The sequence below is a fragment of the Falco rusticolus genome, chromosome 2 (genome assembly GCF_015220075.1).
Source record: "Falco rusticolus isolate bFalRus1 chromosome 2, bFalRus1.pri, whole genome shotgun sequence".
Classification (NCBI taxonomy): Eukaryota; Metazoa; Chordata; class Aves; order Falconiformes; family Falconidae; genus Falco; species Falco rusticolus.
The window spans coordinates 109,694,371-109,766,459 of NC_051188.1; positions in this window are offsets into that span (position 1 = coordinate 109,694,371).

Sequence of the window (72,089 nt, forward strand, 5' to 3'; positions counted from 1 at the left end):
CACTTTCACATACACATTTTCCTAAATTAAGATTTTTATAGCATGCCCTGGGTCATTTTGTTGTATTTCAAAATTATAAGGCAATTCAACTTCGTAAAGCTGGCCACTATATCTTCATAATAGTTTCATATTTTATGTATGTAACTCAGAATTTGTACAAAAACATCATTCCCTGCACATGTGAATGTAACAAATTGCTATTTAAGGACACATAATGGACATTTCTCAGCCTCAATACCCATACGGAGGGTTTGAATATAACTTTACAACCAAATTGAAAACCCCAAATTAATATTAACATTTTTCTATACTGAATAATGTATTGCTACTCCATAAAAGGCTGATCCTATTGCCTCTGCCCACCTCATCAGTGTTTATTGGACTAGTGTATATTTTTGAAAAGCGTGACTACTATTTCTTCTGGGAGCGCGTGGTGTGTAGATGTAAAACCCCAATACAAGTATGAAATTACAGTTCTTACCAGCATTAGGATTTAAAAGATTACTTTTTCAAATAAAGACTTCAGTGTTGACAGTGCATTTGCTAATAATTCAGATGCACAGAACATCCTATTCTGATGGATTAGAGAGATAGACAATTCACCTTCAAAGAAGCTGGAGGTAATCTTTGCTTCAGGCACAGCAAATTCCAATACAGTTCACTTGCTCTATTAATACATAAGCAGATATATGATAGGGATTAATAGTAAGTCTATATGGATTCCTGTACTAGGCTATCTCAGAAATCTTCAGCAGAATTTCTCCATTTGCTTGCTTATAGAGGTCTATCCATAGGTAGCTCATGGGTTACCTAAATTTAATATTTCAGTATGTCAAATGCATTCAGTTGTAGTGATTTAATAGACCTATCCCTGAGATGGGAAGTCGGAAAAAGTAATCATTTGTTTTAGACTTCCAAGTACTGTTATTATATAAACAAGAGGATTCTTTATTGCACTGATTGCAGTTTGTGGACTATGACTTTGAGATTGAAATGGAGAAAGAGGAATACGTTCGGGCTCCCATTTGATCACACTTCAATGTTGAATTTAATTCCAATGACAGCTATATGATGCAAGCTGATCACTATTTTTACTTATGGGAAAATCAGAGCAAAATTGGAAGTAAAATTTTGAAGTCCATCTTTTTAAAAATATAAATGTTTGCTAGATATACTGTTCCAGAGATTTTTAGAACAATAAAACACTTTCATCTTGCAACAGAAAAAAGAGACATGAAAGGTCTACATATTTAAGCAAAAAAAAGTATTTGAGTCACATCTCAGAATTTTTTTTTCTCTCAAGGTTAAATCTGTCTATCCTCATATGATTTAACATATTCTGCTTTTTATCACATAGAGTCAATTATGCTTGCATGTGAATAGATTTATCTATGCTTTGAATGGACTATTTTTACAGTTAGGCATAGACATTTTACAGTCACTGCAGATACATTTCTAAACATACCCTTTCTCTGTTCTCCATGGAACATTTATCTAAATTGGTATTTTCTATTAAAATGCTATCTTTTACCTGTAACACACTTCTTCCCAAGTCTTTCCCACACCTCTTCCACTCTGACCGACCTTCTTTTAGCCTTCACAGTCACAAAAGCAGTGGATAAGACGCTGAGAAATGATCCAGTATAGCCCTTCGATCAAAGGCAGCATCAAATACACGTCATGGCATTCCTGACAGATGTGTTCCCAAGCTATTCTTGAGGCGATCATACCACAGATATTCACAGTTTCCCCAAGTGATCTATTTCACTGCTTTGCCATCCCTATCATTGGGAAGACTTGCCAGACATTAGTCTTCCATGTTGTCATGGAGAAGAGTTTACTCATATCTGTCTGCACACACAAGGACTGATGGCATGAATGACTCTGGGTTTTCTCACCTCAGGAGTTAACAGTCTAGTTACCTCCCTCTTTGAAATCTTGTTTCTGAGAGCATCTTACTGCTTTCCTCTGCAAAAAGCCTCTTCCTTGGAGATGTATGTTCAGATGTATCTGGCCCAACAGATTCTCAGGCTCATTCTGAATAGTTTAATTTGATCCTAAAGTGCTGAAAAGCCTTACCCTCCTCCCACAAAGCTCTCCCCTTTCCTTTCTAGGGCAACTCAGTACAAGGCAAGTCCCAAAGAAGAAAACCTGGATGACTATATTAAGTTTCCTACGAATCTTCTTGTCAAGGAGGCCATGAACATGAGAGGGCATGTATTTAGCCTTTTCAAGATGGAAGGAAAAAAAACCCCCACAAACAAAAAAACAAACCAGGAAAAGTCTGTTTCTTTCCCATGAATTACAGTTCTGTCCAAAAAAGATTTTGGAAATATTTAACACAGTTAAAAGTGAATGGCTTTACCAAACCGTGCAGTTCAGTGACACTTACCTATTCGCCTGCCTCGTGGTTCAGCAGCGTTGGTGTGACATCAGTCTGTGAAGACAGGGCAGTGATCCAGGCGATGCTGGGTAATAACGTGCATAAAGCACGGCTGTTACTGGGGGCACTAAGCGTGTATCATCAAATAACATCAAATTGATTTGCAGGTCACCTTTAAGTAACCAATACACTCTGTTGCTGTCCTCCTACCTTTCCTAGTGAGCGTCCCCTTCCAAGCACTCCCACTGAGTGGGGAGAGGCAGCACATACCAGAGAGAGATCCTCAGTTTGTGTTAACCATGTAACTCCGTGAAAGACAACGAATGGTATCTGTTTCCTTTCGGTGACAAACATGCTCTTACTGTACAGAACACACCTAGAGTTTACCAGACTTTCCCATTTCACTTTTTATTGTCTTCCCTGCCGCTCCTCACCCCCCAGTTTTAAATTGGTTTAAGTATTCTACCACTCAAAAGCTGTTAGAGGGGCATACAGTGACATGCAAGAGTATCATGAATCATAAATACAGCTTACGGTTAGAAACCCCAGTAATTTCAATAATGACAGATTCTTTGGCCCTCTCCCCTGGTCTCTGCCCCTGCCCTGCTGTATTTCAGGGTCAGCACGATGCCGTCTGTGCTCAGCTGCCTCATACGGACAGGGCTCTCCCCTCAGCAGGGAGCAAAGGTAAACTGGTGCTCAGGGCACTTGCTGGCAGCTCTAGAAACTACCACACCTGTGACTTTCCCTGTGCTGTCTTATGCAAGTCAATTCAGTTCCTTCGGAGAAATCCAGCCATGAATACACATGAGGGGGAGGCAGAATCCAAGCTCTGTTATGACTTTCAGAGTGCATCATGAGAACCAGGACCACTAACCAGGTGCTCTAAAAACTCTCATTAAGCATCTTCAAGGAAGTGAGCATTTGGAATTTGAAAATGCATCAATAACTATTTCTGCTTCAACCACACTTGTGCCACACAGCAGAGGTGACAGATATACTACAGTAGATATCGATCCTGGGAATTTAGCTTCCATTCCTTCTCTGGGCTTATCCCCTTTGACTGATTTAGAGGAAGACATTTCCACTATGTTTCTTGTCAACAGGTGACTATGTTATTAAAGGAGTGGTTATTGATTGAAAGCCATGACAACCTGGGCATTCCAGTAAATTTTCACTGAGAAGTCTTTAAATCACTTTGTGAATCTCTTTCAAGCTAGAAATAAATAATTTTAAAAAATGTCTGAAATCATTAGGCAGATTTAAAATTAAGATTCTGAAAAGTTTGTTGCCAGCAACAGAAATCCAGTTCCTACTAAGTTTTTTTTTATACGTGTCTGTTTGTTTTAAGTTGTTTTAATGTGTTGTCTGTGCCTGTTAGCTAAGCTATGAAGGGACTGCCTGGAGACTTTGGGAGGAAAATTCACACTTGTTTTGTGAGGCAGCATCTATTTCCCTGTCAGAAGGAACTACCATGGGACCTCCTTCATGCCTCTCAGCACAGCCATGAGATTAAAGTTTTCTCTACAACACCCGGGGGAACACTCCAGAAAGCAGTTTAAAATTTAAACAGATAGTTCAAAAAGAAGCCACACTGCAATGGCAGGGTCCACGCATGTGCTGAAGGGGAAGGGGGTTAACCGGGGGCTAGAAAACTCCCCCTTTGGAGTACAGACCATGGATCTTCCTGTGCTATTCTAGAGATACATGGATGTGATTCAGGGAAGACCCTAATTGATCCCAGAGCTGGATGGCCTTTTGGCCCAGAGGAGACAAGAAATGGACTGCTGAGAGAGGCATAGATGGGCAGAGCATTAAAAAACATTAGGTTTTAAGAACGACTGAAGTTGGGATTACTTACTGATATTGATTACCTGTAAAGCTAGAGGCAGCTAAGAAAATGAAAAATTTCCCATTTCTCAAAACCTCTCTAGAAAGGCACTTCTTTTAAAAGTTTTAATTATCTTCATAGTCCGGAACAGAGCAACCTGAGTAATGGTTGTATTGGTAGGACACAGACTGGGCAGGTAGGTGGGAACTCCTTGGCATGTATTGCCACTGAGATTCTCTCCCATCTAGTCACAGCTTGAGCAGTCACTCCTGGCACCACATAAACACTAATACAATCAAGTACCAGCACTGCCTTTTGGATGGTTTAAAAGCAAACTCCAAATTAACAACTTTTTTTTTTTTTTTTTTTTAACCACTTGTTGCTAGTGCTGCACAGATCCAAACCAGCAAACCAGATAGGGTCTAGCCTACACAGGTTTCATCAGCTGCTCTACGGTCATACAGTTAGACCAATACAAGCCTTTCTACCTGATACCCTTAATTTCAGTCAGATGAAAGTCATATTGATTTACCTTGTATTGGTAAACTGACAATCATAAGCCACAACAGTTCAAAACCCAATATTTCAGTCATTCAACTAAACTGGTATTTAAGTCTGGTTTAAGTCAATTGATGAACATTATCTTTTTAGACATACTAGATTCCTTATTTGAAACAACAGGAATTGCTGTATTAGTGCCAGAATCAGATTTTTTATTCAAACCCATTTGTATGCCCTCGATTCCCTTTCTGTCTTTTCATTTCTTATATAAACTGTTTGATGCATTCCTCCCTCAGGAATATAAACATATCATATGCCGTGTGTGCACTTGTAAACTCTTTCAAGATACAAGGATAGTAAATTCTGAACAGGATAATTTCTAATGTCTGAATACCTCTACTGAACAAACCATCTATCAAATATATAAGAAGTCCTCCAGAAGGTGAGAATCAAAGTAAGAAATAACAGTATAAAGCTTGCCTTATTTATCTAACAGTCAGATCTTATTACAAATACACCTATTCACTCATAGTAATGTGTAAATCGTTTTTACATTCATATTTAATATAGTGCCATAGTCATTACGGTATGCAGATAATGCACAGGGGACCATTTGCAGAGGGATGCAGTACAGGCCACTGCACCAACAGGTATGCCACGAAGCCCCATGGGCTTACAGAAAACAAGCCTAAGTCTTTAACTCTCAGCGTTATCCTTAAACCCAAGAACAGCACTCTTCTAGGCAAACTACCATTATTTCTATTGAAGATAAGCATTGCTCCTCAATCATGCTGTGATGAGAAAATTTCAGTTTGATTGCTTGATGTTTGATGCAGTCAGAAAAGCATATTCAAACTACTCATAGTGACAGATAGAGAATGCTTACACAGAACTGATTTTTAATTCATAATTGGTTGGACTGAATTATCACAAACTTACAAAGAAGCATCTTCAAACCACAAGTGTTTTAGCACATTTTATATCACTAGGGATATCCTGTGCAGCCATCATTTTCGTTCGTAGATCAACACACCAATAATTTCCATCACTTCCATTACTATATGTGAAAGTTGGATAGTAGCATCTTTACAGCTCATTACTTTTTAGATATTTATTCAGCTAATTATCATCATCCTTTAAGTAGACGCAATCCATCATTTTGACAGGTCAAAAGCTTATTTTTTTTCCCCTGCACTGCAAACAAGTTGGATGAAACATTAAGTTTCAACTTCACACAGAGATCTTTGTTTATTTTAAATGAAACGATGACAGAAGCACTTGCCTATAAATACTTACTAGCTGGCGACCACCGATATTTCTGTGACTAACTGCACTTTGTGACTACTTTGCCCCTGCATGCTTTGGTAGGCTCGAAAACCTTGTGAATGTGGCTGGATGACCTTGGCCCCTTGCAAGAAGGTTTTGAGTGGACTCTCAAGCTGCTCTTTCTCCTCACTTGTTCGGATGAGGTGTCCCGGGTTTCTATCACGCTGCCCACACCAGTAACACCAGCAAGGAACACTTCTCCCTAGTAACACAGCTCTGTAAAGACTTCACCACGCTCACCCAACCTCCCAGCTGCCGAGAAGAAGCAGGGAAGCCACCCACCTGCATCAGCCACCAGCGGGGAGATGGTGAGAGGCTGCCACACACGGGTGCCCGCCAGAAGAGGGGGGGGCACCGGCCCCAAGCTGGGGTGGGAGCGCAGGTGGGACCCCGGGGGGGCTGGAGGAGGGAGGAGGAGAGGGGTCTGGTGCCAGCTATGGTGGGTGAGGGGCGTTTGCTTCGGTGCTTAATGGTTTACGCTCGCTTTTTCTCCTCAATACCCGAATCAGTCATTAGAAGTTTGTGTTAATTGGCAACAAATTAAGCAAAATATCCCAGGGCTGAGGCTGTCTTGCCCTGCCAATATGTTAAACAGACATTTTACAGCTACTTTGGAATTAAGCATTGAAGGAGGAAACCATGACACAAAACCTTCCTCCTTTCTAGACTTCAGCTTGTTATTGTTGGCCCTGTTCGTACCCCATAACCTAAAAGGATGAGTGAATTATAACCTGAGGACTGATACCTTTCTGCATATTTTGCAACAAAAACATTCAGAAACACAAAGGGTGACTGCACACACTCACACCAAACATACCAGTCGGACCCCCTCCCTCAGCTCATCTCCCAGGGAATGGAGCATGGAATTTGCCCTCGCAGGAGCTGAAGACTAAGAGCGATAAAAGTGGAAAAATAGAAAGACTGAAAAAGGCAGATGGCTGAAAGAAAAAGACAAAACTAATTCTAGAAGTCTTTAATTTTGTTTTCCCTCTGTTTAATTATTTTTCCAGTACTGAGCTAAAATCTGGGTTCTGTTGAATGTGGCGATTTTACAAGTAGGGATTCAAAAGTATTTCCGCTCTGTTTACTCACATAAATTAACAAGAAGTGCTCTTCCAGTTCCAGGTGGCTCTGTCAAGTTGGTTAAAGCCATATTTAGCACAATTGATGTTAAAAGCAAAGACCAAAATACCCCCAACAAATTCACAAGATAGACAAAACGCGCGATGAATCACATGGTTCCAAAGCACTAAAACCAAAAAGCTCCCTGTAATGAATGATACATCTTCAAATACCTTTAGCAATGATAATATAGCCAGAACATAATTTTATCAGTATGTCCTTCACTAAGGCCATTTGAACTTTCAAGGATCTTAATGTAGCCTAAAAATTAGTCAAAGAATCATACTTCTTATGAAATAAGGACACTAACATGTTAACCTCACCACAAATACGCATCCTTAATATTTCATTAAGTCATAGAGAATCACAAAATACAACACTGGTATTTGCCAGATTCCATTGAAAGGTGACTACCCTGCCAGTATTTTATGTTCTTCACTACACATATAAATTTCTGATCCCACTGGAAAAAAAAACCCACAAAAAAACCAACAGAAAAACCAGAAGTAGGGCCAAATGGAAAATCACACCAGTGTGTAAGAAAACTTGAGTGTGGTTAATCCACTTTAGGTACTTCATCAAAAACCAGATTCCTGAAACACCAGCACAACTAAATCTTGCCATCTCTTGTCCATTGACACTGAGGTTTTGATATTAAAACCCTCGAGGTACCTAAATGCTGCTGTTTGAGACTGCTCAGTGGCACCGAAATTGGCAGCTTGCTACCTCACCCACCTGCAGTAACGCAGGGCTCACAGAGGTGTGCCAGCACACAGGCTGCCCAGGGTGCTCACCCCAAGGAGCTCACCTAAAGGCACGTTTACAGGTCAGGTGTTCACACACAAAGGGAAGCTGTCACTCTCCACCATCAGGGTTCTAGCAGAGGCTGGGACAGTGGTGCTCCTGGTTTGGCAGCTGATAGCTCCTTGCTGAGGACAGACAGGCCCGCCGACAAAAGTTTCTTTTTCGCTTTTTGAAGGAGTTATCACATCTCTCATGAGCCTGGTTTACAACAGGATGGTTTGCCACAAGGACACTCACAGTCTCATCAGCTGAAAGAATTGAACGTACACTTCTACAGGAGCAGCAGGACAAGCAAAAAGGGAAGGAGAGAGATAGGACAAGCCCCTGTATCTAGCTATACAGGCACTCGTTCTGCAACAGAGAGAGGACTGTTAAACAACTCTACAAATACAGGCTCTTTCCCACCACTGCCTGTTTTACTAAGTACGTGAACCACTAGAGAGAAGCCCAACCACCTGCTGCCCCTTGTCATCTGCAGAAGCATCCTCGGCTAAAGACAGCAGCTTCCCTGGGCGATGCTCCATCTAAGCCCCCAGCCGCAGTGGAAACCCACCAGGGAAGCCAGGTACTCTATCTAACAGAGTCCATGGTGACTGCCATGCTGCCAGACTGCAGTGGTGACACAGCCCAAACCACGCAGCTGAAAACTACATGGCGTATCTCAGCATGCTACATCTTCCTCTTTTCATACAATGTAACTCTCCCCCTCCCCCAAAAAATCAGCGCAGACACAAATTCTACCAACAGTGCTGCTGAAAAGTTTAAGATAGGAATCATTAGGATGAAGAAATCCTTGCAGGTTGCTTGTTTTGGGTTATTCTGGCTATTACCCATGCTTGTAGCAACTGAGATCAATGGAAACATCTCCCAAGTCCCAAATGTTGCAGAAGTTCCAATCAATCTCTTAAAAGGAGGATTTGATAGGTTTGTGATTCTCTTTCATGTAGAAAATAACAAAAAAGAACGACCCTACGTTTGCTGTGCATGCAAGAATAATATAAGACAAGCTCCCCCACCAGCTTTTAATATTAAAACTAGAAGAGTAAGCACAGTATGTTTAAAGCATTTGTTTAAATGTCAATACCCTGTCTGCTTCAGCAGCTATGCAAGTTTTTGTGTCACTTCTCCTGCCAGCTATCGATTGAACAATCATGATTGCTAATGAGGAAGCAAAAGGTATTATTTTTAATTCCACACTGATTTTTAACTCTGTTACTTCATACATGGAATTATCTTTGTTATTTTAAAAATCAGTATGTTCTTTATCATACACTTTGAAAGTTATAAACGTGTACATTACACTGTTTCTCAGTAATTCACATTCATGTCCAAGGGTATTTTTTTCCCCCCCTTCAGAATTCAATTAACCTTAATGAATTTCCCTACCACAAACTGTCAGTCAAGCAGAACATATAATCATTATGAATGAAGTTCTCAGAAAAGGCTAGGCCTAAATATTCAAGGGCAGTCTGCTCAGCCTCATGTAAGCAGGGGTAAGGAAATGAATACATAGCTGAAACCCATAGAAATCGTGTTCTGGAGGCACTGAAAAATGTCAGTATGCAGAATTCTTATTGCCTATTTCTGTGGAACAGTTGCATTCATTCTTTAATAGATATAATAAACACATTTAAGCATTTTGCCCTGCAACAGAGGTATGGTACAGGAAAAGATGACACCAAACTGATGTCCCGGGGTATGGAAGGATAGCAATTTCTCTTTGTATTAAAGTGTTATCTGTACACCCCAGTGGTGTTTCATTTCTAATGAATATTAGCAAAAAGATCCAAGCTATGGCTCCTGTAAGTGATTAATTTATCAAGGTAATGATTTATAGAAACTTCCTGAAAATAACCAAAGTGGGCAAGTAAGTCATTAAGCATCTCCCTTTACTTTAAATATGTAAGTTGGGTTTATTGGGGTTTGTTATGTTGGTAAATACAAGTGAATAATTCTCATATAAATGTGACTATTGCAAAGGATTTGGGGGGGGGGGGGGGTAGTATTTTATAGATTTCACTGTGCGATGTTACTTTTTGATTCTCTCCTCCCTTTAGGGAAGTCACTTCCCAATGATCAAGAGGCTTTTATATGAATATATCAAGGAACCTGTTCTCTCGTGTCAGAAGGATGATGTCTTAACCAGTTATCTCAACTACTGGTGTTAGTGTACCCATACTTTGGTCCCAGATGCCTTTAAAAGACTTTGTAGTGCATGAACAGAATACTTTGCAGGATGAATTGACATGGATGCTCAATAAAGTCATCCAGACAGCGGTTATTTGCTGTAGAGCCCACATGCTTTGGCCTATAGAGGATAAATAAATGCATTTCAGCCTTCATTCCAAGCTTCTGACAGCAGGCTTATGAAAGAAGTTGGAGGAAGAACAGTTACAAAGTGGAATTATCTGACTTATTAGCAGAAACTTCAGTCTCTGTCCACTAATATAATCTATAAAAATATCAGAGACACAAAAAGTAAAATATACTCATCTTGAGCAGTACTAACATGTTCAGTCAAAAAAAAAAAAATACTAACTGGGTAGTAAATGATTCCCTCCAACCGTAAACAACTGTCTTGCACAAGAGCTCTGAAGGTGGCATTGCTAACTCAAAGGTGACACATTCTGTGGAGTAAAATTCCACACAGAGGGATGAAATGCTTATGCTGAAGCTAGATCTAGCCTCTGACATTTCTTTTGGTCAAAATCTTCTTCAATACATAGGCATAGAATAGATGCAGGAGTGTAGTAGAAGAAACAGTACAATGGTCTGTGGTGTGTTTTTCCAGCACACTGCTCCACTGTATTCGCTTTCACCTTTATTTCCTAGCGTCTGGAATGCTGTAAAGTCATGAGCTTCAGGCATGTACAGGAGCACCACAGCTGTAGGGTGTTATTTCCACCTTCAGTACATGGCATTGGTTACCAAAGCCAAGGGCACAGCCCCTCGCATCTTTGCAGGGGATCTTTCAGATGGAGTCGGGCAGCACAGGGTTGAAGAGCTACTGGAAGGAGAGTAAGAGATTACGACTACTGCAGGGATGCCAATACCACCATGGGGCTACATCAGAAAGCTTCCTGGTGCAGCAAGCAGGATGAGAAGGAGCTATGCCTCTGTTTCTCAGCTTCTGATTAGAATGCTTGTCTCCCAGTCTGTCCTGACACGGTGGATTTAGCTCCTGGCATCCATGGCTGTCCTCTGCTAGACATACTTCCCATCTGGAGCTGTATCTTTTATTGGTCTGTTCCCCAAGTTTCTTCGTGCTGCAGATGAGGATTCATCTTGCATTCAACCTCTCCAGGCAACTCCAGGGTCCCCCCCAGGACTGTCTTCTGAAGAATGCAGCTCCCAAAATGATTTAATATGGTATGCAGTATACCACTGAAAGCTGTGACTAAAAGCACTTATGCAATTATGAAAATGTTCCTCTTTAAGCAAAACATTTAACACAATACAGTAAAAGAAAGAGCAGTGTCATGAACACCAAAGAAACAGCCAGATAAGTTGTTCATGGAGAGGTGCTTAATTCCTTTATCCAGTTTTGCTTCTCTTCCCTGGAAATAAAAGTCATTGGCAAAGATGGTTCTCCATTACGACCTCCAGGGATTTGACAGAGGACAGGTAAACCAAAGATCCATAAACATCCAGTCAGACTGATTACATTAGAATGAGGGCCAGATCTTTTTAAAAAATAAGTATTTATGCCATGCACATAAAAGATGAATTAAACCCAGAACATTTTAAAGGGCTTATTTTACTACCATAAATTGTTACCAGGAATGCAGAAGCTTTTAGTTTTTCACCTAGTAGAGCTTGGTCAATTTTCTCATCTGTCATAGCCTGTGCTCTGTTAAATTTCCTACAGTTACAGTTTTAGCTTTGGAAAAGAAATAATTTATGAAAACAATTTTCTCCGAATTGCTCAAGAGAAAACAGTGCAAAACGTCTTCAGTGGCGTTTCATTACTTACTCTAACAATTTTAATGCTTCAAAGCACTCTTCTAAAGGTCCTTGACATAGTTAGTTTGGCTTATCTGCAAAACTCTGCACCATATTTTACACAGATATATATACAACTTCGCATCATAGAATCACTTCAGTTGGAAAAGACCTTTAAGATCGTCGAGTCCAATCATTAGCCCAGCACTGCCAGGTCCGTCACTAGACCATGTCCCTGAGCGGCACATCTACACATCTTTAAAATGCCTCCAGGGATGGTGATTCCACCACTTCCCTGGGCAGCCTGGTCCAATGCTTGGTAACCTTCCAGTGAATATTTTTTTCCTAATATCCAATCTAAACCTCCCCTAGTGCAGCCTGAGGCTGTTTCCTCTTGTTCTGTCCCTTGTTACCTGGGAGAAGAGACCGACACCCCCCCCCGCCTACAGCCCCTGTCAGGCAGCTGCAGAGAGCAATAAAGTCCCCCTTGAGCCTGCTCCTCTACAGGCTGAGCACCCCCAGCTCCCTCAGCTGCTCTTCATAAGACTTGTTCTTATCGTATCTGCGATGAACAAATCTGCCTGTGTGCTGTGCTTGATTGAGCTACCTGTTAGTCATACTGGTAACGCATTTTACAATATCATCCTATTTGATAATCATTTAATGTCGATCACTTTCAGTTACTTGTGCTATGGCATTTGCAAGATAACACAGCTTAAAAATGTACTTCCACATTTCTGCATTTTTCTCTATAATTTTTTATTCTATTATCAAGAATATCAGCTATGATTAAAATGGCTGAAAGCTCAAAGGGCTCAAGGCTTGATACCGCAGTCAGATATATCAGCAATAGACCAAAAATTATATACATAAAATTATGTAGAGAAAAGGATGAAAATAACATTTTTCATTTCCTAATGATTCCACCTTGATCACCCTTCATGTACAGCAGTTCCACTACACGAAAGGTGTTCAGCAGATCATGCCCAAAGAAAGACAGTGCTGTTTGCACAGAAACTTCGAACACAAGTGTTTCTGTATCAAAGTATCTATAAATGCAAAAGGAAAAGGCATGGGTAGGATGGGGAACTGCAAGCCCAGCACAAAATTTAAAATCTAGTTACCCAGCAATCAGAGGATGGGTACTGCATGTGCTACCTTAGCCATCCAGCTGGATCTAGCTGGCAATGCCAACAACAGGAGTGCCCGTACGAAGGTGTGGGCTGTAACACACACTAGAGACCAGGAATAAATGCATGAAGACTCTGGGTAAATAGCTCATGTTGAAGCCCAGTTAACTACACTGCTGCCATGATCCATGTTCTCTGTGGAAGCTATTGCATACAACAGATGCTATAATCACAAGTATTTTGGCTATATGTCAGTTATTCCGCTCAACATCACTTTTAAGATCTTTAACGACAGCAGTGAAAACACCAGTTACATCTTAAATTTTCTTTAAAAAGCCAAACCAACCAGAAAAGCATGCTGCTTGAAGTCCTCCTATTACGTGTAAACCTTTTGTACTTGTTTAGAAATGAAACTTTTGATATTTTTCTCTGTAAATTATCTGCCTCAGCAATGCAGAACTATCTTGCTGTTCAGACTTAGACACAAACCACAACTAGATGGCAATTCTCCCTCACTTAGAGTTAGGAATTGCAAAATGTTTCATGAAGTACAATTACGCACTTGTTAAAAAAAGATGTGTTTTATGTATTTAAATAGCAACTCCCTCCCACCAATATCACGTTCAGGGTGAAAGGCCTCATTATTTTTTATTTTGATGGTGATTATTAAATATTGATGTTGACTCTGAGCCAAAAGCATTATTATGGCTTTCAGTTTTAGAGGTTAGCCCTGGAAGCATACTGAAATACAGATTTAAAGGCTTTATCAGTATTCTGCTGTAGCACGACAACTTAATTTACTAAGTTAAAGTAGTGCTGCTGTTAAAATTGCTTCTCTTGATGAGCTTCAATGAATTTATTTATTTTATTTTATTTTTTTGGTCTTACCCTAACTTTTCTCATTCCAGGTTCTGGTGACCTGAAGCATACTGCAGATCCTAACAGATCTTGCCAACATTTTTTTATCCAATTGCACTCACAAGCATATCCATCAAGTAGTCAGAATACAAAGGATTATTCCATTTACTTCACCATTCCCAAATGGCCAGGTTATTCACAAATTTTTATTCCTAGTACAGATTTATGCAGAAAAATACACTAAGAACTCTAAAAGTGCAGCTTGAATTCAGCAGTACTGAAAGCAGTACAGAAGAACACTCAGGATCCAAAGGTATCAGCTACATCTCAAAACTATACCAACAGGATTTGAAAGCCGTTAGGTATTTTGTCATTACACTACCATACTGATTAAAAAGCTACTAAAATCTTGAAAGGCTTAAATTCTGAGGAAAAGAATAAACTGTATATGCATTTGAATGCATAATAATCAGCTACAAGCTATTCTGATTCAATCAATAAACAAATTCTGGTTCTAATTTGATGATTTAATCCTTCAGGAAGCAAGTGACAACAGGAAAATAAATATCTAAAATTTTAGATTTCCTGATTTCTTACTAATCAGAATTTCAGCTTAGCGACTTCAGTGGATTTAAAGTTTCCTGAAACTGAAACTGAATGTATAAAGATGTTGTGGGATATCCACAAGGTCCAAATCTGCACACAAAAGCCCAGCTTTGCATTCACAATGAGCTACTGTGGAGGTGTGTTTTTTCTCAAGTGACATTTCAAAGGTGGGTGATTCTGGTTGTTCTACCTTTTGCTATGTTTTTTTGACTAAAACCTGCTGTAGGAGGGGTGCCATGTAGACAACAGTGCTGGAGAAAATCTTGTACAGCTCCGTACTGAATAATGATTAGAATCTGCTCATGTGTTGTTAACAGGAATTTAATCTGAGGAAGAGACTCAGGCTGGCAACTGTGCCAGTTTTAATTTGCAAGGAGACGGGGTGGAACAGAGGAATCCTAACAAACTCCCCAACCTTGAAAAATATTATTAAATAAAAATGTAAAGCTGGTCTATCCCCAGTGCATGCAAGCTAGAGCTGGTCTTTAGGAGTGGTGTCTTGTGCCTTCAGTGCATTAAAATGTCATTATTCACACTCACCAAAGAATCTTTCTCACTTCCTTTCTTTAAGCCTTTTTGTAAGCTATAATTACAATTAAGCAAAGACATGTTTATTGTCATGAAATGTATGCCAACGGCTCACGCTAATGCAATCCAAACATTAGTATGAAACATTTTTCCAATTACTGCACAGACTCCCTATAGTGTTTCAAGCTGCTTTATGACATTTTAAACTCCGTATATAATACAGTCCTTTAGAAAGCTGCAAAACCTTTCTATTCCTTTCTCATGACCCAAGAAAACCTAAATCTATTAAAAGCACATTTTCATAGCAGCAGGATAAAAATGCTTTTACTACATTTATCTTCAAAATTGGTGGTGTTAAGTAGTGCCAGGGGATAAATAACCATAAAATATAACATTAGTGTACAGGGAACTGTTCTAACTAGGCATGATGGGATGTCTTTCTACCCTTTCATTTCTACTTTCTATTTGTCCCATTAGAGCTATGCAATCATTCATCAGTCACTGTGGCAAGCAATGTTGCTCCACCTTGACTGCTGCCTAAAATGAGACTGAAGAAGTCATAAAGAAGACCAAAACACTTCTGCTGTTTATGGGGGAATATTTTAATAGCTTCACACGTGACTTTTGAAATTCTATTAGAGAAACAATCTTTTATCACTTTAGATAGAACTAGCAAAAAAGTCTGTATAATTAATAACCACACGCAAAAAACAACTTTCAGCTTTGATTTAAAACCCAGATGTTACAATCAGCTTCTTCTAATCTAACTCTGCTGCTGTGTCCTGGCACTTCCAGCAAACTTATGATAACTTACTATACTTAACCTGTCAAAGTGCTTCAGCTTGAAGCAGATGCTATTTTTCCAATCAAAATATTAATAATATTAGCATTGAAGCAATCTGAAAATAAACTTAATTTAACAAAAACAAAAAAAACCCCTCATGATAAATGAAAATACCATAACGGTAAAGCCACATTTTTTTTACTAAGAAAATTGAGAAGAACAATATGGCTTCTGGAAGATAGTAGATGGCTTTTGATAAAAATGCATCTAGTGGTTTTTTACTTATTACACAACATCTACCAGCTAAACAGAGAGGAGTAACTCACAAGAAAATTTGTCACTTTTTTATACATCTAATCTCGCAGAAATCAACAAGGATGTTACCTTCTCACTGAAGATTATTTTTCAGCAAAAACTGTAATAGAGAAACACCTGGTTTTTGGAGCAAAACTAGAATAACTGCTATATGCCTTACAGAAACCAATACATTAAAATGCCATGTTATAATTCAAACATTGTCCTTTGTTTTTCAAGGGATAGCATGTATCCTTTAAATAACTTTTAAATACTGAAATTGATGTTCAGAAGATAAAGCCTCTTCAGGAAATCTTGCACTGAGTTTCCTGGCAGAACTAAAAATTGCATCTTCAAGTTGTGCATTCCGTCAGGCAGTCATTTAACACAACCTCATTACTTTAAAGTATGTCCTCTCATTGACATCTTAAAGAATTTTTTTTTTAAAAAAAGAACTAAACAAGCAAACAAAAAAAAACCTAAACAGTTAAACTCTGAATAAAATGCGGGAAGAACTGAAAAAGTATAGAGTCTTCCTTTCAAAGGACAAGTAATTTCTTGGACTTGTAGCTACTGAGAGCTCTAAACCATCTGGATTTTGTTAATCTAAATTATTTATGAAGTCAAGGAAAAGAAATGTCATACTTCAAACCCATGATGTCTGAAGTATGAAGATCAGTAGACATGCATTTCTAAATCACTCTAGCCAGACCATGAACCTGACTCATAAAATAAGCATTTTATTTCACTGAAATTAATGAGTGATCTTGTGAGAAAATTGCCACCAAAATAAACAGCAGAAGGCAGTGCTGATGAGACTCTCCATTTTCATGTTAAGGTCAGGTATCTGTATCATGTACAGATACAATGTATCTGTAGCTTTGATGACCTCACTGGACACAGTACAGCTTAAAATTGTTCATTTGCTAACTACTTCTGAGTCAAAGCCCAAAATCACAAATGCAATGAGCCTAACAAGGTCAGGGATTTATCTTAAATTCAAAGTGATTATTTTTTTTAACTAGCATGGGCCAGAAACCTTAATTTTTTTATGGAGACAAGTGGATTAGTCATAATGGGAACACCAACGTGCAGATCAGTGGCAGTAAGGAATAAAGGAAATGCAAGAACAAAGGACACCCTAATCTGAAGTATCATTAGCATCCACAAATTCATACAGGCATCTTTTATTGACACTGCATCTGTTGCTGCCGTGGATTTTGTTAAGTGTCTCACAGAAGCTTGGAGATGGCCATTTTGTCATAGGAAGTGCCAGATAAAACTAAGAGAACTGAAATTACGGACAGTCACTTTGCAGCACAGAACGACATACCTTCCGCGTTTTCTCTCCAGGCCTGACACCCGTGCTTCACTGAAATTTCTAGCTGTGCAGCTGTAGAAGCTTACTGCATTCCACAGTTCAAATGTTTGGATGGAAAGAAAAGCAAAACATATAACTAAACTTGTTGAAAAGTGTAACAGTTCTCTAGGAAGCTATGAAAATTATGCTGTGTCAAACATAGAATATTATACTCTACAATCTTTGAGTACTCTGTCCTAAAATAAGTGACAGAACAAAAATAAAAGTTCACATCAGCCTTACAGAAGGAGCATTCAATTAATATCATGAGGAGACGAAGACTGTTTCACAAACTTATTTTAAGAGCAGTTATGCCAGCTATTATGCTATTATATACAGCCACAGCAAAATAAAAAATCAAGGTGTCTGATCCAGTTGTGAACAACCACCATCCTCTCAGTCCAGAATTCAGCCAACACACTGACTTTGAATATGAACACTTCCAGTAGCAAAGCTAAATTAGAAACATAAACAGACCTACATTTTTTTACCTTAATCCTGCAATTCATAATTAAGCAATCCACTGAAAGAATTCTTGCTTCCAGCATGCCTAAAGGCAGAGCCATCCATCCCACCAGCCACAGCAGTACGGGAAGCCACGAAACCAACCCGATGGCAACGTCTGAGAAGCACATGAGTTGCATATATTTGAAAGTGTGCTTTAAAATTACAGTGACATGCTATGCTTAACATAAATAAACTCTCAGGGAAAGAAATTTCAGCGCTAGCTGGCTCAGATCACTATAGTTGACTATATGGTAAATTGCCATTCAAACAGGTTTCACTGTATCTTTATTTTATATTCTCCAGATCTAAACGCTGTATGGCTCACAAAGAAAAAAAAACTGCCATAGAGTGTTCAAATCTTTGGCATATCTCCAAAAGGTCTGCTGGTTTAGAGTCTACTCATCCAGGAGGAACTATTCATGACTTTAATTGTGCCTCAGACATTTCTATTAGCACTGTAAATATTCTATACTGGAGAGAAAATGTCAGGACTTTTCCCAGAAAACTATTCCACAGTTACATAGTCAAAAAGGAAATCTCTGCTACTGCCTTTTCCACATTACTTAATTTTTTATGAATGACAGTAAGGACATAAAATAATGTCTCCACATAAATATTCTGTAATGGATTTTTGACCAGCTGAACTAACACACAGCAGGTTTGTTCCTTAATCGGGGCCCCATAATGATGGTAACCTTTCATCTCGGGGGGTCACTGAACCACAAATGCTCCACTGAGAAGACAAAGCCTTTCAACTGACTTCAGTGAGGATTTAGAGATTGGGCCAACTGATTTAAGGGATGCTATTATCCATACTGGTATCAAATTTTGGTGGTGGGTAGGGGAGTTGTTTGGGACTTTTCTTTGTTGGTATTGAGAAGAATGAATGAAATACTATACTGAAGAAATATGCAGAACCTTTGCAAACTTAAGAGACTTCAATTTAAAAAAAATAAATATTACTGTAACATGATAGCACCTGAATAAAAACAAGACCAACCCAGAAGTTGAAATCCAGTATATTCCATGCACCTTTCCTGACCATACCTCTAACAGTTTCAAATACAGTAGTAAACAAAGTCTTCCCCTACATTTAGCAAAAACCTGAAGTTGCTGGAACACAATTCTTACAATAAGGGGTCCCAAGGCAACTCTTGGTGCTGGATTCTTTTTGATGTGGTTTGAGGTTAAGGAGAGACTATGATTCCCATGATACAAGTCCAAGTTATGCTGCCACAGGAATCAAGTGATTTTAGTCATTGAATAAGAAATATGACCTAATAGGAAGAGCAAAAGATGACATCAACAAGTACATTGCTTATAAACCCCATGAGGACTTACAGCCTTCATAAGACAGTGGATTAAACTTCATGTTGCTAATGCAAAACAGAACAGATTCACATTCTGAATACTAAAATTTTGGTTTTAATATTGAATTTTTTTCTCATATACTTTTATCTGTAAAGAATTAGATGCTGACTGTACAGATTCATGATGAAAACCACTAGAAATCACAATATTCTAACTGAGCTCTGATCAGCATCTATGTTTGTAGGACCCTCTTCAGTCCTCATTTAACCTGCAACAATTTTCAGTCACATGAACTTGCTAAAGAAAAATTAGCCCTATCTACCAAACATTTAAATCAGGATCAGAGGTCACTGTCAGATGCTGCCTTGTGTTTTCAAACAGTATACATATAACATCTAATGCATTTATAAAATGTTCTCTTTTATTTCATTCCTAGGTAATTCATGATCATGAAGTGCACTATCACAGTCTTGCTACTTCCTCCCCAGATCAATTACATGCTGAATGTAAAAGAAATTGATTTCATGGACAAATTACATATCATCTTTAAAAGTTTCCTAACACTTATTATCTCAGTCAATAGCAATTTGTATTTGTGTACTCTCCAAATTAAAACTTCTTTTTCTTATGTACATGACTCCTCTGCAAGCATTGAGCTTATCTTAAAACAAGTTTAAAAAAAGACAAAAAAAAATGTTTAGCCACTAAAGATTAGTTATTCTTTCTGGAGAAACAACATTATTATACAAATACACAGGTTCTACATATATAAGAATGTTAATTTAAAAATGCATTTTTTCCCTTTCCCTCATTCCTTTATTGCTGCTTCTCTCCCCCTTCTTCCCCCTTTAGGCCATTTGTGAAACTGTCAATGTGTTTCTACCAAATTCACTTTGACAACGTTTATGTTTTTGCAGTCAGTTGCAGCCCAAATTAAGAGAACAGATTTACTCTTAAATTACTTCTGGCTTATGCCAGCCAGAAAGAGTATCTGCACTATTTGATGCAACACAGGTGTGGGTTACCCAACCCTACAAGGCGGTGCCACAGGATATAATTCCAATACATCCTCCTTGCCAAAACTGAGAGGAAAGTGCAAGAAATGTTAAGTCCACTTGATACATTTTTATTACTACTTTTAAAATCTTAACCAGCATTCAACACAAGAATATTTTTTTTTCTATGACTCATGTTTCTTCCATCTTCAATAGATTAGACTCCCTATCTGGGATATGTTTTTGCCATTATATATTTTTTTCTTTTTGTCCAGACACTGTTGTTTGTAGAACATCCTGGTAAGGATGCTTTGTTAAACATACAGGTGAGCAGAAGAATCTGAATACTACAGGACCCCAAATGCTATCATCTAAATGGCAAATTAGCCATTTAGCTGAGTAAGAAAAAATAAGAAAAAAGGATTAAAAAAAGGTAAATGTTTTCATATGTTCTTATTTTTTACAACAAACCAACAAAAAAAAATGCTAGATCCTATAGTTAAAGTAGTAATTCTCTCTTTAGTTAAAACCTCTGCAACATAGTCAAAGTTGAAGGAATTTTTGAAGGAATTTTTCCCCAGTTTCAACTTACTTCTATACTTACCAGTAAGTTTCCCTGTTTTGATGGAAAACTGTCTTTTCAGGAATACAAACACTGATCTTCATTTTCATATTCTAGTACAAAAAAAGTCAGTCCTTAATATCTTTTACTGTAGTTCGCGATTCTTTTCTTTTCCAAAGTGAGTATTACCTAACATTTGACCAATTTGCTGAAGAAGTTACTGTCTAAAACAAAAATATTTCCTGGTTTGTTTCAATAATTCAGTGAGAATATGTATTGCACTAAATGCAGCAAATGTTTATTATGGCTACTCGGCTACTAATTTGTTTAGATTACTTTCATAAAGGTATATTTTTCGTAATCCTTGTGAATGTCACAAAAAGAAACAAATACACTTAAGTTCTGGATACAAGATAGAGATGGTAAACATTTAGAAAGCATAATATACTACAGAATAGTTCCTTTAATATATGTGACCATGAAGCGGACTAAAAAAAAAGTCATTTAGCCAAATTACCTTTGATACCTCACTTGGGATTTGGTTTTGAGTTGGGGTTTTTTTTTTGTGTTTGGGTTTTCCTAATCTTGTAGTGGTTCTGTAGTTCTAGCAACCTAATCATCCACGATTTGGGGGATGGATGGATGGATGGATGGATGGATGGATGGATGGATGGATGGATGGATGGATGGATGGATGTAAAAGAATTTCACAAATCTTGATCAGATTTCCTGTACTATTTTGTTAGGCAAACTATTATTTTCCCCAATAAACATTAGCCAACTTAGTGACAAGTTATTGGGAGATATACTGACATATATGCACTAACAATTCCAGAAACTTCTCCAACAAAAACTAGTGCATTTTTATCTTATATTACAACTATTTAACATCTTGATTAAATTAAACATGAAATACAGCACACATGTCCTTAATATACATACACTGGTTCTGAGGCTCTGTTTCATAAACCAGCTTTCTCCTGAGATGTATCCATTTAGGTCATGACTATTTAGAGAGTAACTGGGGATTATTCTGAGGTTAATTTGTTCAGTAGAAACCCCCCAGATATTCAGCTTTATAATTTTGGCATGCTTTGTAGCCAAAGTTTTCCTTTCTAAGTGGTCTTATAAAAGGCTGAGACCCAGAAGTTATCATGGCTCCATTTAAACAATTCAAAGTCACAAAATGAAGTTTGTAAGCAGAACACAGACTAGAGAGCTGTAATGAAGGAAACGAATTTCACATCATTTAGAAATCTATGATTTGGATGGGAGAGAGAGATAAAAAAAATCCAGCAGGATAACTTTCTTTCCTCCTACTGTATCAGAGAAGTTTTTTTCTCCTTGGGCTGCCTCCGCCTGCCAGTTCTGCCTGCCAGTGCATTGCTGCTTTATCCCAAGCTCCTTTTCAGCAGCAGTTTCATCCTTCTTGTCTGGTTTTCACTTTCCCTAATAACAGGAACCAGAGAAGTAAACCCAAGAAAAACCAACCCTAAACAAGCATATCTATAAACTGGCTCAGAAAACAAAATATAACAATAGAAAATCCACATAGAAAGTCATAACACTGAAATCCCAAAATACCGATTACAAAGTGAGACAACATGGCAAAGAGAAGTCACTAAAGTTTTTTTTATATATATATTTTTATATATATATATTTTTATATATATATATATATTTATTTTTTTATATATATTTATATATCTAAATAAATAAAATATATTTATCATCCTTAGGAAAGCAAAGTTGTGTAGCAGCAGTGTCTTTTGGAAATCTTTATTTTTGGAAAACATTGTGTTATTTTCATTTTAAATGGTCATCTTATCCTGAACTGGACATCTAAGATGACAGAAGTACGTGATCCTACAGCTTTAATTAGAGAATCAGAGAAAGTCATAAAAAATCATTTTTCCAACTGCTAAGACCCACTAAGTTACCCTTGACATAGATCATACAAGCAGGTTTTTCAGAGTATGGGAGTAGCTGAGTAATTTCATTTTAAGGATATAAGCAATAGTATAATTTATTATACATTTCTGAAAAGTTCATATTTCAATGCTCTTGTGGCAAGCTTTTGAATGTTTGGTGTTGGAGCAGATGGAACACGTTACGGTAAGGCTTTAATTCTCAATCCAAAAGGCATTGCTTTTGCTTCTGGTCAAAGGTGAATCTATTCCCTCTGCTGGCTCTGTCCTGGGGCTCTCCCTAAGCAGGCTCTGTCAACTGTGCTATGCTTCTGCCAAATTATGTGATGATTTTGTCATGTGGGCTAATATTCCCCAGTGATTCCATTTTAATCAAATGCATGAAAGCAAAGCATTGTTGAACAGCACAGTAACAAAACCAACCGCTTTAAAGAGATATGAAAGAAGGATGTTTGCATTTTAAAACTTGTACACACACAAATGTAAAAAGCCTGCCACACCTCAGAAAAGCTCTGCAAAGCAGTTACTACAGGCAGTAACTCACACTCTTAATGAACATTTCTTGTTGTAATGATAGGAAATATTCTTCGTATGGGAATTTATACTTTAGAGCAAGGGACTGAGCTCAGTATGGGTGAATCTTAGGGCTGTTATACATACTCCAACAGTGTTCAGCCAGCTTAGTAGAACTGTACAGTAACTTGAAATATAACATATACAAACTTCAGGATAAGCTTTTACAAGTCAATGCCAGCAGGAAAGATGGGTCAGGCCACAGATGTAAGCTTCTGCTGGGGGATCCAGATACTGAAGGTTTTGCAACATATTAATATTAAACACTAATGAAGATGTTATAACTGGCTATCTCACTGAATATGTGTATATACTTTTGTGCTGTACTATAGAAGTGCCTGCTACAGTTGTGTAGGAATTCGGCCTTATCCTTTACGGAGAATCATAAAATAAAATAAAATAATTAACCCAAAGACTATGTCTAGGTTAGCAGACAGTTTATGGACGGATAGCAGCAACCCTGTAGACAGAAACAGTTGATGCTGACAACGCGTGTCCATAATATACACCTTTCAAGGCTTTTTATTTTAGATTAGCTCTAGTCTGGCCCTATGGATTGAATGCCCATTTGCAGCTGGAGTGCATTAGTTACACTCCTGGCGTGTGCTAAATCTTCCAAATCTGAATCCTAGTTTCATCTGAAAGGAATCAAGTTGAGGCACTGCAAAAGCTCCACATGACGTGAACCAAAGCACAATAAAGAAAGAAAAATATGCACTTCAAAAGCATACTCTTGATTCAAACTGATAAGCTAACAAAGATGCACCCTGAAAATATGTATGTATACTGCAGCCCACACACATATGCACATAAACATACATGTATTACCAAAATAAAAAAGTGATTCTAGCACAAATGGGTGGATATCATTTATCTGTTTTTTTCGTGAGTTCATTTCCTTTTTACTACAAACCTGCATATCAGGATTAATTTGCCCATTATTTTTTTCAAACTTCTGTCTAATTAAATTTTAAAATCTTTTAATGAGCTTTATCATACAAATTTTAATGGAGAAAAAATAGTGTTTCAATAATTGCAAAGTAGTTCAAATTTTTCTTTAGCATGGAATTCTGAATACCGACTTAAATGTTGCACATACATGTAAAACAGATGTTGCACATTAAACAAGCTGGTCTTCTGTAATACCACATAATGTAGCAGGGAAAACTATATTTGCACATTTAGCTTAGTCTTGCCAAATACACCAGTGTAATTGCCTTGACAATACTTTCTCCATGTAAATAACAAGCGTTTTCTTTCTCAGCAACAATGGCAAAATTAGCTTTAAATCATGATTCTTTGATGCTACAAGAACAAACTCGGAGATGAACATGTGCAAATACTGGTGTAGAAATAAGAAAGTACAGATCCACAAAACATTTTAGTATGACTGAAAAGCCTGAGAAACATACTTTTTCATAAATAAGGGTAGGGGGAAAAAAGGACTTACGTATTTAGTCCTTCAAATTCACTACAGTGAAGTTAGAAGACAGAATTTAGGGAGATTAAATGCTTGGTATTCAAGATCTCTAGTTAGTTTAGAAGCCCCTATGCTCAATTACAACCAGCAGATATTTGGATTTATTTTTTTAAAACTCAGGTTTATTGCTTATTTCCCCAAAGACAGTTTCCAATATGCATCTATAGCATTTACTTATTAAAAAGTACTATATTCATAAGTGTGCACTGTTGTTCAGGGTTTCACATAGCACAACTTGTGCACCAACTTCCTTTGCTTTATATTTATGCATGCTGAACAGTGTATGCTCAGTACATACAGGACGGTACAGTGAAGAACAATGTAATTGCACTGGGCTATGGTAGGTACTCCAGAAAATACCTTCTTCCCACCAAAGACTGTAGCATGTAACCCCTTTTTATAGAAAGCAATGTAGTTTATCCCTAAGGAGTTCAGTTGGCTGATGCAGAGTAAGACCGTGTCTTCTTAGGATGTCTTCATTGTGTAAGCATCCCAGAAAAATCAAGACCTACCTTCAAATTCTCTACTACTCTGCTACTTAAAAAAAGAAAAAAAAATGTATTTCTGTATGTATGTATAGATTGTGTCCACCATAGTAGTATTTTTATACAAATCCCATTTATGTTGCAGTAGCTAAATACTGTAGACACTCAGATGCTCTGATATTTCAGATGTTCAGAATCATCTGATGTTTACAGCAATTAATGACGTGAGATATGTCGATAGGGTGAGCACTAACTTTGAAAAGCTCCTGTCCACAGTACAAGTATACAAGTCTTCAGCTTTTTTTGGGAATGAACACAGTTGGTTTTAATGCAGAGAATGTTTTCCATGGAGTTCCGAATGAAGAATTGGACTGAAAATGCATTTTTTTATATATACCAAAGAAGCATAACAATGACAAAAGCTAACATTTAAAATGCAAAACAGCTAGTGTTGTGTGACACAGTGTGAGATATATCTCAAAGTCTTAAGGTTGACTAATTGAATTGCCATTGATAAGATGTCACTTAAAGAGACATCTCTGCAGTGAAACATGGGTTTGCTGTAAATGACCTGTCATTAGAGCCATGGGTAATGTCCGTGTCCAGACTGAAAAATATTGTAGCTCCCAGCAATATCCTCAGTAGGAGTTAAAACAGCAAGAATAGCAAGAAGTCAGTGTATGCAAGCCACCAGAGAATTATGCCTCAGGTGCTATGTTAATTTACTTGTTGGCATACATTAATTGAAACCAATCAATAAAGCTAGTGGTACAACAGAAGGAATGCAAAAGAAGTAATCAATTGCCACACTTATTCATTTTAAACTTGGAAAACAGGAATAATTTAGTCTAAGATTTTTCATTTCTGTCAATACAGATAATGGGATTATTTATTTATTTTCTCTTCTTTCAGCACTAATTATAATAACTATGATGCCTTTCAACAGCATCTTGTGTAAAACTCAGTATTCTGATTAGCAGCTGTTAACTTCCATATAATGGGAGTGACTTCTTTCAAATGAGAAGATAGAAAATACGTGGGTTTGCGCCTCCAAATAGTGCTAATCATTTTGTCACACTGAAATCAATTATATATTTTAATAATTATAAATTTGCAGTCAATTTTTTTTACATGTATGGTATACTAGCTTTTAATTTTTTTCATTCCCGAAGGTAAACATTTCAAAGTAATTGTCTAATAGGCACATAAAGAGCTGACACTGTTCTTTTGATATTTTTTTTGCATTAAATTTGCTTAATATATTAATTCTATATGCCCACTCTTCACTGGTACAGCTTTTAATTTTTAGTCTAGATTGTTGAGGGTTTTTTTTTTCTCCCCCCCCCCTTTTTTTTTAAAACATCTACCAGAAATCTTTTGTGCTTTCATCAGCTGTTGTCTTATTTACTACAATTATTTCTGTGAGCTCCACTAGTCAGTTCTCAAGACCACAGTGCCTAAAAAGCAAAAAATAGTCACTTCATATGTGGAGAAATGCACTCCCAATTATCACCCTCATTTCATGAAAACTGTTTGTCCTTACTGACCTTCTGTTCCCAGAGAGATCAATGGAAATCAGCGCGCCATTATTCATAACCGCTTTGCACAATGAATGGGCATGTACATCACGGTAAACGTGGTGCCATACATTACCATTATGTTTATGGTGGCATTGAGTGTTACCAAAATTCATCCAGAAATGAACAAAATCTAAACACGTAGCTTCTGTCAAATACAGAACACTTCCTTCAATGTTCGTAGCAGCATTACTTCCCTTCTGATGATGCTCAAAGGTGTGGTTGTTCTCACTAGTATGACTTAATTTTTCATGGTCTGTTAAACTCCAGGCGATAGAGCTAAATTCAACCTCAAGACAAAGACCGAGATCTGCAAATGTTGTCCTTTGGCACAACTTCACTAAAACCATGTAGCTGTACAGATTCCTACCAGGTATGATGCTGGCAAGCTGACTTTGTAACATTGTTTTCTCCAGTTTTGGGGAGGTGTGGGTAAGACATGAAAGATGCTTTACAGAAGAAAAAAAAAAAGGGCAAATTTGTACATACAGATTACTGAGCAGGATGCTTCTCAGGAGATCGTCTACACCTGGCAGATTTTTCCCACACTGGCATATGTTGTGCTTGTAAGCGAACTGAACCATCCACTTGCAATTTCTGTGTACATATATTCATCTACAGACTCTTGCTTGATTTGGTTCTAAAATATCAGTTCTACATTATTATTTTCTAATGCAGTCTAATTAGTTCTGATTCTTCAAAGAAAAAATAATTAAGCCAACTGTTATCTTTTTGTTAGACTAAAGATCTCATAACCATGCAATCTTCAGCAAAGATTGGTAGTATAAGGTGAGTACCAGATGTGTGTACAGTGAGGGTTTGCTAGTGGTGGTGCTGTCGCTTGACAAACCTGAAAGCAAAATAGTAATTTACATCTGGCTGGAAAGCTATTTTGTGTGAACTCGGCTAAGTTTAAGGCAGGCTTTTTTAATTACCTCTCGATTACTAATGTGGCAGAGAAGTTTTGTGAAACACTGAGCCACGCTATCAAACTTGCTTAGGCCCTTTCCTATGACAATGCTGTACAACAATTTGGTCTTATGGATAATACATTTTCCAACAGGAGTTCTCCAGCCAAAGGTTAATTCAATTCCCAGAAAGGAGAAAGTCCTGGGCGCCAATTACTATGTATGTGTGAGACGGAATCCAAAGACTGAATCCCATGTAACTGCTACAAGAATTGAACCAAGGAGTTAGGCTGAAGCTCGTTTTCCCTCCCTCATATTCTCTAACCCTTATTAAAAATTAAGAATTTCAATAGTTTCAAGTAGTTTGAGCCTTTCCATTTGTAGTCTGGAAGGAACAATACTGAAATGTTCAGGGCTAAGGTAGCTGAATTGAAATGTATGGACCGTGATCGTAGAAGTGGAAGTGTATACTCCCATCCCAAAATTTACCTTTTTTTTTTTTAAAACACTTGTAAAAGAAAAGGATCTATAGTAGGAAAAGCAAGACTGCTTCAAGTTTCTGTCATTTCTTTGCAGTTACAAAGCAGGATTCAGAACCAGCTATTAAATGTGTCTATTAAAGTGAAAAATCACCTTTATGCATTTTGCACTACTCATTTAAGATACTAACAGTGAATGACAGCAGCTAAAGACATTGTAATTCTCCTTTCTTGCAGTGATAAAGGCTAAATACTTCACATTTTACTCAGTCTCACATATTTGATCAACTTCTGAAGTAAAATTGTTTCATGTAGCTTCTTTTATTGGAATAGAGGGGTTCAGTAGCTGCATTTGTGAGAGACAGAGCAAGAGCCAACTTACAGGTTTGTTTCATGACTGTAAATCTAGGGAATGTTCTCACATTTTCAGGAACTACTATTGATAGTTCAACTACTATTGACTAAACCCTATTTTATTATTTTTTTTCTCCTTTGCTCTGAAAATTGTGCTGTTCAGCTTCTTCGGGAAAATGTAATAGGTGGTCCCTGTGGGCAACTGCAACGAACAATTTGTGCTGTGAAGCCTCCCTTCTTACAGATTCAGATCCTAATCCCTTCTGCGGTTTTATTACAATAATCCCAGTTACAATTCATTCCCCTTCCTTCCTATCACAGTGGAAAACAGTGCACATCATCAAGTCAGCTCCACATGCCTGTTTCCCACCAGCACATGCCAAAGTCACTCAGAGGGACAAACTAGGAAAGGATCTGGGAATGATCTGGCACAGCTCGCTTCTCATTAGCCAGCCAAAAAGTACACCCTGATCAATCATGCGGCAAGACTAACAGAATAGATAAATACTGTGGTAATGTGGGCATTAATTTAGGTCTCTCTCTTCTCCCCTGCTACTTGTAGGAACTTCGATATCTTTGAGACCTCAACCCCTCTAGCAAATTTAACTCAATAGTTGGATAGCAGATTCCAAGATTAGCTATAAACAGAGAATGACGATCATTGTAATTGAGCAAGCTTTTTTTCTTTACCTGTTTGAAGCAAGTTAGAAGAGAACAATGTAAAATTATTCCAATTACAGGTACTAGACCCCTCGTATTTTGGCCACCACCACTGTGAAACCTAGCATGAGTAACACCATGACTAAGAGTTATATTCCCCTCCTCTCAAACAAGTTTTACCTAACGACTTAACAGCTTTATCAAATATATATTCAATAAAATAACTTTGCAAAGAAGCAAGCAAAGTGTATCCTATTCTGAGCCGCTAAGTGTCCTAAGATGAACAACAATGAAAGAACAGATTTCTTATCAAAAGGAGACAGAATGCACAGACAAGAGACTAAGGGATAATAATATTATTAAAGGCTTACTGCAGCAGCACTTGTCCAAGCCACCCTTGCTAAAAAAAAAAATAATCCACTAACAGCTTTGTAAAAAGATGAAGAAGATCACAATGCATCCAGAGTACTTCAGCTGTATTTTTTTGTTTGTCTTTTAATACTGCATTGAAATCCCACTTGGGAGGGAAAAAAATCACCTATAAGCAAGTATGTTGTTTCTGTAGGACGTGCAATACTTCAATATCCCCAAATGAATGTTTGAAGTTTACATTTGAGGATTTGCTTTTAATACATTGTATAAATGACTTCACAATTTAATTAAAGGCTTATAAGCTTTATTGAATGGACTCTTCAGCATATTCTGTTTATCAGCTTATGACTACAAAGACATTATTTAGGGAACATTAACCTCAATCTTTCATTTGAATCAAAACTTGTAATTTTAAACTTTTAAAGGTAAGTTATCTTCCACATAAAATTACAAACAAAAAGTAGATTTCAAACATAATGTAAAATAAATGCCTATCAATCTTCCCTACCAGACCTTCCACATTCATACTATCTTAGCCTGCAGATCCAATTATCCTCCAACATTTGCTGCTCAACCATGCTGAGATTTTTCACCAGCCCTGCAGTTAGACTGTAATAAAAGGCCTATAGATGCATTTACACTCAGAGAAGTAAGGCATAAATGCTAGCATTGCAGTCGTCTCTATTTGAGTTACACGCACAGCCTTGAACAGTGCAGTAATGAATCAGACTATTCCCAGCTACTTTATGCATTCATTTGCATGATACTTGGCCTTGCTGATTTAAAAAAAAAACTAGGTGCAGCATACATTCAAGGTGACACAACTCTTGACCCAAAGGCCTTACAAATAAAAGCACTAATGGAAGATATTTCCTCCTGTGCCCAGACAGCCAAAGCGTGGCTCCAATGTGGAGACATGATTACCTTCTGTGTAGGCAATCTCACCTCCTTCTCACTATTTTTCTTTAAGCTTAACATTTTGAGAAAGTAACCATATATACTGAAACTGCGCTGACCTCTAAGACTATGTTCTGCACAAAATTTGGCCTACTTTCTGCTTTTCAGCAAAAAAATTAACAGCACATTAACGACAAAATGATTTCTTATATTCCAGTCTTTATGGTCCTGGCTCACTGCGGTAGTTGTACATCATGACAAAACAAAAACTCTCTGCCACGGGACACTGGTATATGTTGCCAAAAATGTCAGAACCACAGTTTTCAGCCGAAAGCTGCAACTACTTGAACTGCAGGAGTCATTTCATTAGCTGACAGCTGCAATAAGCTGTTCTTTCTCTATGTGGAAAAGCTACTGGTGGGAGGTACAATTCACACAGGCATTCCCCATAAATCATATACCACTTAAAGAAAAATATACTTACGAAAACATTTACAAAGTACTGTGCAATATCTTTCCTATTTATTATCCTTACTTTGTTAGTGCATTCATACCTTAACATCTTGCAATTCAAAAGCTCACAATAGGCTTTAAAGACATGGGCAAAATTCAGGAAAATTCAGCCTTTTGTTCCCATTTGTGCTTTTTCTGCTGATCTAGAGAATCTAGATCCTTGGTGTTCCTTGACAATCTATTTCTAGCGAATATATGCCTACTGACCTAGGGAAAACAAATTAGGTATTTTGGTTACAGGTTGAAGCCATGACCATGGTGTTTATTTACTGGATTACTTCTACGCAAGGTAATATAAAAATGGAAATTGACATTTAACTAGCTGGAAAAGACACTAACACACTTCCAAGCCATATGGTATTAGTAAAATACAGCATACTATTCAACCACATTAACATATATAGGCAGGTTTTAGTCTTTAATGTTGTGATAACCTTTAGTCTCCTAATTGTCTAAGGAAAGCTATAGACCGACATCAGTGTCACAAATGAGTGTTGGCCAGCCATTAATGAGCCAGGCAAGTAATAGGCCTTCAGATATACCTTTTCAAATTGTTTATGTACTGTAAAAACATTTTTTTATGGAAACCATTGAAAATTTCTGGTGGTTAATAATGCAATAGCACGCCCAGCCTTCTTTTTTTCTTTATACGCATATTACATTCTACACATGAACACAAGACAGGTGTGCAATCTCCATTCTTGTAGCAAACTGCCTTTATTATTCATCAGTAGCCTATTGCTGTACAAATGGAAATGCTATGTTTGAACAAAACACATTAATAGAAAGACAGATTATGTAATTTTGGATATTGCACTTCCTGGCCTATTTTTTAATTTGTTGGGGTTTTTTTAATTGCAAAGCATTTTCTCCTTAAAAGTCCTTTACTAGCTTTACTTCAACTGCCCAAAGTTTTTAGCTTCACTTCAACAGGAAAATTTTTTTATTTGCTTGGGTTTTATTTATTTATTTTTTCTACATCTGGAAAAAAGCACACTGAAAAGGACTGTTATGAGCATTTCACCTCTGAACTACAGCCATTTTACTTTAGATAATCAATGCAACCCAATTTAAAAAACCTACTACTGTTAGAAGCAGAGTTTTGGAGAAGGGTGCCACATCTCTGCGAGAGACACATAATTAGCTGTCACACACTGAGAGTATTCCCTAGCACCAAGGACTCTTAAAAGCTAAGGGCAAAACAGGCACCTTAGTCCTGCACTCCAGCAATGGCTCCAGCCAGCAGGTGGTCCAGATGGAGCAGCATGAAATTATTTTAGCTGCCCATAGAAGCAGTCATCCATTCAGTTTTCCAAGCCATTATATGAAGTTATGGAGAAGAAGAAACATACATTGCCAGGTTATGTATTTCCATTACTTTTCTCCCGATTTACTCATGAGTATCTGTTCCACTAGAGGGAGAAGCAGGCTCAGGAACTGAATTTCCAACTACCTACGATAATAGGCTTACCCTGAGGTGAAGGATGGTCTGGTGTCACAAAGAGCAAAAAGGGAAAAACTGGACCATGAAGGTCCATTTATACAGAAAAGTTTTATAACAACAACCACCCGAAGAAGGAAGAATCTCACCTGAGGTACATTTGATTTTCTGCTTTTGTTTCTGTTTTCCTGAAAATGGTGTGTGTTTTTAGTTACAAATCATGTCTTTCATATTATATTTAGATTTCTAGATCATGCTTTCCTTTGATATTGGGATAAAACTACCTGGTACAGAGCAGCAACTTGTAGCTTACTTCCTCTCTTGTAAAGGGCTTCACATAGATGTTGCTTTTCATGTATTCACTGCTTCTTACTGCTAAGATTTGGTAACAACATACTATCTTCATCTAAAAATGGGTATATTTAAGAGCTTCCAGATTATTAATATATTTTAAAGTATAAATATATTAACATTTCAAATTCCAGTATTTTCCCCTGAAATATATTTCAGATAGAACAGACCTAGAGATTGCAAAGGTTCAATTTTCCCCCAAGGAAACTCAAGAACTACAAAGCCCCCATGTCAGAGTTTCTATATGTGCGCCTGTATCTAACTACACGGCAATTCACTTTAATGAAAAGATTAAAGTAATTCACTACTGGAACTATTTTTAGCAGCTTTGGCTGGAACAAGTCCTGTGACTAGTTAGTGTAGCACAAAGGAAACAGGTTCATTAGAACAGCTGCATCTTAGGCAGACAAGAAAGGCTACAAGGAGACAGGGCTTTAGTCCAGCCTATCCATCTCACCTGCCAGAGAATAGCTGTAGCGGAAAAGGAAGATGTTTATGGGAGAGCTGGAACCTGGCATGGATTTCCCTCCTCCTCACCCTCTGAAACAGTGGGCAGACCGATATGTTATCTCCCCTTTAGAGCACTATCTGATGGCATCCATGTAGGTGACTTCAATACTATGCTAAGCATAGTATATGCTTATACGTACATGGATGCCACGTAGGTGACTGCCTCCTGGTTGGGTTTTTTGACTAGCAGCTATCACATTTGAATCTTCCTCCTGATGACTGAGACAGTCTTAAAACAAACCAACCCGCTGTGTGTTGTTTAATCAATCTAGACAAGACTCCAGCAAAGAGAAGTGCTGTATTTGGAGAGGAAGGTGCAGTTAAATGTTGGTTCCTAACTCCTTAGGCAATCAGTTTCATAGCGCTTTAGCATATGCCCCTAGAAGGTCCTCTCTCTTAGAGATTGCACTTTAGCTTTTACTGTAACACATTCCATCTGTCCAGAAAGATGGAGACATTTTATAGAGAGCTTGAAAAAATTCTGGCTATCTAGGACCAAAGACATTAAACTCCCTGGATATTAAGACAGAAGCCTTGAACTTGATGGGATGCAGAGAGTAGGGTCAATATGCTTTTGGTAGCCCCAGCAGGAAACATGCTGCATGATTTCATATTGCCTAGTATTTTCTAAATATTTAGGCTTTCATGCTTCTCATAACTGTAGCTCAGCCAAGAATCAGTGCAACTCTGAGTAACTGAGGTCAGCTGAAATTTTCCTGCCTTCCCAGAGACATGTGAGGGTTTGAACCATTCTCCCAAGCAACGTGTTATAGTCAAAATAAGATCAGGAAGAGTTTTACAGTCATCCACGATAATCTTAGCAGAGCAGGGCAGTAAACTGCAAGAAATGTTTAGTGGTTGCCTTTATTATAGGTTATTGCTGCCATCAGGATAAGAAGACGTGTGTAGTCTGAGGTTAGACGTGCACTGTAGAGTCGTACAGAGGTCAGTGAGAAGCAATCTGGATTATTCCGCTCTTCCTAAAGCATACTGATTCCCCTTCTGAATGTCTTGATCTGTGCTGATGATAAGCAGATGAGCAGGAAATCTGCAGGATTCACATTTGGTTCCTGTTGTCAGAAAAAAAAAAAAAAAAAAACAACATTCCGAATAATATCATCCACCTATGGCTGGGCTGTCTGGATCAATGCAAGGTTAAGGCCACTGCCTCTTCTGATCTCCGCTGGTTAGCACACAACCTGCGGTCTCATTAGAGTCAGGTGATGCTGGGCATGTAGGGTGCTTCGCGACAGCAGATGAAGAACTACGTAGCCTTCCAAAAAGTATCACATTCAAATTGATCTATTTTGCTCTACACTATTCTGCATACCTTGACAGAGATCAAGATCAGTTTCACCTGATTTCATCTTTTCAAGTGCTGCTTATTGCTGAGAGTTGCATGAAGTGAAATTATTCCATTGTCACGAAATCAATGGGAATAGGTACAAAAGAATTACTGTATTTGCTCTTAATGCTATTTATTGAGTGAAACAAATACATACCCATTATGACTTGTCCTAAAATAACCAAAAAGGGGCTGCTAAGATTATCCATCAGGGAAAAATCAGGGAGCTGCTTTGACCCTACAGGCAAATTAGGTCCTTTTCCCATACAAATAGGTATCTGTGGCCTCAGATAATAAACAAGACATTTAATGTAATGACAGTAGCAATCTAGTCTAGCAGATTCAGGATAACTGTTCCTGAAAAACAGACTGCAGTACTTAAATTAACAATATTTCAAATATTTTTTTTACAGAAATACAGTTGTGGACTATGTTGTCAGTGTGAATGGTCAGTTGCGCAGCTGCACTTTGGCTCTCTCACACGTGACATTAGGGAACGATATTGAGAGAGGAGTTATGGCCCCCAGAGAAAATCATTCAAACCACCTACTTCAAACTTCTACCAAATATTTTTGGGAGAATTATTACTTTCTGGAAAAAGTTCACAATCAGGATGGTTGCTCATGTTATGGACATAATGTTAGAAATAAAAAAAATAATGAAATCACACATTGGCAATTTACATGCAAACACAAGCAGAAATATTTTGATTAGATGAGCTACTGATAGAAACACAACATCCTCCCTCCAACCAAGTAAGGCTGAACATAGATGATGTTTAAGTATGGCAAGGCGTGAAAATGCCCATCCTCTTAGCTATTTATGTTCAGTACATTTTAGTAGTTGTTACCAGAACTTTTAAGATGAGAAAAAAAACACTACCTCAAAACACATCCCAGAGCTAAACTTCGTATCTTATACCTTACATGAACATTTCAAGATTGAAAGTTCTGTATTTCTCAAGTTAAAAACTATGGACAGAACTCTGTTGATTTTATTAAACTATTTTTTTGAACCTTTTCAACTGAGATAATGCTTCAAGACAGAGAAATACCACTTATTCCACACACTGTTCAGGAGCTAGGAAATTAAAATCCTGGTTCGGGTAATGTGTCAAAGGCAACTCAAATGATGTAATGCTCTTCATTCCACTATGACAGATCATGGCTGTAAAATTTTGGAAAATGTACTTTTTTTCCCCTCAGAAGAGAAGTGGAATCCTTCTTGGTTTTGCTTGCCACTTAGTCATTATCATTAGGTAAATATATATATATCATATGTTGATCCTCTCCCTATTATGACTATTTTCTGTAATGAGATTTACCAGGGCACAGAGCCCACAAGCTGTGGGTTACTCAAAAATATATTTCAGTGAACAAAGATAAAATTAACTTGCAGTGTCAAGTCTCCATGCAAGATGAAGCATATTTGGACCCTGTCATTCCTTCTGCCATACTTTCCATTCCCTCATTCCTCTCCTATTTCACGCAGGGGAAGTGTTCCTATCTTTCCATAACAGAGTGTAGATAGTTCAAAACTGTGCCTTGCTTTCATCCATATACAGCATACCCCATCTAAAAGAAATTATTCAAAACAGTTTTTTTAGTCCTTCATTTCAATGCCGCAGGCAGTCAAATTTGATTACAATACCATGATATAAAACCAAGCAATACGTTTTAACTTTCCTTAGACCTTATGTGTGCGATGTTTTCAATAATAGCTTTTTTCTTAATTTTAAAAACATTCAGAAGTGCTATTAGCCAAAAATACTTAGCTGCATCAGGGGCTTATCTGGGGACTGAAGTTGGCTTTATTTTATTAAAATATTTCAGTTAGAATTGTCCGCAGTCCTTTCTGCCTGCAGATAATTTGTTTAATCTTCCTGTTTAATTTTTAACACAGAAAGGATTTTTTTTTGTTTTTCAGTGTCAGATTTGACAACTCCAACATGGGTTCAAAGAGTAAAGTTACATTCTTAAAAGAATATCACTAATGAAATTCTTGACACAACTGGGGTGGATTTAGTGCATAAACTTTCAGCATAATTTATCCAAGTCACAACTACCACCGATGATAAATGAGAGTAAAGGAAAAGCGTCTGACTTTTAGATACGAAGTTGGGTGTGGCAGGGCTTGAAGTTAGAAAAAGCTTAGTAAATTTGGAAAGTTTTATAAGGAATCAAAATGAGTTTACAGCTCTTCTGTCCAGCTGTTCTTCATAAAATCCTACTCTAAAGTCGTCGTGTTCTTGGAACAAGAGCACGTTACAAACACTACTGCCATTTGTTAAGATTTCCGTGTTTGCCAAGGACAGCACCATATGTATACAGCAGATCTCCTCCTGCAATTAGGTGGTCTGTTATTAGTTGTATACTGTTATGGAGGATCCCTTTACCTTTCATGTTTAGTTTTTTGGTGCTCTCTAACACTGAATTATTTTGAGTGTGGAAGTCTTAATGAAGACTGTAATGAAGTTCCTTGAGTCTTGTTTTTTGTAGAACGTACTGCAGGACACTAAAAGGTTTGATGACAGCAATTTAGTACATGTATGCTCACAGCCATTGTCTTACATTAAAAAAAAAATTTTTCCATTACCTTTCTATAGTTCCCTTTTAGAAAGAAAAGCTAGAACAACAACAAAACAAAAAAAAAAAAAAAAAAAGAAAGAAAAAAAACCCCACATCACCACCAGCCCCCTCAAAAACAATCCAAGAGTATTTAATTGACTATCATGGCTGAGGTCAAACAGACACATAAAACACTGGAAGCAACAAAGTGTGCTATATTAGATCATATATTCAAATACGCATATTTTTGAATATATATTCACCATCATAGCAAACCTGCTAGTGTGAAAAGTTGCCATCATTGGCAACTGAACCCTAGTTTACCAGATGAGTCAAATTCCTCTTTCTGCTATTTTCAGGACTGGAACAGACTTATTATTATGGGGAGTGACAAAGATACACACGGAAGTTCACTCTGTGCCCCGCAGACAACTGTTCCTTCTCCCAAGCAGAGGCTCTGAGAGGGAAACTAGCATGCAACAGAACTTATGCAGAATTGTTTCCCTAAATTGAAGAAAGTGATACAGAAAAAGCCACAATCTTAATTGCTGCTTAAGGTGTTTCTCTCTTCAGCCTGAAAATTTCTCTGGAGAAATGGGGATGATGCAAAACTTCCTCAACTAGGGAAGTTAGATTAACCTCCCAGAAATACAGAAACAAGATGAAAGGGCTCTGGAACTCAGTGCCACTTCTTGGTTGGAAGGAAACCCTGTGCTCCGTCCAAGGTGAAGATCCAGGCAGCATGAAGTACAACGCGAACCATGGCAGCTCCTTTATTCAAAAGATGGAGGAGAAAAAGAAGGAATGATATATTGTGCAGGAATTGCTTCATGAGGAAGTAAGGGATGGAACCTCAATTCCAGCTACACTCTTGCCAGAAATTCAGGTCTCATGGCTCTTCTCTGCCCAGTACAAATAAACTCCAAGTGACGTCTTCCATCCCTGTTGTACCAGGTTGCAAGAAGAAACAGATGCTGCTTGGGGCCAAAAAGCATGTAAGAAAAGTCTGTTGCCCAGGAATGCAAGTACTTGGTTGAAGATAAGACTTTCTGGGCTTTGGATGCTATTCCTTAGACCAATTTTGAACATTGTAACCACAGGGTACCTGTCTGAAGCCAGCTGTACTATAGAGAAGCCACAGCAGAATGAGCAGTATCTCCCCTAGGTTGGGGACAACCAGTAGGCTACCAAAGTCACACTGCTGTCTCCTGCCAACTCATTTTCTCTCTCCTGCCACGCTCATTTTTTTGGTGTAAGGCTCAATTTACATGGACTCTGAGGAGCAAGAGATGAGTTGAGTCGGGAAAGAGCACAAGTAGACTCAATGTGTTCACTACTGGCGGTGGAGAAAGCTAAAAGACACCTGGGGAAATAAATTTACCATATGAAAATGTGAGAAATTCTCATGACTTGGCAGATCTGGAAATGGGTAAGGAAAGCCAGATGATACAGGATTGGAAACAAACAAACACGCCTTTATGGAAGTTATGCAGTGATGACCAGGGAAGGCAGGAGGATAGCACGCACTTGGACCTCCAGAGAGACAAGGACAGATTAATGAGTGGAGAAGTTTGGAGGATAGAGAGTGTTAATTGAGGCAAAGGATTGATGTGTTTGGCAGACTATAAATTGGTGGTGGTGAGAGAGAACTGATGGGACTGATGATTAGAAGATGGATAGGGAATGAAAGATTTATGGACTGAGAAGCTTAGACAGATAGAATATTGCAGGTGAAACACAGTATATCTATTAAGTCTCTTGTAGATTGGAGGAAATATTTCATTGTCCCCCTGTGTGCTGGGTAAGGATTACCTGAGTCTTCTGAAACCTTATGGTGCTGCTGCACATTCAACTTACATGCTCAAAGTATGCATACTTGCCTTAGAATTCTTTCAGGGGTTATAGGGTTATTCATTTTCTCTGTCCTTTCTACAGCTTTTTTTTTTTTTTTTTTTTTTTTTTTTTTATAAAGGCTATATAATAGCAGAGAAGGACACATAACTTTTCATGTTTCTGTTGTGTGAGGTATGACTTTGGTGAGACTAGAAAACTGAAATTGTCTGAGCTTTTCTTGAAGAGGCCATTTTCCCTATAATGCAGGTAAATAGGTGTGCAAATCCACTCCAATTGGTGCAGTTACAGTATTATGGAGCACAGAAAGAGATGGAAAAATCATTAAACCATAAGCTACCCCTGAATGTAGAATCAAGTGCTGAACCTGTAATTCCATAGGGCTTGACTAATAAATGTAAAAATAGTGTTCACAATTAGCATTACCAAGTAACTTTAGTCTTGATCTGCAATTATTTGAGTATTTTTCTCAACAGAAAAGATCAAAATATTTAAAGTTCCTGATCTGGTACATTAACAAAGATGTAGCTAGGAAAGTAACAAGGACATAGAGAAACATATTAGTACAAGCACGTATACTATGCACATTTAAAATTATGATGGTTTGCATTTTAAGCCACAGAAAAGGCTATATGGAGAAGATATACAAGTGAGAAAAGTAAAGTTTAAGCCCACTATTTAATTCATCTCTTTCTTTCACAAACACAGGTTTGTAGCCCCTGACAGTTTAGCACATTGCATGTATAACTTCTGTCACCTGCTACCTAGGAGTCCAGGTCTGGCTCTAAACAAAGCAACACAAGACTGTTAGATGTTTCTGAGGACACAGAACACACTTAAACGGGCAAGTGCAAAACTTCGGCAAACAAAATCACGGTTTCCCAATCATTTTAATGTTTTGAGCTAAGCGCTTCTCTGCTTGACAGCTGATTCCACCCCAGAATGATCACAGCCCATGGAGCTCCTCTCACGTAAAAAGTCAAGAAAATATAAATCCCCTCCTTCCTCCCACCTTCCCCCCTCCCTTTTTTCACACACTTACCTGTTGAACTATACAAGTTTGCTAAATTTATACCTAGCCACACGCCACAACAAATGAGTCAGGGAAAGCCAGACAGAAGACTTCTTTACTCTCATTTCTACTTAGAACTTTACACGAGGAAAGTATATTGCATTCACTCATCTGTATACAATGTAGTTTCCCATGGTTTCCTCAGAAAAAAAAAAAAAAAAGTATCTGAGTGTCCTCTGGCTAACACACTTCCCTCTGCTGCTTAGGCTGAAGTTCACATGTGCACATAGACCTGGAAAAGTTACTTGATGGAAATACTTTGTATGTACGACTTCCATGTGGATTACATTGTTTATTGTGGTCCAAATCCAGTTACAGCAAAAGACAGTATGAAAAGTCCATAAAGCTGGGGGGGGGGGGGGGGGGGTGTGGCACACACGACGATGGATGGACAAAACAGAGGAATAGATGACATAGCACCAACAAAGGAAAGCAACAGAACTCAAATATCCTTCCCTCTTGTTAAGAATTCAGTTTTCTTTAAAAACCTATTGAAAGCTTATATCTAATAAACTTTTTGTTTATGCCTTGGTGAAGACACTTGCAGATACCTCATTGCAATATTCGTTAAATCCTTCTTATTTCTCCAATATTCAACTGGTCCATGTTCAATATTGAGGATTCAATATTACCAAGGAAAGCAAAAGGTAAGGATCGAAATTTCCTCTCACTGACTGAAAAAACAGCCACCAAGCTGTTTCACAGTTGCCACAATGGGATCCTTTGTTTTTAATGAGGATTCTTATGGAAATCAGTGCAGCTTCCTGGCAAGTCTCAGTCATGGTACCAAAAATGCTTGCAGGAATCTGTTATTGTAGGGGCTTGGGACACAATTACTATACAATTTGCAGAAGTTTGGTGGTGTTTTCTGAAAGACTGAAAAGCAATAGACTAAGAAGCACCAGAATCATTTTAGTAGCTTTCTGCCTGCCTTCCTAGTCCCTAATCACCAAAAGCTAGGTCTCTTTTCACGCTCTTGTAGCCTGTTTACGCCAGTGTAATGCCCCTGGAATTTACAGCAGTGCAAGATGTAAGCAGAAAATGTGCGTGCAGACAACTATGAAACGAACGAAGAAAAGAAGCACATAATAAAAAAAAGTCAGACATGATGTTTGGAGACTAGCCTTATTATTTCATTATATACCAGGCCATTCTTTACCTGTTTTGTCTCCCAACTGCATCCAACAAAGGCTTCTTTTTCCTTTAATGAAGAGTACAAACTTCAGTTTAATAAAAAGCCTTCGCAAATGCCAGTTTTTGCCTACGAGTTGAACCTCAACATGTATCTATGGCACAATGGTCTAGGATTAGAGAACTGTCCCTTCAATCCACACATCTGTGAAACACAGGTATGTCACAAAACGTGTTGTTCCCCCACCCCACCCTGAAAAATGTCTCTAAAGTTCATCGGTGTACTCAGAATAATCAGCAACTTTAAAGATTTCCATTTTTTTGCCACTGAAATGTGAAATCTGAGCAAGTGAAATTAAACTGGAAAAAATCTTAAGCCCATTTAAATCCATTTTTGAGTCATCGGTCTTTAATTAACCTTAACATACCCCAATGAACGTGGAGGGGAAAAAAACCCACCCTACAACACTTTACAAAAAAAATATATGGATAGCGATCGTGTTAAAGGTGAACTTAATCGCATCCTAAATTTTTTTTGCGTATGTGTTTTGCATTTCTCCCTCCGTATCTTTATTATTTTTGTTACAGCTTCACACTCAGGTGCGGCAGCACTCCCGCTGCCAGCCCTGCGCGGGATGCGCCCTTCGCCGTGGCGCTCCCGCATCTCCACACTGCGCGGGAAATTAGCGGGTACCCCGGCCCGCCCCACCTCAGCGCCCCCCGACCCGCCCCACCTCAAGCGCTAATTTCCCGCGCACCTGGGCCGGGGGCAGGGGGGGGTGTCCGGCCCCCTGCGCCCCCGGGCCGGGCGCAGCCGGGGCGCGGGTCTGCGCGGATACTCCGCTGCAAGGCGCAGCGCCAAGCATCCTCCGCGGGGGCGCTGCCCCGCGGGGCGGGGGCGGTGCGGGTTTGCGGCACTGCAGCAGGAGCAGCAGCTGCTGCAGCGGAGACGGAGACCTCCCTCCTACTCCTCCTCCTCCTCCTTCTCCTCCTCCGCCACCCCGCCGCGCCGGGGGCCCTCCATTGTGCGGGGAGGCGTCCGCACACCCGCGGGCTGCGCGCCCCCGAGCCTAGAGGGGCCGCTCCCCCCCTCAGCCAAGCGCTGGCGGGTGCGCTATCACAGCCCCCTCCCCTGCTGCCCCTTTCCATTTCCGAAGAGATTTGTACACCTATACACAGACACACACACATATATATATATTGCCCCCGCTCCCGCTGAACGCGGGTCTCCCGCCGTCCGCCCCGCCGGGTGGGGTGTCGGAGCTGGACGCTTCCCCAGTGGAGCTGCTCCCCGGCGGGGGCATCCCCCGGGCAGGCGGAAAGGGGCTGGCAAGCGCGGCGAAAACAAAGCCGGCCCTGCCCGCCCCCGCCGCCCGCCCCGCCAGAAGTTGCAGCGCGGACCCCGCTCCGCGGCCGCGGCAGGGGGAGGGGGCGGCCCCGAAGGAGCCCCGAGCCCCCTCACCCCTCCACAACCCCGGGGCACAGCGGCCCCGCGGCCGTAAAACTTCTTTGTTAGCAACAAGCGAGGCGAAGTGTGGCCAGAAAGCGGGGGGCTCCGTCCCGCGGAAACCCGGTAACTTTGCGGACAATAAGCACGCCTCCCGTACCTGCACAGAAACTTGTTGGGCCGCTCCCTCCGCTAACCCTGCGCACTAGCTACTTTCGCAGCCCCCTCTCCCGCTGTGACCTCTCCCGGCGCCTCCGGGAAACTGTTGCCTCGCCCGCAGCCGCTGCCCGAGCGCGGCGGAGCGGGGGGCGGCCGCCCCCGTACCCCCCCACCCCCCCCCGGCGCGGCTGCCGGCGAGACCCCGCAGCGGCCGCTACTTGAGCAGTTGCGGGGACTTACCCTGCGGGATCAGCAGGCTCTCAGCAAACTAGCAGTTCCATCATCCAGACAGACCTTCGCAACTTTCCTTGCATAGAGCGAGAATATATCTGTATAAATATATACGGAGGGAGAGGGGGAGCGCGCCTAAGACGGCAAGATGTTCGGGAGACTTTTGAAATAAAAAGGGGGATGAAACCGGCTTTCTTCCCAGTATCAGGACCCTGCAAAACCAAATCCTTCTTCAGCAGAGAATTCTTTCAGACCCGTTATCTGTATTACTATTAATGCGCGGAGCGGGAGGCATTGCATACAAATAGATCCAAGTAGCAGCGTCTATTGGTGGCGGCCGCGGGCCCCTGGGTCCTACTGCTCCGGCGCCGCCAAACTACAAAGCCGAGCAGCAGCGAGCGCTGCGGAGCGGGCACGGGCGGGGGGGCGGGGGCGGGGGGGAGGACGGGGGGACCCGAGCCCCTGTAATTGATTCGTTACCTCGGGTATTGTAATACGTGTTGCAATGTTTAAGCGGGAGAAAGCCACATTATGAACGGATGTCATGCAATCTCGCCTTGCGTTGCTGCTCTTGCAGGGCTATTGTGCAGTCTGGTGTGAGAAATGTGTCTGATTTTTTTAAAACAGGGCTTTATTTGTCTACAGCTTTTCCTTTTTTACTTTTTTTTCTTTTTTCTTTTTCCAAGTCTTTCCTGCGCTGCCAAAATTATCTGTCACTTCCCTAATAATTTTATACTTACTTCAGTAATCAACTATCCACTGAATTTCACTTACCTGTGCGTTTTCCTTCTCAAGTTATGGCTTTCCAAGGATGCATACGCTCCTCTGTGCAGAAAGGGTCAACAAACATTCTTAAAAATTAACTTATTCCTAGTTAAAAGAGAAAAAGTGACAAAAAAGAATTATCGGGGCAAGTTTTCTCCATTACAGAATACAGAGACAGGCAGTTTGCGATATTTGAATTATGGTCCTTATAGGATGCAAGAATCATTGGGCTGAAAGAAATTACCCCATTTGAAAATTCAGGCAGCGAAAAGAACAAAAAACAGATGCAGCATTTGTGTATTGACTGCTAAATGGAGAGTAGATGTGAGATAATGACAACATAGGTCACCATAGCTGAGAACTGAAAACAACATCAGCACTTACGTATTTATGCAAGAGTATCACACGTAGCTAAACTTCTGTTACTGTCTTGTAGATAGTATATGTTCTATACTAAGCATGCATCTAGATAATAAACATTAATGGGCTTAAAACTGTAAGCATTTAATGAAGTCTTTTAAATAGTGTATAAAGATTAGCTAGAAATAAACCTGCAATATATTGCAATGCATGATGCAGTTAAAGGTCTAAACATGCCCACTTGTCCTACACGGAAGAATGGAAATCAGTGACAGGGGGACATTGTTCAAGAGGTCCTGTGTGTAGGGTATTGTTAATATGGCAAGGTCCTTACACGCTAGTTGGGAGCTAGCAACATAAATACAGACAGTATTACAAATATTATTGAAAAGTAAATAGGTACAGCACAAGGTTGCCGCTACCCTGTTATTTCACCAAGTATATAGGTAGAAAGATAAAAATTAGTTTTAAACAAAACATGGAGCAAAATACAGTGTTTAAACAACTCTAACACTCTGAGAATCAACAGTAGTAGCTGGATCAGTCTTTGAAGTACTCCACACACCTTGGAGGAGAGCAACAGAGAGGGCAGGGGGTATCAGCATTTTTATGGATCGGTAGTCTCTGATGATATGAATATTACAGTGTGAGTTCAAAATCAGGTTTTCAGTTCTGCATTTCAGACCTACCTCACAGCTTGCATCTTTAAGACCTTGCATCTTGTTGGAAGAAGATTCTAACTCTTTGTTCTTGAATTCTGTTACTGCTTTGGTTTGGGTATTTTATCCCTTAGGTAACAAGTATATCCCAGAACAGTAACATTTCTGTTGTCAGAGGAGGTATACTAGAACAATTAATAAAAATCTTCTATGAATATGCTGTTCAGTTATCACTGTAATTACGCATATGTTTTTTTTTTCTCTTTTCAAATAGAAGACATTTAAGTTGCAGTTATGCTACTTTGAGAACAGGTGACTATTGCACTAGTAAATAGAAGTTGTAAAGGAAGATATTATAGTTGTTTGCAGTTTACACCAGATTTTGTTTCACTGTTTTGATTTTGTTTCTTTTTAGTTCTGCTTATGACAAATTCTGCCTACCTGAGAGTTCGGGATACACCTCTCACCTCTTGTAGCTTATTGATTCCATGGACCTTACACTTGCCTAAGGAGATTCCTGATTAACATCAGTTTAAAAGAGAACATTCTCAGGCCTGTTGTATTCAACAAAATAATGTGAAATCAGACGACTTGGCATCATCTGCAAATTTAGCAAAAATAGTATGTAAGTGCAAATTAAGGAGGAAAGAACGAACACCATCGCAATTAAGAAATTACCCTGTGAAGGAGAGGAATTGCCATGCCCATTGTAGAACCCAGAGAGATTAATGAAATATGGCTGTGAAACTGTTTTAATAGATAAATTGGGTGGGTGGTTAAACATCTGAGCAAAGATGATTACTTTGTAGTGAAACAAAACAAAGAGGAATAAATCACAAAGCTGCTCTATTACCACAATTAAAATGCAATTGCTTGATCAATTATCACTCTAGCTAATAGCCTGATGGAGGACAAGCAAATAAATAAAACATTACGCTAACAAAAGTTCTTTGAAGTATAATAGTAATAACATCTGTGTGCATATACATTCCTTATTTGTACACATTTATGCCTAATATATTTACAGTGCATTCCATAGCAGCAGCCAGGCTGTATATAATGTGTTTAGCTATTTATTTGTAGTATACAAGTAAATATCAATGATATATCGTCATGATAATGCATGCAGTGGGTAAACTGCTAACATGTGTTTAGATTACTGATACAACACATTTCAATGATTACTAGATCTCTAAGAAGTCCGTGTTTTACATGCCGACCAACCAAAGGTGTTCTGGAATAGTTTCCCCTTGGATCAGTTTCCAGTGTTGGTATATGTGATGACACGTGCTGGTTTCCAACTTGCCCTTCGAAAATGATAGCCACTTACTGGAGTTCATGTGCACGTGGGGCATTCTAGGGCGCTGATAAAGCAAACTGTGACTGCTGTATATCAGCTTTACATTTTTATATCTAGCAATCAGCAAAGCGTGCATTCCTATACAGGAAGGTAAGTGGTAACATACATGTTTGTATGAAATAAAATCTAGTGTATAAAGGCAAATAACTTGCTTATCTGTAGTATAAGCACACTGTGATAACCTGATGCAAAGTCAATGGCAATGAGCAGACTTGCCCCCTTGATCCAGAGTCCTGGTCAAATATAATACATATTTCATCTGTGGAAACATTCACACAGGGTATTTTGAATATGTAAGGAACAAACACTTTGTAATGATTAATTCAATGTGGAAAAAAAATACATGTATTTATGTTGCCTAATAGCAGCACCGATTCTGTTAAAAGTTGAGTAAGATTTGAGAAGAAACAGACCCATGGTGAGCTTTGGTGAGCTTCTCAGGTATCAAAATGCAAATAAAGGGTAAGTAGTGCAACATCCAGTTGTAGAGAAGTACGTCTAAGATTTCTTTTCAACATTTTAATGCTTTGTCTTATGCAAAAAAGATTATACACATTCGGCAAACTTGTTTTGCTTTTCCCAGGGCAAGAGTAATTAGAAAACATACAAGTTTGAACATATTTAAAGTGAACAACTTATATGTTGTAAATATGTAGGTATTGCTGGAGTGTACTAATGAAACAGGAAAATTTGTGTTCTCGCGAAAGTAGTGTGAAGCCTCACCAGATCTCTTGTGTCCTGTTATTCCCCCAGAAGCAGGTAGCATTCACATTATATCGCTTCACTTATGTACTTGCAGTTAATTTTTATCCTTGATTATTCATATTTGGTAATTTATTTGAAGAAAAGTCTGAGAGACTACTGCCATTTCATCACTTCTGGATGAAATGATTTAAAAAATGAGGACTCCTCCCTTTCTTCCTTTCCCACTCATAAAAGCGAGAGATGCCTTCTGACGATCAGAAAGAACATGCTGGTGAAGGCAGAAACTTGGTGTAGTGAAATTTTGCAAGAAAAATAGTGGGATGGTCTCCGAAGAACAACATCTTTGTGTGTGAAACTGGATTTTAAAATTCTGCTAGAATAATGGGCTGTAACTTTCTCAAGTACTCTGTACTACTCAACATCCGATATGTCTAGTGATGAGCTGTCAGAAAATGTAGGAAGGAAATAAAGGGAATGGAGAAAGGAAAATTAAAAAAAAAGTAACATGAGACTTCAAAAAGGACTTGAAAAGAAACAGTACAATGCTACATATATACAAAAAGTATGCTACATTGGACAGAAACACTGGTCTATAACTAAGAGTAGACAATAATAAAGAATAACAAGCTTTCCTATAATAGGAGTGTAAGGCAAAGGTAGGATTAAGTACTGATTTCATGCCACTCAGGCTGGCAGTTATCTTTGTTGCGATGCGTGAAGGAGTGTAATTGAAGAGGAACATTCGGCACCCCGTTTCTTTCAGCCCTTCGTGCAATCACTTTATTCCAAAGCCCTAGACACTTCCAGTCTGACAGCTGTTGTCACAGGTAGGAATGGTTGCAGATCACAACTCCGTGGCCTCTCAGCTGTTACCATTGTTTATTTTTTTTTTCCCAGATACTGCTGTTGGGCTTGCAGTTAGTGAAGAGATGAGGTACTTTCTGTAGGCCCATAACATTGCTTTGCCCATCTGTACAGTACAGTCACAGTCACATCTAAGAATATCTGAGATGCAAGAAGGAGAGAGAAAAGCATTTTGGCTGAAACTCAGTTGTGAGGAGGCTATGGAAACGGAGTTAACTGGAGGAGAACCTTTAGCTATGTGAACATCCTTTAACCAAGGCAGTGGCATCTGATTGGAGCCCCTGTGTAGTCTGTATTCCATGTCTCACCGCACAGGTAGCACAAAGTCAGTTTGTATGTGCAAAGAAATGTGACTCTACAACCCTGCTGTGCATGCACTGCAGCTCTGATGTATCTGTCAGCGGGGCTTGGGTATTTATGCTTTGAGATGGCCCTGGACCAAAGTCCACAATTTCAGGATCTGTACTCTCCGCTCCTGACTAACAAATTGCAGCAGGGCCAAAGTGTGCATTCTCATTTTGTTGTGTGTGAAGACATGCAGACTTGAAGCACGGGACAATGAGATTCCCACATTTTGTGAGAGCAAGGGCTCTCTGCTCCTGCTTTTTGAATGTGGAGGAGAAATTTGCAATCTGAATGTTTTCTACTGTAGTTCTGTAGTATTATCTTTTGAAGTGCATTGTGGAATTGGAGACCTGACCATTGGATGGTCATTCTATATGCTTAGGGGTTTTTTTTCAGAGCTTAAGAATAAACAAACAAATAAATACATAAAACCCAAACACTAACCCATATGTTGTAGTGGTGCATGCACAAAGACTGAAGGTTAAAGAGAGCTTGAAGAAATTCTGAAAAATGAGAAAGCAACATATATCCACTTAGTGAGGGCTGCAGGGAAAAGATAATGTCAGGAAAAAGCTAAACGAGTTAGTGCTATCCAAGGAGTACAGGAAAGAACAAGAACTTCAAAAGTGTTTATCAGAGGAAAGTAAAGTGTCAGAGAGCAACTTTTCCTACTGGCAAATGAAGAGGAAAATGAAGACAGAAGAAAATTAATTCAGACACTGAAGTCTTTCATTTTCTGTATTCTTTTTTCTTCTGTTCAAGAAAAATAAATGTCATTCTGAAAATATTTCTGATGGACCTTCTACCAAAAAGTAAAAAAGCATGCCTAAAAAAATAAAATCTGTAGAAGACACCAGTTCTAGATTATGTCACGGTTAGCCTAGGCGAGTTGACATACGAAGATACAGTATGTTTAACTAGACCCACGAAAGCAGCTGGAGAGTGGAAGCTAAGCCTGGTAACCATACAGGCTCTTCAAGGCAGCTTGTCTCACTCACATCCTTAGACCATAACAGCTACACCAACATGACAACTTGCATTTTTGTTTGAAATATGAACTTGGAAAAGTGCTTCCTTGGTCATCAAGTCCAGCTTCCAATATTAGAGGAAACCTTGACAATTGTTCTCCAATTTAAAATATACAAAGGCCAGTTGAAATATGAAACCGGAATGGTGCAATTCTTTCTTATGGGTTGTAGATAATGCTGGTTTCAATACAAACTGAAACAACAATATGGAAAGCATATATTGTACAGGGCTTCAGCTGTATGCAAGATTTTGAGCTGTTGCAGACCTTTGAACCTCAGGATTGGGTTCCCCTGAAGGCAGGGTGTACGTATAGCAGCTAGACATGGAGCAGCTGATAGTTAATTTCTAGTCACTTGATTCTCTACAGGAATGTACAGATTGCCTGCTGCCCCTGCTGACAAGTGAACGTGGTCCTTCAGCTTAACGTGGGCTCTTGCTGGAGCAGGCAAGGATACAAAAAGGGTGGCAGCTCTAGCTATTCTCTCTCTGTTGTTTTTATACTTGCTAAGATCTAGTTGGGTACATGAGTCTTGAGACAAAGCTAAGGGAACAAGCAGGCCATGTTGTTTGCTCTCTGTTAATCAATGATTTGTAAAGGAGGACTCACCCCAGCCACACTTGACTGTATTTGAAAGGCCTTTAAGTGTGAATGGCAGAAGAGATTTTGTCAGGAGCTCAATGCAGTGCTTCAAAAAGTTGGTGAAGTGAGTATTGTGTGCATGTACTAAGGGGCTGGTATACAAAGTAATTATGTCAGCAAGTTTACTGCTGGCTACGAAATAAGGTCCTATCTCCTTTCATATCTTTCTTGCTCAGAAGTAGAAAAAGAACAGGGAGTTTCTCATTGAAACTACGAGAAATTTAGAAGCCTATTATTTCTCCATCAATGTATGTATTTCCCTGCTGGTCAATAATATTTGTTAAGGCAATATTTGGGGGGGGAACTGGGTATTTAACTAAAAAAAAAAAAAATAGATCTTTTTTAGGGAAATTAACTTCCTATTGAACAGTTGAACTCTAGAAAAGCAAATAAATAAATAAAAAAATATTAACTGAATACTTAAATTCAGAAATACAACTTTGTATCTACCTAGGACAGTTGTAATGCTTCTGCATCATTTTGGTCTTGATTTTAAATCCACTTTACACTAGACTGATGAGGAAATATCAAAGCCAAGAATACACCTTTTTACTTTAAAAAAAATTGCAAATTAGAATTCTGAAGATGATCTGAAGTGCTGTGCAAGGGTGGAAAAGCTCTCTCTCAAAACGTCTCGTTGAATCACCTTTAAAGAAAATTGGCACAGTCTGGGCGTCAGCCAAACCATTCCTAAACCATAAACTTAAATTTAATCTAAAAAATCTTACACTGAACCACTGAAATGCATTTTTTTAATTTTCTTTCTGGTCCCCCCGCCTCCCACTGAAACACATTTGTTGTGCTGTATTTAGTGAGTCCTCCAGGGAGTATCACAAACTCACATGATGTTTCTTCAAAGCTCAGAATTTATTTTTGGCAATGTTTTCTACATTAGCCAAATGATTTAAAATTTTTATCTGGCAAGTTAGCTCCATATTGGCTTCTTATTAAAGGAACCTCAAGAATGTTGGTTTTTTTTCAGATGTTACCAGAACGTGAAATCAGTCAACAGGCTCTATATCTATTTCAGCTGATTGCATTAGAAGAATATATGTTCTCCTTTCCACACCTGTTTCCCTTCTCTTTTGACACTGATAATTACAAATATGAATGAATGTTTGGACTGTGCTTGGTGCGCAAGTGCTGAAGTATTAAATATTATTATTATTATTGGGTGTTTGATTTGGTGTATTAGCTAATAGTGAATACTTCTGGAAAACAGCCAAGACAATTGGCTTACATGAAGAAGTACATGTTTGTAGGGGGGTTGCAGACCGTGTTCTGCAAGGATCCTCCAATTTTAGGAAGAAGTCTAAAACAAGAAAGGCTTCTTGAGTACTTTTTCCCCAATTATTTTTTGGGTGGAAACAGAACAAAAGACATTAATTTCAGTGATATACCAAAGAGAAACAAACCCCCAATATTATGCATGCAACTATGATTTAAGATTGCTTAAAAAAAAATCTATACTTGTTGTTTACTTGATTGTTATTTCCTAATAGGTATTTGCAAAATGAAACTACAGGAGAAAAAAAGGCATTATTTTGATATCTGGAAAGAAAGAAATATGAATGACATGGTTGAAATATTTAATTTCCATTTCCTGTATTTCCATAAGGCTATATATGCTCTACATTAAAAAAAAAAAAAAAAAAAAAAAAAAAAAGTTTTTTTGTATGGAGAAAACTATGAAAATGTAGTCATACCTGTGCCAACCAGCTGTATCTACGTGGTATAGGTAGTTATAAATGACCAAAGGCAGTGTCACGCAGGCTTGTGCCATGCACAGGCTGCAGAAGAGTACCAGAAGGACTGGTGGAGATACCTTTGGAGTTGGAAGATTCATGCGTGTGCCCTTGACAGGGAACACCAGCTCTTGGCAGAGCTGCAGCCATTAACCAGAACAAACAGCTCTGAGGTGGGTGTTGGTGTGGGAGGAGGGGAGCAGCCTGCCGCTATTTTCTGTTCATGTGTCTTAGTGAGGCAACTGATGTTTTTAATAGAGCCAGCTTTCAGGAAAGAAGTGTTTAATTATTCTACCTTACTATTCTCCTACTACTGTTTTCTCTTCTTCAATAAATATTTCTTGCTAAGCCTCCCTATTTTCCAGCTATGTGAAGATATTAGCTCATTGAGTCCATGTATTATTATTTTTTTTTTATCAGCTTGCTAAAATTTGAAGCTATTGTTACCAGTTGATTTTTGGTAGAAGAGTGATGATTGGTTTTGCTAATCCTTCATAATTAGAGCCAGTTGGTTGGTTGTTTTTGAGGATGGGCAGAACATGAATAACAAGCCTCGGTGATTTTATAAAAGAGAAAAACCCCCACATCGTTCCAAACAATACCACTAGATCGTCACTTGTTCTGAAGTTTTCATTTCTTTCTTCTGTTCTGATGTTTTCATTCCTTTCTTGATCTTGTGGTAGTCCCTAGAAAATGAATATACATTTCTCATTGCTGCATTTTGCTCAGTTTGAACCTGATGTTTTTGGCTCTAGTGGGAATAGAAGATACAGCATGAAAATGAGGCACAACTAAATCTGAGTGAATAGTCAATGATTATTTTTTGTTGTCTTTCATTTACTGCCACTCTTAGTCTTTTTTTGAAATTTAAACCCAGTCATCTAGTGTCATAAAGAGATCCAAAGGCAAAGGGCTATATTGCCTAGAAGGCTTCTGGAAAACTGTATAAACTAAGCTTGTCTGAAACTGAGAACCACAGGGATTTAATAACTCTGAAAGTATCTTCCATTCTCTGTTTCTGTCAAGTGCTATCACCCATGTAAACTTCTCAGCTGTAAGGATGCAGTCTGGCCTATCTGTTCATGAGCCAGATAAATACGCAGCTCTTTCTGCAGTGAAGACTTGCAAAAACCCTCTATCTTAACTCCAAGACTATGGAAAACTGATGCACATTTTTGCCACTGAAAGCTAATACTGGTGATGGCTACTCTGTTAGGAAAGAGACTTGCAGCTTGGGGAAATGAAGGAAGCTCTTTGGAAGTCCAGAACTTAAACTCCAGCTTGCATATCAGGAGATTTTTAAGGGTGTTTTTGAAAATGACTAAAAGCAGCCCATGATCTTTAGGGAAAAAACTGAGAAGTCCCACACAGTGAGGAATAGGCAGGGGGTTGAGAGAGAGAGAGGGAGAGAAGGCAAACATCGGAATATGAGAGCAAGAGCTGTGCCAGGCAGGCAGGCGGCTGGACCTGCTCTCAGAGGTCAAACTACAGCAGAGAGAGCATGGGCTGAAGAGATGAATAATGACTAGTGAGAGTCAAACATGATCTCTCTGGGCCTCAGCAGGAAAACTGAACGGTAAGAAACACTGACAAGCTGAATCCCAGAGACTGAGATGGTAAGAAATAATGTCCAGACCAAGGAAGAAAATGGAGCGTGACGTGAAGCCCATGGTAATATTTGAAATACAAACAGGAGTGCTTCTTAAAACCACAGACACAACAAATGATGAAAATACTAATCCTAATGATGGCTTCTGCAGTGAATATTTTGTATGTGAGGGGAAAAGTAATAATTTTCTGTGTCTTGAGACAGCGCTCCAAGTCTGTAAATGGGGAATAAGCACAGCACTGCAGTGCCGGAGGAGCAGGTTATTTTCAATAACTGTGTTGTGCTATAGGAGGACCATGACTGAAGACTTGAATTAGTGGAGTCTTCTCAGAGAAAAATATCAATAGAAATATTTTGATCAATAAGGTTTGTGTTTATTTCTGTAAGTATTGTAAATATAGTTCCTATACACTCGCTGAATTTAAAACTTCTGGCCATATAAATGTCAAAAGATTTTTACTTTGCTTTTAACCCACTTCCCTCCTTCTTCTTCATGAAACCAGGGAAGACAGGTCAACTAAAACAAAATATATGTAACTAACACTTCACCTGATATGATTACACTTATGCATGAAGTTAAACGTGTATGCAAGAGTTGCCAGCTAAACTAAATACTTTGAAAAAAATTTTTTTTTAAAAATTAGACATTAAATGACTGGCATACTACTATTACAAAAAAACCACAGTAGGAATACTGAAAATTCTAATCTGTCTATGTTGCTGAAGGTGATGAAATGACTGATTAATAAAGCAACTGGGAAATCCATGAATTAACTGTTAAATGAAAGCCCACAATAGAAATTTGAGTCTCAGTAGGTGTTGAAACTATCTCAAAGGATTTGCAATCTCCATCTGAATAGAAATTTTGGCAGAAGAAGGAAAACCCTTATGGAAAGTCAAGTATTCACAGTTTTTTAAAGTGAATTTTATAAGAACAGGTACCCCGTTTTGATGCAGAACTCGAGACCACTGTTATCAATGCTGATATTTCCATTGTTTGGTGGAACAGCACTAAGACCTGCTTCACTGTCTTTAAGGCAGTTCTCAGATCCTTGGAAGGTGCATTTTCTTCATGGTAATTGCAATCTGAAACTTCATTTTATTCTGTAAAAGAAAATGTTTAATGGATCTAGGGGAAAATATGGCTCTGGTTTCCAGTAAGGAGGTTAATATTGTGCCCCACTTTTCAGCAATGGCATTTGTTCTAGAACGAGACAGAAGCATCTTCGTGCTGTACAAGCTGAACAGAGCTGCTGTAAAGTGAGCTCACAGCTGGAGGTATAGCATCCTCTCTACCCACCATTTCATGAGAGCTCCCTGGAGAGCTGCTCTACAGCTATTTTTGATGTGGAATATAGGTATTATTATTTATGTAGCATTGCACAATACTTTGGTATGGATACAAGGATCTCTTAAAAAGCCAGACATTTTTAAAAGCTAGATTCACAGAGCAGATGTGGAAGCATATTTGGTACAAGAACTTTACATTTAATCTTGCCTAAAACAGATTGATCTTTGTCACTCCCAAGCTTCAGTTGTTGAGTTTACAGATACTAGAAATAAACTTGTGAAGACTGGAACTTATGAAAGCTTTAATATGCAGTTGTGTATACTTTAAGTATATACAGTGGAACCTTTTCTGGCTGCCTTTTTTTTTTTTTTTTTTTTTTGGTAGAAGTTTGAGTATCAGTCTTAAATATAGTAGGACTTGGTCACTTCAGCAATTTTAACGTTTTATCAATAAACAACTATAAAAGGAAATGTAACTGATGTATCTGAGAGTTATCTGAGATGTGTTAAACATTTTGGTTAAATCCATTAAAATGCTTAATCCCATAGCTTGCTTGGAAACACTGAGTAGTTTCAATTAATAGATGTTAATAGACTACTTGCATACCTTAATAACTTGTGTGGATCATGAGTACGCGGCACATACTAACCTTTAATCACCTAGGAATTTCTGGAATGTAAAAGAACAACTGAAACACAGCAACATAACGAGTTGGGCTTTGTTTTCTTCGTTTTATCGATATGACCAATCTTCTATTGGCTTTTCATGTAGATTACCTCAGTCTGCATTTGCATTACAAATTTTTATTCTTGTTGGTGTTAAATGGATATATAATACTCACATGGCTGTAACAATGAGCTTACAGGCTCACTTATTTTGTTTTATAATTCAATACTGTAGTGGAATGAAAAGCAAATCTTTTGCTATAATGGTTATGCTAATTGACTTTTAATGTTGTTTTATTTTCTAGCTACTCACCAGCAGTCTCCAAAGTTTAATAAAGCTCAAAACATTTAATTTTATTGCCTTGGACTATTGATTATCTGTTTAACACTAAGAACAATGTGATCTGTTGTCTTTGCCTTGCTGATTGCCTGAATTATCTTGAAGAAATAAGAGATGTGCACGAGGAGAACCTCCTGTAATAAAAATTGTCACTTGTATGCATCACTCATGGCTATTGTACAGAAACCACAAGCTAATCTCAGACTTTCAAAGGAAACAAATTTTATTGTTTCACAACTGAACTCAATATTCCCTCAGGCATTACACCACCATTTATATTTCTCTTTCTTGATTTTTATTGCCAACATAAGCTTATTTAAAGGAATGAATAGCATGCTGTCTACTTTGAGACAAATTTTTAAATAATATGTAAAAAACCCCTACTAGATTTATTAGAGAGGGTTTATTTAAATCTTAGAAGTTAAATTATTAAAGAAAAGCACATCTGTTTCAAAGAAATAAGAGAAAAAAAATAAGAACACTATAAGGCTACTTCCATTACGCCATTATGACATATTTTTACTTATCATAATGTGGCTATGAAGTCTTGGAGAGTGGGAAGACTGAAAAAACCTATTCACAAGAAATATTGGCTGATTCATTTTAGAAATAATTTATCAAAGCAAAAGCATATTTTGTAGCAGTTTGTCAGAGTACAGTGTTTCATTACAATTATCAAGACTTTTTTTGTGTGGAATTATATTTTCACTGTCTGCTAATCACATGGTTATCACATGCCTAGAAAGATCCAGTAACTTCCATCACATGGAGGGAGCTCCTACCTTATTGTACAATTAATTGTTTTGAAAGCTGCCATGGTACTGACTCTGCTGCCTCTGTTTCCTGTTTGCAAAGTAGAACTGATTCCAGGTGTTGTGGCAGCAGATGTTTTACTATCAATGAGCTCATAGAAACTATCATTCTAGTGAATTAATAACTCTAATCTTGTGCTCGGTGGGCTGGAACAGATCACAAGTCTTTCATGCTAACTTTGTATAGAATGTCCTGTGTGTCCAAATTTTTGGGGAAGCGTGTAACACTTCCCAGGCACCCCTCATTTTTCTACATATCTGTAACTTCAGTGCTTGTACTGGGAATATGAATTGCATTCATTGGAGAGAGGAAAATGAATGAGATAAGAAATCATCCAGGAATATTACTACTGAGGAAGGAAATGGAGGTGGATGTGTACAGAACGTGTTGGTTGTTATTAGATTCTTTACCTTTTCAAGAAAATCTCTGTGTTTTGTTTCCATATATTTTGGAATATCAATATTTTCTTATTATTTACTTCATTAATATGTGCTGCTTAACCTGAAGGAAGTTGGAGTGTGTCTGAAAGGCCATTTTAGCAATTGTAGACTTTCTAAGTTAAGAAATAGGAAGTGCTATTAATTCCATTTTAAAGATCCCCTCCTCTCACCCCAGTTATATTTTACCTTTAAAATTATACTGTCAGGAAAACTGAATATAGAATCATAGAATATTTTGGGTTGGAAGGGATGTTTAAAGCTCATCGAGTCCAAAAGCCCCTGCAACGAGCAGGGACATCTTCTTTTGGATGAGGTTGATCAGAGCTCTGTTCAACCTGACCTTGAATGTTTCCAGTGATGGGGCATCTATCACTTCTCTAGGCAACCTGTTCTGGTGTTTTACCAGGTATAACATAAAAGATTAGATATGAAATAACAACGTACTCACAATGTGGGCTACTCTTATCCTGGCTATGATTTTTTCATATAAAGAAAAAAAAAATCTCAAAGAAAAGCATTAGCAGAGACCATAGTATTTTGTAGGCCCAAAACGAGCTGCATGCTTTCATTTTGTGATAACTATCTGACCAGTCCTAGTAAAGGCTTTTAGTTTCTGGGGAAGACAGGTTTAAAACTGAGATTTTGGAAATTGGCATATGTTTTGTCTCTTGTACTCGCGGAGAAATTACAAAAAGACATACAACTGCATTTATTGGTTTTTAAATCTGGGGCGATTGAACAAACCTTCTTCCTCAGTAAAGCTTGTTTTTTGGCTCCATCTCTCCATCTCTCTCTAGTATTAAGCAAAGTGGTGCTTTTACAAGGGTCAGTTTTCAGCCGCACGCCTTCCTCGGTCTGCATCACCAGTGTCACATGCCAGCATGGGGGATCTAGGAGAGAGGAGCAATGAACCAGAGAATTGCAACATCCTGAACTTCTGCTTGAACACAATGTAACCATGGCATAAACCCCCTCAGCTAAGCACTTTTCCTTGAGATAAACTGCTCTGGGGCAGAGAAATTAGCTCCAGAGAATGGAGCTCCTGGCCAGTGCAGCTCCAAAGCACCAGGTAATCTATGGTGGGCACTGGCAGCTTTCTGTCCTGGGCAGCATATGAACCATGTTACCTCCAGAAACTCCCTCCAGAAATCATTCCTACCAAATCTTTTTGTGAACCAGGGGTTTGAATATCTTGACATATCAGGCAAATGTTAAAATGGTCATTAGAGCATTTAATTATTTAGGAAACTATCTGAAGGTGTCTTTTCTTAAGTTTTTGACCTATGTGCAAATATTTTCAATGTTGTTTAGCCTCCTCTACTTTAGAATAAAATTTCAATGTGAAAGCAATCAATAAATCACTGCAATGTTTTGAAGTTTGATATAAAAGTTTATTCTTAAACGTGTATTTAAACATGGGCAACATGTCATTTTGTGATTTTTCTGGAGAAAAATATTTAATCAGCTCTTGTAAAAAGATGTTTTTCTGTTGCATAAAAGTTTGGAATTAGTCAAGTTGAGAAAATATTGGTAACATGAGTTCTTGATATCTAAACTTCTCTCTGCAAGCTTACAAATTCTATCTTTCTTGGTGAAGCCTCTTAAAAGTTTTCCAGGAAATGTTGTTTTCAATATACATTAAAACACGCAGGTTCAGTAGGAGTCAAAAATGTACCTAAGCGCTTGGTTTCCTTCTTTGGGCAAAAAGCAAATCTGTAAGAAACGGATTGTAATTATTATTTGAAGTGTTTTGACTGTGTTATTTTACTGTAATACTTTTTAATGTTGTAAAGACACAAAAGAAAAATGCACATTTCAGTCAGATACAATTGCTTTTTGTAATATAAATAATTTAGAAACAAGTAAGTTTTCAATGTTTCAATATATGTTTTGTTGTAGCTATTATATTCTTCTTTGTACTTAGAATATCAAAATTATATATTTACATTAATTTTACAAATTTTTTTGTTATTAAATTGTGATAGGCACACCAAAAAAAGAATCTATGTTCTGGGGAATAATAATAATAAAAAGCCCTAAAGACCTTAAAGCCTAGCATGCAAGACTTTTTTTTTTTTTTTTTTTGCATTTATTTAGGCACAATAGATAGAAATATGTTAGGGTTTGGGAGGAAAAGAGGAAAGATTTCAACATAAAAAATACTTAGGCTGCTTTAGCTTTTAGGACATCTAAATTTTAATGGAGTATCCAATGGACCACCAAAAGTATCTGTACATTTTCTCTGTTTCAGCTACAGTAATGACCTAAGATTTTCTAAGTAATATGCATAAATTATTTTAATGTAGTCCATAAGATTGAAACAGAACAAGACATAGCACTGTGTGCCAAAACAGTCCATAAAACACCTGCAAAGGGAGATGTGATAAAAAAAATATTTATTTTTTTAAACCCTGGGAGATTTGGGTAACAATATCTCTTGATGGCTCTGCTTCCCTATTTGTAAAATGGAGGAAATTGTACTTTTAAGCAAGCGCTCTGCCTGCCTGTTACATTAGCTTAATTGTCGATGTGAATCTGCGTTATCTCTGTAATGCCCCATCCCTCCCTGCGATAACTGTTCTCTCACATCCCTGTGACAGTGTGAAGTGCTGGAGAGGAAGATGCAATATAAATACAGAGCAGAACTGCCAAGCATCATTTTTGTGGTAGGAGCCTGTGTGTCCCACACCCACCCCACAAGGCTGTTGAGGCTGGCATCAGGTTCCTCTGTCTTCTTTAATCAGACATGCGAAGAGCTGAAAGGTGAAGGTGAGGGTAGGAAGAAGAGGGAAGCGAGGTCCAGATCTCTTTGTTGCACCAAGGCTGAGCACTAGAGAAATGCATGTCCATGATTTGAAAAGGTCATGGATTAAGTGTAAAACACCACAGGTTGGTGGCTGACAAGGCAAACAAGGTCTCCCAGAATGAGCAGCACCGTTACCAGCATGCTGGGGCACCCATGATGGGCAACGTCTGGTCGCTCGCCCTTGTGCGCTCAAGGCATGTCTGGCGTCATGAGCTCTGGGGACATGGAGGCTGGTGCCGGAGCTGAGTGAGTGACCTTCAGGCTGGAAGTCCAGGACGTAGGACTGTCATCTCCTTGCTTTGGGATCATCAGTGTTTTAGAGTTTTTCTGAAACTTGTGTCTGTGTTGGCTTCTGGCTGTGGCCTATGTACTTCATGGAGCTCAGGGACAAAAGTGACCCCATATGTTGAGCTGGAAAGAATAAGCAATTGCAAATGTCAAGAACGTGAAAATATGAAAAGTTATACCTGTCCAGTTCATTTAATCCAACTACTGGCATTTCTGTATGTGCAGTACTAATTAATTACAGCTAGCTTTTATCAGAAGTCTTCAAAAACTTGTAGAAAGTGTATTACTTTCTTCCAATGGGAAACCGAATTGAAGGGTGATTTAAATGATTTTTCTGAATTCATCAAAGGTAGAGCCAGGGATAAAGCTTGCATTTATGAGACCCTGACTTCTATTTGCTAGCTCACAGCACTATCAGAAATATGATACAATTCTGAGATATGGTGCCTTTACAGGTGCACTGGGAAAAGAATATTAGTAAGGATCGTAAGGTATTTGCTAACATGTGTGTCCTACAAGTGCTTTAGTCCTTCTTTTGTCTTACAATATTTTTACCATCAATTAAAACCATTGTTATAGGGACAGCTTAAAACAATGAGCTTTTCTTAAGATTTAATTTCATAATGGTTTTAAATTATAAATCATGTCCTAAACCGGTTAGCATCAAACTTTCAGGCTTGACTTGCTCTGTTGCAGTCAATTCTCAGCTTAAATTCAGGCCCTCTTTTCTCCTTGTTCTCTTGCTCACGTACTTTAGCGCTCTCTTCTTTGTGTGATTCTTAAATCTGAAAGAACAAATGTGATTGCTTTGCAGATTAAAACTGAAAATCAGTTATCTCATGAAATAAATAGACAACCAAGCTTGACATTTTTATTCTTGGTAGGATGACATTTAAATTGCTATTGATCAGAAAAGAAGTTTGGTTTGAGCAAAAGAATAAGGATAAACTCAAACTTATTTGCTGAGGCTTTGTAAACAATTTAGATATATAACAGACACTTAACAGGAAAATGTATGTCTGCTGAAAGTCACTAGATTTTGTTAACTCTGTAATGCTCTCAACTTTTAAAATGTCTATTGTTAAAAAATAATTTTGAATCCCACAGATTAAAGTTAAAATCATAGAAGAGAGAACTAAGGCCTTCAAGTACAATTTTTAAATATTTATTTCTAGATTTTGGAACATGCAGTTGGGTAGTGGCTTTTTGGACCTTGTTTTGTGATGGGTTTTGAATTTTGGAATTGTTTTTATGTGATGGTGGTTTTTTGTTTGGGGGTTTTGTTTTTTGGGGGCTTCTTTGTTTTTTGGTTTTGGTTTGGTTTGGTTTTTTTTAAGGGTAAAACCTGGAGAAGCTAGTAACATTCATGATCTTCTTGGAAGGTGAACGTTCCTCCCTATTCTGTGAGGTAGCTGGGTTGATTTCTGTTTTGGAGCCTCTTGCGCTGCTGGACAGCAGGCGATTGCAATGCTCTGAAGTAAATTCTAGCACCTTTGGAAGGTGTTAATGTCCTTTGCCACCAAGCCGTGACATGTTAGTGACACTTTCAGATGATTAAAGAGTAGTTCTTAAAATATTTCTATCCTGGAGGCTTTTTGTGATATTGACCTTGCTGCATGTAAAAAAATCAAGGCCAACAAACAAACAAAATCCTTCTCTTTTAGCTACCCAAAGGGGCCTGAAATATTATAAAATCCAATCTGATGGACACCAAAGGTCTGATGTTTGCTTAGCATCCTTTTTGATTCAAAAAACCCATCCTTGACTTCTGATGTCTAGAATGTTTCTTTGTGGTAACTACAGTTTTCTCTTCCCTTTTTAATCTATGTGGTTTATTTAGCTAGGATCTGAATACCTTTCAATAATTTTAGAACAGCAATAATAGCACTGTTTTGGTTCTTGCATGTATAAAAAGCAATTTTAAAATTCCTTCATTTTGGTTGTAGCGTTTATTTCTGTGCTAGGTTGTCCTTCTGAAGTACTTGAAGAAAGATATGAAGAAGGTCCCAGAAGGGATCTTTCATTTCTAAAACAGTTAGGGATTTCAGGGCACTTCATTTTTATTTTTTCTCTTGTAATTTTTCTCAACATAGGTCATCTTACCGTTTATTTTTTCACCCCACTTTACCTTTTACATTGTGCTTCTAATCCACTGTACAGATGTGTTACGACTCCCTTGATCCTTCCTCTGAGGCATCTGGAGAAGATCAGTGCTAAGGTCAGGCTGTTACAGTGGGTGAATTTGTGCTCTGCCTGAATTGCAGGCAGAGAACTTATGTTCTTCAGTGATTAGATTTGAGATGGACAAAACTCAGCCCTTTTCAACATGTCATTGCTCTACTAGTGTGCAAGTCATCAGGTATATACACCTTTATAAGAAAAAAAACAGCACTCAAGGTGGAAGATACATTGTGGTCTTTGCTTGAGGCTGAACTTTTTGGCTGTAAAAATTAGAGTATTCCTGGAATAGGGAAGAAATAAGGGAAGAAGGAAAGAAGCGAAAAAGATATGCCAGTTTTATCTGTGAATTGTGAGGTTTGTTGGGGTGCAGGTCAGTTCTTTAAGACTACTCACGACTGATAGTAGAAAGGGATCTGGACTGAGCCTGCTCTATGCTTTGTTTACACATAAGGATAACTTACTGGGGTTTGAAAAGATGTTTTACTCTTGTCCTTTTAAATATTTCTGTTTCCTTGGATACAGATAGCTACCCAAAGGGGCCTGAAATATTATAAAATCCAATTTGATGGACACCAAAGTTACAATTTCGAACCAAAATGACCTCATTTTAATAGAGTCCTCCACAACATGCACGGTGAAGTTTGAGCTGTTATTCATCAGAGGGTATGAAGTACACTATTGCAAAGATACACTGATACAAATGAATGGTTATGAGAATTTTATGACCCACTCATTTCTTTAATATCTTAAGTAGGACGAAGCAATTGGCTGACTAATGAGATTTTAATGGGAGTAGTGGTCTGAGTGAGGGGAGTATAACTGTCTTCATTGAGTCTAAATCTGTCCTGCTTAGAAATTTACTGTCCTGAGAATTTTTCGTTTAGTACTGGAGAACTGGCACTGACAACATTACCAGTATATGTAATGGTTTGGAAAAGGCAATGACAGCAACAGAGAAAGTAATCTTTCCAAATGTGAGCATTGCTGGTGAGTGTTTTGAGGGGACCTGCATATTTTCAGGAACCGACTAGAATTTTCTTTTATCAGACCCCAGGACTTCAAATCTCTGTGGCTCAAAAGACAAATTTCATAAATAATTTCCAGCAGTTAGAGTACATAGCTTTCATTTTAATTTCCTACCAGAGATATGCAACATAATGTGGGAGCATAGTGAAATAAATCTTAGTTGTGTGGGCTTTTGTTTGTTTGTGTCCTCTAATATTATCTTTTAATTCACTCCCACTTTTTCCTATAATTTTTTTCCTTCCTTCTGATAGTAAGAGCTCTTTGCTTGAAGAGTTTACTTTTAGCTGATGTATCCTTTAAGAAATTTTTTTTCTCTTCTTCCTTCTCATCCGTTTCCATCTGATTCTTCCTAGTCGGTTAGCAGACTAGCATAGTAACTACGTGTCTCACAGTTTATATTTGATTTCATTCCCCTTTTGGTCTAAAACTGCTTTCACAGATGTCTCTCTTAATGCTGTGTGTTTTGAAGTTTAACACCTTCAGGTCAATTAGGTCTCTTAGATTTATGTAGAGCATTTTGTTACAGTAGCAGTACTACTGTAGCTGTTATGGTCTATAATATTTTGGCTGGAAATAGCATCTTAGACCACCCAATGTAGTCTGAAAGAAAAGCTGCAGCTTATCAGGATACATGCTCTTCCTGTCTGAAAGAGAAACAGCAATCTTTAAAACTAAATACCATTTGAAAACAATTATTCTAACTTATTAGCTTATTCTAATTAATTAGCTGTGTTACTTAGACCATGGGATAATAGATAATTGGTGTTTGTGTCTGTATGGAGGTGTTAACCATGTCTTTACCTTTTTTCCTTACTTACAAGAAAGGGAGAGAGAGATTTTATCAACTGTGGGATGTTGTTGGTTAACAGAGAGAAATCACAATGTTCCATAAGAGCAGTGCCTCTACTGAATACATAATTGCGAGTATCCTCCAGTGTTACGAATTCCTGTTTCCAGCTTGCGCTGAATTAGTTCATCTTTTACAGGCTGTTTGGGAGCCTCCCTGGGAGGGTAGGAGACAGGGGTCTTTTTCCCTCAGTGTGGGCAGGTCACATTTGATGCCTGTCATGTATTGGGGAGATTCATGTTAAACAGGAGCTGTTTGAGAAGCAGGAATTTCTGGGTAATATTTCTTAAGACTGAAACTTCCTCCAGCACGGGTTGTAACTTTTCAGGACTTTAATTTTTCTAAAATAAATGAATAAATAAATAAATAAATAAATAAATATTTGTCCATAGGAGGTATTTTCCCTGAATACTGTTCTAGTCAAGTAAAAATCCTCTTTAGGTAGTTCAGTGGTATTACAGTGGTTTTGCTCAGAAAATATGGTGGTATTTAAAGGGATGACTCATATTATTTATATTGTTTATATTGAAAAAATGAATTTATAATGACTAATTAGTGCAACTACTGCTGCTACTTTTTCAATAATGATATCGATAAGTAATCACTCTTGGTTCTTAAGACATGTATTGAATTTTTTTCATCTGGTTGGAAAGATTGCTGGGTTTTGGAGGTAAAAATTAGTCCCGACAAACTCATGCTTCTTATCTGCTAAAGCTTAGAAAGGACAGGAGAGTCTTATAGAAGGCTCAGGGCTCCTCAACCTAAATTGGTTTGTTGTTTTTTTTTTTTTTTTCTGTCCTTAGAATGACAGTTTGAGTATAGACTCCTACTACCATAGGAGAGCAGGAGATACAGTACCTTTTTTAAGTTTGTTGTAGTGGATAATGTCAGAGCTGCTTGTCAGCCTCCTTGATGTAGTCTTTCTGGTTTAAGATTACGATCTCCTTTCTTTTGTCTCCTACTTTAATTACTATTTGATGGTTATAGACAGTATGGATTTTCTCTCTGAAAGATAACAACCTTTTTCTCTTCTATAGTCCTTTCTTCTCTGTAGTCAGAAAATATCTTTCTTTAAGATAGTCTGACTAATATGTGCAGTAAAACTTAATTGTTTGCAACTTGTACGCAGCTTTGAAATTTCCTCTGTTTCAAATCTGAAGAGTTTGTGTGTCTGGAAGTCTATTTTCTTTTCTAGCTAAAGGACCTTTTTTCCATAAATCTTGTCTTAGCTTGGGTGAGAATCCTTTTAAACCAGATCATTATCCTATATATGATATTAAAATGTGATTGAAATAGATTCAGGTACAGCCTGGCCATCATCAGTGCACTACATTTTTTGGCATGCCTTTAGGCCCACCCAATTCAAAATAAGACAGCAAAAATTCAGTGCAAGTTAGATGGCTTTGCATTAAGAAGAGTGACTTTAGGAAGTTGTTTAATTAGCACGTTATGGAATATAAGCTTTTCTTAATGAACTGGCAGCTCTGCCTAGGCAGCTAAAATCTTGACATCATCATTTAGTAAGCTTAGTCAGATAAAGGTGGTGAAACCCAAAATACCTATCCACATTTAGGAAAACCAGACTTCCTAAACAATTTTAAAGAAGGACACAGGTGCCTGAAATTGCACAGAGGATAAATTTAGGGCTTAAATTCCGTGTTTTGAGTTTTAGAATTCCCAGTCCTCCTTGAAGTCTTGAAGAATAAAAATTTTGTTAAGTGAATGTTCCTAAGAATCTAATTTTTGTCTTTGTGTTCTTCCATAAACCAACACTGCTTTGGCAGAACTGAGTAGTTCAGTGTGTTTCATGGGTGCTGAGCTCAGCTACCTGAGTAGCATCAGAGCAATGCTCTTAGCAGTGTGCATTATATCGAATTATTTATTTATTTATTTATTTATTTATTTATTTATTTATTTATTTATTTATTTATTTATTTATTTATTTTTCTTTTATGAATAAGGGTCAGGAGACAGCACAGCTCCATATCAGAAGGGAAAATGGAGGGGAAAATGAGTGTAGACTGCGCTGGCCTGCTGCTCCTATGGACCTGCTGACAAGAAGGGTGAAGGTGGCAGTGGCTCCGGTGGGAGCAGTCTGATCCTGTTCCTACGGCACCTCCTAAGCCTCTGGGGCTGCCCAGGGCTTGGTGCAGTGGGAGTAAGCTGTGGGGCCAGGGCCAATATGCATGGGCCCAGGGAAACGTTCTGTTGTAGGCCAGCACACCCCTTTCCCCCATGCAAAAATCTCAGGTCAGCCCAAACCATGACTTTCAGGCAGCAGCAGAAACAGAGGAGCTGGAGCTGTTGGTGTTACACTGTCTGTGTGATTGCGTATTAGCTATAGTATGTAAACCAGTCCTTGGGGTCCTTGCAGTTATAGTCTTCTGCTCTCAGTAAGATGTATATCCTAATAACGAAAATAAAGGATTATGGGCTGTTTCCTCTACAGTAAGGTCAGGGCTTTATATTGTCAGTGGGGCATGAGCCCTGTAATTGACCAGTAGTCCAGGAGATACAAAGTAGAATAAGGGCCACAAAGTCTATAGCTCTTCCTTCTAATAGTTCTTTCCTATGTTAAATTAACAAGTTTTGCATAGTTAAGTACAAACACACAAACAAAACACCTCAGACCATCTGGAGGAACAGAACCATTTCAAGAAAATAAAAAAAGACATCAAGAGTTACTTTCCTGGAGACAGTTACAGATATTACGAGTGACAGTATTTTGCAACAGAAGTAGCATGTCCCTCTGTTATTGGCAGTGGGGAAAAAAACCAAATGTCAACAAGAACTAATTAAAGGGAAAGGATTTACTTTATTTGCTAAACGGGCGAGAATAGAAGAGTTTATTTGACAACAGTTTGCCTTTGTACGGTCAGAAAGCCATTGATGTGCAGAGCCAGCAGTTATGGATGGGTGTTCAGCAGGAGAGAGTACACTTATTTTTCAGGAAGTTTAGGCCACTTACAATAACCTTTTCCACTTGCATGTGTTTTATTTGCCTTCAACCTTCCTTTCCTACCCAAAACAGGAGATCCCCCAACAGAACTTTGGGTGACCGCAGATTTTTCTTCTTGATAATTACATTCAAAATTGTAACACGTGTTCGTTTTTCTGTGGAAAGACAGATTAAGAGATAGGAAATATTTCTTTAAAAAAATGGATTTATATTGTTGATAACTTTAACTCTAATTACTTGTTTAAAAATAATTTTAGTTTATGTAATGTATATCCAGGTTATATGACTGGTCTGATCCCACTCTTGTTAGTGGGATCACTGTAATCTTCCAATCCATTTTTGTTTTGGCGCTCTGTTCATAGCTCTATTCAGTCTGTCAAACCTTTTGACAGCCAACTCTCAGCATCTGCCAAACTGGCTATCTTTAATTTGAGGAAGGAAACACTGATAGAGATGGTTTTCTCTACAAGTGTTGATGATTTGCTCTAAAAGGATGAGTTCCAGACAGTGAGTCATGCATGTCTTTGGGAAGCAGTCTATACATCACGTTAGCTGATGGAAGTTCCTACATTATCAGAAGTAGGATGAAACTTAATGCTGCAAATAACAGTTTCTAGATTATTTTTTTTTAACTCAAGTGAGCAAAGTCTTAATCGGATGTGATAATACACATACAATTCTACTATGGCTAATTAAATATGTCATCTTGCTTTAGGTAGATTTATTTCATGTTAGACTCTGATGTAGTTGATGTAAACTGGTTTTGATTCAATGGAGCTAATTTACATTGGTTAAGGATCTGGTCAATTATATTCTGATTATGTCATCTTGTAGGAGGAAAATAACAAGGAGTAAATTCATAACCTCATGTCTCATTAAGTACACCATCAAACATTAAAAAAAGTTCATTAAATAATAATTCTGTATAACTAAGCAAGCTTGGCTGTGGCTGAAGATACAGAATGCATGCATAATTGACAAGATAGGAAAACAAATTACAAAAAGGGCAAGTTCAGCATAACCTCAGGAATATGTTAAAATTCATTTAAACTCACCATTGGGAGTTTTGGGAGAATGTCTTCATTTTTATCATGGAAATTAATACAGTTTGAGGAAATTAAGAGTACACTAAAATAACTCAGCCAAGAAAAAATTCCTCATATTGGCAAATGGACCTGCAAATAATCATGTACAATGACTACTATATAAATGTTTGCTGATGTGGTTCCACTTGTCACTTTCAGTATTTCCATATTGATAGACTGTTTGATATCTGATGAAAGGAAATTTTTGACTAGAATGTGCCTTTTTTAACCACAGATTATGAGAAATTAATATTTTATTGGAGAAGCATCAACATGTACTTGGTGATTATTTTAGGTGTCTTAGATGCCAAATGTAAATGCTTTTGTGAATAAGACTAGGAATAGTTAAGGACTTAAAATCAACCATCTTATCAGACTTTACTGAACTGTTGTCCAAAATTAGGCAAATGTATAAGAGACAGAATTTCTTTCCTTTATAGAAAGATACAATTCTGTATCCTTGGTCCTCATTTTTGGCTTGAGTTCTATTGTTCTATTCGTGCTCTCTGCCTAATGCCTGAAAACATGTCAGTACATTATTGTTAGGTTTTTTAAAAAGTTTTAATTAGAAATAGTAATTGCAAAAAGCAAATGAATTAATTTTTAGAATTATAATCTAGCTATTTTATGGGTAGTATTCTCTCTCATAGGTGTAAGTTATAACTTCTCCATTGCAAAGTCATGCCAACATGACTTGCTGGTTTATGTACGATACTATTTCTTCAGTATACTGCTCACCGTGCTGCCATAGATGGAGCTTTGTTTGGACTGACAGGTCTGCTCTAAATCAGCCTGTATTATTCTAAACCTTGCCTTTTGTATACTTGATTAGATATGCAGGAAATAGTAGGGAATTATATAATTTTCCTAAGTCATTTAAAAGTGTGAGATTTGGTATCATAAAACAGCTAAAGTTTTGAAGGCTGCTTTTTTTTATAGCACAGATGTGTTTGTATTCTACACCTGTCACAAAGGACGGACCTGTGTATCTGTCACAAGTATCTGTTTGCTAATTATAAAGTGAATTTATATTTCAGCTGCAGTAGCAAATCTTTCTATCTGGATAGATACAGGAGTACACACTGCCCAGGGCAGTGTCCTTCTGAGGTGGAGCCCAAATCCTCTCCACCTGCTGCCACTTCAATCTAAACGACAGGCATGTTTATTCCTTCCTGGACCTGCTTTGCTCACTAGTGCGTCTCTTTTCTAGTTTTTTTTTTTCTCCTTTCTTTCTTAATTAACTGGATATTTTTTTACCACTATAGATGTACTTATCCAATAATATCTGTGTGTAGTGATCAAAACAACGTACAAATGTGTCTAATCAAACTAAATGGAGAACTAAGTTAAACAATGATTGAATTTTGGGGGAAGCATTCTACCAGCTAGATTTTAAACTGGCTTTTAATAATGTATTTCTAGTAGCACTTTCTAAAGTCTGTCTCATGTTTTTCAGGCATATTGGGATTTTCTGAATTGCCATAGACACATGAAATGTCATTTTCAATTATTTAGATCAGTGACCTTTTCAGTATTTCTTCTTAAATAAACTCTGTGCCCATGATTTGAGTTTACTTTGTACTTTTTGTGCCATAATCTCTGCTGCAATATGGATAACAGAAGCCATGAATTCTTAGGTATAAGTTGTAACTTACAGGCCTGTGCATAAGATTGCAATTTGGAAAATCCTGACTTCATATTTGCCTTTGTTCTTGACATTTTTCCTGTAGCCTTGCTTAAAGATAGAGGATCATTTTTCTACTTGTATATCCTGAAACATTTTTTCTGGGACTGGGTTCATATATATCTTTATTGGACTAGCTGCACTGGTTCCCTAATGGTTCCCTAAATAAATGGAAATGGATTCCTGCTTAAAAGATCTTGCAGCTTAAAGAAAAGGGAAGTCATCTAAGGATACAGGCTGTGTGCCAGAACTTTGCATGAAAGCTGTTTGTTGGGCTTGTTTGGTCTTGTGTTTTGTGGTTTGGGCTTGTTTTTTTGCCTTTTTAAATTTTTTTTTTTCCTAAGCCGTGACTGAAAAAATGCAAAGCAGGATTTCAGGGTTGTTATCTTTCCCATTTACAAAAGAGAAAACAGAGGCATAAGGAAGCCTGGTGACTGGCCCACTGCCACCAGCTGCATCAGTTGCTGGTGTAACAGCACTGACAGAGGTGCTGCACTTGGGAGCCAGACAAGGTATAGGTATCTCTTTCGTCAGGATACCATTGAGCTGAATGGTGTTTGCAGCTTCGATGAAGTTTGACTCCCTTTTTTTTTTTTTTTTTCTTGTGGGTTGTTTGGTTTTTTTCTCCATTTAGACACACAGACAAATTCTTAATGATCTTATCCAGCCTACTGTCTGGCTGATACCAAGAAACAATAAAAATATGTAACCTTATATGCTCATCATCCTTCTTGAGAAAAGATTACATGTGGTAAAAGCAAAAAGGTTTGCAGACAGCTGGAGTATGCCAGCCTTGGCAACTGGGGACCGTGTACAATTTGGACGGATGTAGGAAAAAAAAATGTAGAGGGTTAATAAGTGGTTGTTAAAGCACAGCAGCAGGATAGGATGAAAGCAGGTGGGACTACAGAAGTTCATCTGGAGTCAAATATTCAAAACTGTTAACTATGAACTGTTAATATTATTTATAGACCAAAGTAGAATAGTGGTAATCAGGACACTGTAAATGTAAGAAGATAAATCACCAGAATGTAAAAGTAAGCAATTTCCTTCTAAATAAAAGTATTTTTTAAAAAGTAATTTGTGTTTTATTTGTCATTAAAGAATGAGAGGTGTTTTTTTTTTACTTCCACTTGCAAGGCCCAGTGGATAGAAAACATTAGCAGTAAGCAGCAAAAGCTTGAGGGGAAAAATGACCAATGTCACCTTTCAAGCCACAAAAGCTGCAGCAACTGAATTTTTATGTTGCTTCCCAGCTCACCACGATGACTTACAGTTAACATTTGCAGCACTGCGCTACTGAGAACTAAAGGCTTACTCAGCAGAAGTAACGTAAGGTGAATACATGGTGCTTGTTCATATGGGGTCAGCGTGAGCTGAAAATGCTTCATACCATGCCATCATCAATATTACTAGATAGGGAATGCAACCAAATGATAACAGGGCTAGCTATGACCTTGGTGTAAGTGACAAACACCTTACATTATAGCAGTTCACAAGTGGCAATAAGTAATAGGGCTCGCAGAGGTGGCCATCAAATATAAGTAATTAACTGAAGCAATGTAGAGAGAATACATGAGCCTGGGAAATGGTCCAAGAAAGAAGTATAAAAAAAAACCCCTCAGACAAACTGGAGGAAAAAGACATTTTTGTTTTAAGACAGGAGACTTATGAAGGTTGCTGATAGCATCCTGGACTGGCTGGGAAGTGGAGATAAGTTGGGTGAATGCTATATAAAAAAAATAAATATCTTGCATGGCTTGGATAATATCACATTAGCAGAACTGGTATTTTCTTTCTTGTTCACAGGTGAAGCGTATAACAAAACGATACATATATCACGGGAGATGGAAGGGAAGGGCACATCCGGACTGAGGCTTAAAATGTAAATATATCTGGGGCCAACATCATGTACTTAGAGTAAAAAATGATAACCTTAGCTTCCATTATCAATATTTGGGTTTTTTAATTCTTATTGTCACCACTGGGGAAGGAAGGGGATGAGGCTTGAAAACATCTCCAGCATGTAATTGAAGTAGTGATGTCTTCCTGAGTCAGCAGTTGAGGGGTGGGGAAATATAATTAAAAGAAAGACTATTCCAGTGCAGAGGTGTGTCAGAACTACAGGTCATGCAGAAAGCATTAGTCCTGCAGAGGCATTTCTAGAAATGGAGTGTGTCTTGCAGACTTTGCAAGCATGTACACCCTTATTAAAAGCATAAATTCAGAAGAAAGCTATTTCTGCTGGCTTTGTCTCTAACCATCTATTACTTTCAAAAGCTTTGAAATCCATGCTGTGATGGAAGCTCAACCTCCAAACTGCTTCAGTCTCTCACTGTGAGTGTGCTATCTTGCAAATATCAAACCCCTTTTATATTGTCTCACAGTAGATCAAACTTTATTATCTG